Here is a 72,089-nt window from a genome sequence, read left to right as displayed (position 1 = left end):
TCATTCTGGATTTTTTTCTTTTTTAAATGCAGGGAAGACATTTGACCAAAAATAGGTTTTTGATTTACAAATCCCTAAACAGACTGGCCCTTAAATAGATGAGACCACCTCTCTCCTTGTGCCATTATGCCACAGTGCAACCAGAAGGATATGAGGTGTAGCCCCACTTACATACTGGGGGAAGCAGCTGGCAGAGGATTTGCAGTAAGGATACTTCTGCTTTGGAGCTCAGTCTCCACCCTGCTCAAAAATAGTCCCACTGTATTGACCTTCAGGGCAAACTGCAAGGGATAGACCACACTGGATGCCTACAGGATCTCTTCTAATGGCAATAAACCTCTGAGCCACTGATTAGAGTGAAGCACTCGAGAGAGAGAGTTTTCTATGCACTACTATTAAATATGGACCCTTGTTCCCAGAAGGATGGCAGTTGCTTAGCAGGCCAAATCATTTCTTTACAACAAAGCCTGTCATTGTGTTGCTTACGCAGCCCCACTGAACTTTCCCAAAAGTCCTTTTAGCACATGTGCAAACTTATTTCCATCCTCTGATGTGCTGAATGCAATAATAGCAAGAGAACCATGCTAACTTGGTGTCACCCTGGTCCATGGCTGCACTTAGTCTAGCATGGACTAACAGGCATATCTGGCAGCTGGGTTGTGTGTGTAGTGGGGGGAAGGCAGTTCCTGTTTTGGGGGGTGTGTGTGTTAGAAATGGTTGAAGGAGAAGTGACAAGGTGTCAGTGTCTTCACTGCCTCAGCTGCTTATGGGGGCATTACAGCTGCACAGCTGGATGTCCAGAGGACCAAATGGAAGTTTTGCTCTTGGCTACTTTCCAACTGGCTCCAAATACGCTTGAGAAAGTTCCATGGGATAGTTAATGTAGCACCTGCTCAACAAACAAAAAGTAAGTTTCCCCCTCCTCCATTATACCATACATCTGTTATTTTGCTGACATGGAAACTAGTGTAACAATTAGATGCATTTCTTGCCCACTAAGTTCATTCCAGCTTTTCTTCCAGAAAAGACCTCAGTGTGTTCCCTGAATGATTGTTTAGACTATAGTACAATTTAGGAAATCTTCTCTACAAAGAGATTTTGTACATAGCAATTGAGCTTGGATATATATCTGGATAGACATGTTTGTATTAGAGGTGGGCCAGAGATGCAACATTTTATTTTCTAGATACAGATTCCACGACCAACAGTTTAGGATTGTTCAAATTTGGAGTTTTAGTTAAACCCATCTCTAATTATGGATCAGAGAAAGAGAGAAAACAAATGGTAGCCACGTGAGAAGCATCATTTGTCACACACCTTTAACTGCGTCACCTGCACTCTGCCCACTAATCAATGTCTAACATTCCAAACTTCTGAGTAGTTTCAAACACTGTCTTTTTAAAAAAAAAAAACAACAAAAAAAAAAACCACCCAATCTGCCAGAGAATGTTTCCTTCTTTTAATGCCAACGTGGAACTTCTCTCTCAACATTACACTACTTCAAAGTCAGGACAGTCAATAGTCAGTTTTGAACCAGTGACAAGGTTGAAGGTCCAATGTATCTGTTATTTATTATAGTTGAGTTACTGTCTTAAGCCGACATGCTGGGAAGACTTGAATTTTTTACAATTATGCCTGTATTTAAAGTTAAGCATGAGTATAAGTAGGTCTTTCCAGGATTGGAGCTTAAGAAAATGATTATTAGAAACCTGGGCCTATTTTTGATCCCACTTTCATGGGTTTTATATTTGTGTAAATTCATTGACTTTCGCTGAATTACTCCTGATTTACACTGGTTTAAACAAGAGAAAATTAGACCTTCCAACTATCTAGATATTCCTGAACTTTGGAGATAGTAGGAATGGGATCTAAACCAAAACCCTAGTGAATTTTGGATGATTATATTGTGTTTTGGATGACTACCTAGAAAATACATTTTCCTGAAGCTAACATTTTACAGAAAACAATATGCATCATATTTTGTCCAGCAGATGAGAAGAGGTGAGAGGTATGGAGACTGCAAAGTGACTTTTCTCTTTTATTTATTTATTTATTTATTTTTTAATTTTGCATCTGTCTAGACTAGTCTGGTGTATATATAGCCATTTCGAACTGTGCTTTCATCAAGGAAGTACCACAAAATACCCTTTTAAAAGAAAATAAATATACGATTAAGCTGCATAACAGAAGAGGAAGTTTCAAGAAGAACTGTTCCTTATTCTACATCGAACTTTGACCCAGGCATCCACATTCTTTTCCCCTTTTTGCCTCCTTTGGCTAGACTGAGTCCAGCCTGTACAGGAGGGTTGAATTTTTGCCCAAAAGTTTGACTAGAGATCGTCCTTCCAGCTCATAAGCTACCTGGTTGAAACCATTTACCCAGGCTTTAGCAGAGTCGTGTACAGTATACATTGTTAATGAACAAAGTATGAAACTACCTTCCTCCAAAGCTTCATTTATAATGAACGAGTTCCATTTCATTTGGAATTGGCATTTGTTTGACACGCTGAGGCCTGCTGGCCCATACTTTCACACAATTTATGCACACCATATTGACCTTTTCTGGGGCAGACCTTCACTTGCAGGGCAGAGAAACTACTTTTATTGCCCTTTTGTTAGTTAACTCACTGCCAGATGCAAAGCTTCAGGGATTCACATTAGGTTTGCAGCACCAAGTGTCAATTCTTTCCTTTTCAGAGTAGCAGCCGTGTTAGTCTGTATTCACAAAAAGAAGAGGAGTACTTGTGGCACCTTAGAGACTAACCAATTTATTTGAGCATAAGCTTTCGTGAGCTACAGCTCACTTCATCGGATGCATTCAGTGGAAAATACAGGGGGGAGATTTATATACATAGAGAATGAGACAATGGGTGTTACCATACACGCTGTAACCAGAGTGATCACTTTCCTTATTGCTCAGTGCCACTTAAGGGCATGTGGGGGAAGTGGAGCAATAGCAGATGAACAGAGGGCCCAAGGCCTGTCCTGCCAGTGCAGCGAGGAATGGCTCAGTGGGAAACTTGTTCAGGCACGCTCCTCCTGCTGTTGCAAAAAGAATCCGTGTGTGCTGCCACCCCCTTTTTCAGTCCCTACCCCCACACCTGCCATTCACTGGGGAGCTGAGTAGGTCAGGTTTATCTTCAGAACATCAGACCATACCCCCTTTGGGCTGTGGAGTGTTGTGAAGCATGTTAGTTGGGCCCCACTGCCTAGCTAGAGCTCAGTGAATCCCGCTGAGTTAGAATCCTGCCCCGCTGCTGGGTGGATGCATGCTCTTGTTACCAGTGTCACAAGCACATAAGGCAGTGGCTTGTTCTGTATCTCTTCTGTCTGGAAGGTTGATGATTCAGCTCAGTAACCCACAGATATATGGAGACAGGGCGGTGCGAAAGGAAGCATAGTGATGCATGCTCTTTATGCAAAGGTTTATACATAGTCCACAAATAGGAGAGCTCTCATGTTCGCCTCACTGTAGAAATATAACCTACTGAGCGTAACGGGGAGCACAAGCAGTTTTAGTTAGAGGGTATTTGAGTAAACAAGTGTTTTTACTGGGGATATGGGGCTTAGTTATTGAATAAAAAGCATGATACAGCTTAGTGAATAGCATAGCTGTTGGGGCTCTTTTCAGAGGTTAATTTGTTACATAGATTATCTACTCAAATACTGTACATTCCCCTACCTTGAGGCTTAGGGGTTTATTAAATGAAACATGTAGTGCAAAAGCACAGTCTTATTCCTAATACAGTTTCTAAGCTTCCTGGCAGTTTTGCGCAAAATATCCTCCCCATTTCCATAATGTGCAGTCTTCCAAAAGGGACCCAGTATGCATCTGTCATAAGCGTTTCCAGTGTCACTAGTAATAAGGATTAACCTCCGTATGTCTATCTACTGTGCATGAGCTTTATAAGGAGACCTGAAAAATTGTCTGGGGGTGGAAGGCAGAATATTGTTGGTGGAGGGTCCTTAGCTCTGGAATTCACATCACCCATTCATTTGACAGCCTGAATTTGTTGACCTTCAAGGCATGGTGAAAGGCCAGTCTATTTACTCAGCTTTTTGCCTGAAGGGGCTACCTGCAGGAATTGGAAACATACTGTATGAAGCAGCACTCAAGGGTGGGAATCTATCTAGGTTGACGTTTTGTCAATTAACTATGTAAATTGTTTTAAAGTTTTCTGTGTGCAGAGAGTGTCATGGGTGCATTTTACAAATCCCCAAATAAATAAATATTACATCTTCTAAAGGCTGAGGCTAGAGGCAGTGAACTCCTGCTGAACTGTTTGAAAACCAGTGGAGCGCTATCATTTATTAATAAGCAGCACTTAAAACTCAACCTCTTCAGATGCATTATCATAACATACCATGCAGTATTTACAGTGGGCTACATTCAGCCCCACGGGCACAGGGAGCTGCTAATGCTGATAGAAACCACAAGCTGATTCAGCATGTCCCTGCTGCCCGGGCTATACCTCATCCCCACTCAGCACCACATACTACTTTTTCCAACGGGGCTGAATGGTTGTGGGTCCCAATGGAAGACCCCTCATGGTGGACTATCCAGTACCAGATGCCTTCTGGCAGGTCTGTCAGAGTAGACCCTGGAGTGAACTAGGCCCCTTGTCGGTGACGGACATATTCAATCATATGCCCTTTTAACTCGCTAAGAGCCAACGGTGTCTAGTCCTTATGGGGATGTGCAGTGGAGGGAGAAGGGGGGGAAAAAAAAGCTTCCCCTAATCTTGCGTGGCCCAAGACCAGGACAAGCATAATTGCAATCCTTGTGCTTAGGGGAGCACAAGGCCTGCAGCCTCACGGCTGCTGTCAGAGTGCATAGCCCTTCCAAGGAGAAGGAGGGCTACGGCTCCAGTGGCGCTGGCCAACCACACAGGGATTGGGCAGGAGAATGCTGCATCCCATGAAGGAGTGTAGCAGTGTGTGCATTCCCACAGTGCAGCAGAGAGCCCAGGAGGCATTTTGTGCCATCCCCAACTCTGGGCTGAGCCTAAATGGCACAACGGAGCCCTAACTGAATATTACAAAATGTAGCATGGTTTGATTTACTCATATTTTTATTCTTCCTTCCTGATTCCCCCGTTGCATGCACATATGGAACAGACTGTGGCATATACAGTGTGCATATGTGATCACAGCATATGCAGCATACTGAGCTGGTCTATGACTGTGTGAGAAAATCTAAAGTATGATGTGCATACACAAGCCTCAGTGCGTAAGGATCTGACACACCATAGAAAATTTGCAGAAACATCAAAGTTAGATTTTTGTTTATATGTATTTTTCTCTCCCTTATGTTTCTGTTATTGGGGACTCTTTTGGGGAAACAATGCAGGTAGGCAGAAGCCAGTTTGGTAAACTCTGGCAAGGCAGTAATTTCACAATACCAGCCAAAAGAACTGAATGTGTTAACTCTTGGCGCATCACTAATGGCAAAATTTGGCCAATTCCAGCTGTAGACCTTGGCAATCCATTAACTACATTTTGATCATGTGATTTAACACCTGTGCCCAAACTTTTGATTTTTCTCAAATTTAATCACTCAACAGGCACAATCTTCTCTGTGAAGATAACAAAACATACTATTGTCGTGACTGCATTTATTACGATTGAAGCCCAAAGACAGTGCCTTTTCCATCTCTTCTTGCTTATGATAACATTATTCAGCTTCAAGATTGAGATGGTCCTCTCTGCGAAAACAAAATAGCTTGAGTATGCTAAACTTCTTATATATTTTTTTCATGCAGCAATGTATACCTTGTGCAATTTTTAATCTGAAAGTTAGTGGAATATGGACTTGACACTAACTTGTGTCAATCAATACCTGTTCAGTTACTGCCATGCAACTAGATTCAAGCACCCCTAATGATAGAATTATTTTGCATACCCGGATACATGAAGCCCTTTATTTTACTAAACTGGCTGAATAACAGCTCTGTTAGCCTTAGTGCTGTATGCTTTTGAGTATACACACGTTATACATCTACTGCGAAGTCTCAGATTGCATTGATTTCTTGCCAAGATGGCAGGCAGCTGCCAGTGTGGACACAAGCAAACACAGATGGAGCAAGTAATTCCGGAGAGGATGAGATATATGCCAATTCAGGCCTCTAAGGGGCTTAGCAGGTTGGCAGCCACCATAGCCCCAACTCTTCATAGTCTTTCAGATCAGCATAGCGAATCACACCCAGGAGACCAAGCTAATCCTTTCGATGGACCGTAGACCCTTCTGAATTTTCCTTTCTTCAGCCTTTTGTTTTTTCTTGCTTTTGTCCTGAAAGTTAACTGCGACAGCAGAATGTATTAGCCTAAGGCATACTGTCTCCATTACATCCCTGCCTGCTGGCACATGGCAACTGCAGCACAAGTAAGGAGTAGCTCCATTGCTGGGAGTGGGTTGAGACTTCAAAGGATTTTATAGAAAAAATAAAATCTTGAGAAGCTGTTGTCAAGGTCTGAGGCTAAATATTATTCTATAGTTCTAAGCCACATTTTGTTGAATTCTGCTGTTTGCCAACAGGCTTCAGAGTCTGCCCCTGTTAATCTGGAGAGTTATTACTTTCTCCATATATACTTCCCCAAAGCAAGCCCCCAGAAACAGACACTGTGGTGGCCTTCCCCAGCTGGTAGAGTAAAACATTCATCCCCTCAATAGCCACCATCAATGCCCTTTTCTACAGTCAGTCAGAGGGAGACATGCATAGAAAGGTAAAGTCCGCCAGACTGCTAGCCTGGGGCCTTATTCTCTCTTCCCTCCCCACACTGCCCCAGGGTACAAACAACTCTCATTGTATCCTGAGGGGTGGAGGTCTGAACTGGAGCCCTAAAGATTAATCCTAGCCCCACCAACACACATCTGTTCTCCACTAGGCCAAATGAAGGGAGCCCCAGTGTGCCCCTTCTTAGGCTTTCACAGAGCAGCACAAGTCTCTGCTGCCCTGATGCTGGACCTGCCCTTCATTTACTTTTTCACATCTGAGTTTTGTAGAGATTTCGGCCAGCTAAGTGGTGCTACGAATAGGGGCAGTGTTGGAGCTTTAGTTTTGACATATATTGCACATCCTCATAAAGGTTTCAACAGTTTGCAATTGGTGTTAGCATTTAAATTGCTGGGAATCAAAGGGTAGCGTTTACTGTACTTTATAGCAGGTTTCAGAGGAACAGCCGTGTTAGTCTGTATTCGCAAAAAGAAAAGGAGGACTTGTGGCACCTTAGAGACTAACCAATTTATTTGAGCATGAGCTTTCCTGAGCTACAGCTTAAGCTCACGAAAGCTCATGCTCAAATAAATTGGTTAGTCTCTAAGGTGCCACAAGTCCTCCTTTTCTTTGTACTTTATATGTGTTTCGATATAAGCAACAGCTTGGCTTTCAAGTCAACTTCAGAGGGGGTACACTACAGTACAAAAATAAATAAATTACATTCCCCAGGAACAACACCCTTGAATCTCCTATCCACAAGAGAGAGGTTCAGAATTCCTAAACGAAATCCAGAATTTTTTTTTTCTTGATTTGAATGATTCTGTAAAGGCAAAAGACCATTTTCAGCCCTGATCTATAGCTAGGGCAACTTTGTTACCTTCAACAGAATGTCATCTACTTGCACCAGGGCTAGAGTTGGCTGAAAATACTAAATTCATATTGGGCATTAGCAGGCACAACTTTCCTTCATTTCAAAGGGAATTGTACCCATGTATAGTAGGGCTGAACTGGGTCCAAAGTATCCAATAACCAGGAAACATCTGTTTTCCCTATTAAAATAGTAAGTGGGTAAAGGCCTTCTGCTCTGAACCTTGGATTATGTGAACTGTGCTTGTTTTCAGAAACAATACTATATAATCCATATAACACCTGTTACATAGAGGTGCCAAAATTCTTCTCTGCTAATTAGTATATGATATACATGTAGGATCTGTAGTTTAGAATATGACTTATATATAGCATTTCTAGATATGGGAAGGTGAGATGAAGAAGGGTACAATGGCCAAGTTATAGGGAAAGTGATTGAATAAAAGGGTACTAGAAGGCTTGGAGTAACATTTAGTTGGATTAGTTTCCCAAAAAGAATAGGAGCCATAGATGAGGGAGAAGAGATGACTCTGTGGTATTCTAAGTTAAAGAGTAATTTCTATGTGTGACCAAGAGTTTAGCAAAGAAAAATTAACCACTGCAAATAATTTAAGTAAGTAAAAGTAAATATAATCTTCTGGAACAAATTTACTGTATTACTGCAGTAGCACTCATATTGGTACATACCTGTTAGTCTTGTTTCATTTACTATTGGACAATTACACTTTTAGATGACCTCCACCGCAATTTTTGAAGGTTTGCTACTTGTGCAAATATGATAGTTATTAGCAAAGCATTAAATATGATTATTGCAACTAATAATTTATACAGCACCATACATGTATGGAATGCCTTTTAAGTTAATACAATATTTTTTTCCCCTTTCAGAGACATTACTTTACAATGTGTACCTTCTCCAAAATTTTCTAAGACTGAGGGGAAATAGCTGGTTAGGGGAAGAAGTTTTAAGGTAGATTCCAGAAGGCAGAGACGGATTAAACGGATTAAAATGTATTAGGACCCTGAGCACAAAGAACATTTGGGCCCCCTACACCCTGGGGGCCCAGGGGAGCCAGAACCAAGGGGCCCAAAGGGGCCATGCCCTCCCACTTTTAAAAGTGGGAGAGTCATGCCTGCTCACTTTTTAACATGGATGTAGTAGCCTCAGGTAGGCACCGAGCAGCGGTGGCATGGGCATAGTTTGGGGGAAATAGTGAGGGTGTTGCCCCCCCAAACTGCAAGCCCCAGGTCAGAGGCTACAGAAGGAGTGGTGCTGCACGTGGTTGCTGCCTCAGGCACAAAGCCCAAGAGGCTGCAGGGGCAGCCTGTCACCTGGAGCAGCAGGGATGCAGCGGGGGAAACCTGGGAGCAGCAGGGACAGCCTGGCAGTGGGAGCTGGGTGCAGGCACTGAGTGAGCCTGGGTGGACTGCAGCGGCTGCTGAGGTGGTGCCAGTAGTAGCAGGAGCTGTGCCAGAGGAGTCCTCTCTATCCAGCTCCTCACTGCCTGTGACCTTCCTGTGGCTCCCCGCTGCCTCCCAGGCCAGGGCAGGGCCTCCTCTCCCTGAAGAGAATGTCTCAGGCCCCAGGGAGGGGGCAGGAGGCCAGACTGGAGCCCCAGACCCAGGTCCCACTGGCAGCAGTGTGGGGGGGAGGGTCAGGGCAGGGACATGGGTGGGTTGCTGGTCTCAGGCACCCTGGCCTCCACCCAGGGCAGGTGGAGGGTCTGGGGCTCCCCACAGTGGCCTGGGCTCCCAGGCAGCTCTTACCAGTGCCCAATTCTGGCTTCTTGGCCAGGCCAGAAGGTGGGGCCCCGGGGAAGAGGAGGGCCACAGTTCCCCACTTTTATCCAGGTTCTGGTGCTCCTGTGCAGGCCCCCAAATTGTCCAGGGTCCTTGAGCACAGGCCCTGTAGGCCCATGCATTAATCCTCCACTGCCAGAAGAAATTAATTGAGATTTGGAGGGTGTCAGAGAAGACACCAGTGGGCAGGTAATGTGGGGTGGGATCCATGAAGGGCCTTAGGCATTGCAACTCTGAACATAATGACCCTAACTCATAGGCATCTAGAAAATCACAGGAACAAACAACTCTGCTATCCATAAAGCTGAGTCAGGTGCATAGGCTCCCTATACAATGAATGGGGAGAGATAGGCACCTTAGACTGCCATCCACAAAGCCAGCAGGCTGGGTGGAGAGCTGGGAGTTCCCACTGTTAAAGTGGGAAGAAGGGTCACTAAGTCCTCTAACAATTTCCAACACATAAAATTGGGCCTTAGTACTCTAGAGGGATAAGCACCTACTAAATTTGGTGCATTATTAGTCATTATAAATTATTTTACGTTGATTCCGGTGAAATTTTCAAATCTCATGGTGGATATTCAGAGAAAACTGGGCCTGATTATGCATTCACTCTACATGCGGAATTCCCATGGGAGCCAATCGGATTTTCATATATAGAACAGTAACCAAATAAGATGCACCGTCAATGCGAGATTGCATCTACCTCCAGATATCAACAGCTCTGAGCCCTAGAAAGCTGAGCAATAAGAGCTTTGCAAAAATGGCAACATGCTACAACACTGCAAGAGAAAGGGAAGAGAACTGTGAGCCCTGACGTGTATCTAGGACATCATACCTACAAAGCCTGTTTCCTACCATCCACTGCTTAGTGTTTTGTGACGGAGGGGAGAGTTTGTGCATTTGTTTCATGCTGCATGCTACTCACCTTTTATTTGGGGTTAAATGGCCTTATGCTGTTCCCACTGTAGCCCATGGAAGTTTTGCAGTTGTCTTTGATATGTGCAGGATCAGTTCCTTTGTGTCTATCATCACTGTTCATGGGCCTACTTGCCAGGCTCTTTCAAGTGGTCAGTGTGCTTCTCTCCCTCTCTGCTCACTGCCTGGATTAGTCACATATCCCCCATCACCAGTTCTTCACTGCTTTGAATTCCCCATTATTTTCCTTGCGGGAGATTCTTGTGCAAATCAGGTATGGATATGACCCTATAAATATTCCTGAGATTATTGGACTCAATTAATCAAAAGGTATTTACAGGTACTTATGAAGCCCAGTACATGACAGTATGCAGATAACAGCACCATTCAATACTAATATACTAAGCTATACATTTTGAAGTCCACATGATTATCAAAGATCTATAATTATTCATTCAACTTGTAAAGTATACAGGTCTGATTCTCAGAGGATCTGAGAACCCACGGGTCCAGCTGATGGGAACCTGAAAGTGCTTATAGCTTTGAAAATCAGATCCACAGTGATTAGCAAAACCATTGGTCTTTACACTTGAAAGCACAAATATACATACCTTCCTTTTGATGAATCCAGCCCTTTGTTTGATAGGAGGTCTAGGCAGTGAAAGCACTGGGTGGAGTCAGGTGGTGGTTTTTTTCAGGTTTTGTCTGAGATCATCTCAGACTTGGTGATTATAGCACAAAAGGAGGTTACTTCTGATTGCTGATACTTGGAGTTATTCATTGCAATGTCAGCAGAATGAAGGAAAAAAATTCTTTTCATTCATTCAGATCAGGTTTTGTTCTTTCCTAACATAAGAAGAACATCAAGGATGTCCGAAATTGGGATTTTACCAGTTTGTCTCTTACATAATTTATTTCCTTCCTTCTCCCCCAAAGAAAACCCCTCATGACATGGAAAACAGAGCGTGTATGAAACTGACAGAAACAGTGCTTTACTTCGCTCTTGTGTCAGAAATAGATCTTGATAGCTTTGTTTTCAAAGCAAAGGATTAACTAATGTTTCTGTTCTACTCTCAATCCACTTCATATAATTACCTGGTGAATCATATAAGAGAATCACTTGGTATACTTAGGATATTTTTGATTAAGACAAAGGAAATACCACTTCTACTGAAGTCTAATCAATTAAGTAGAAGGGTTCTGAAGATGTGTATAGCTTAAGAGAATAGATCAATAACTACACCTTTTTCTGATGGGCTCAAATGACAAGGGCGACCGTTACAACTAGATTACCAATATAAAGATACACTTGAGCTATAAAATGAAAGTTATGCAAACTATACTAATTATGTTTTTATATTTTATATGTGCAAACTGGCATACCAAACCAATACTGATTTCTAGTAGGGCGTAACGGACAAGATCCTAGAGTTCGCTAGGAGTGATATCCACCTACTGGTACATTAAAATGATTACTCATGCCATATGCTGTTGAACCATTCAAATCTTTTCGGGGACATGGCTGAGAAAACAGTGTAGTTGTTGAAAGCTGGCTGTGTGCCAAAACTGAAGAGATAAAGGTAACATTATAGCGAAGGTTTTGGTTGGATATTCAGATGCTCTATCTCAAATTCACTAGAAGGACATAGCTGACTTTCTCACCAGGGAGCCTTTCCATACATTGAATGGGAAGACTCTGGAAACAGATTATAAACCAGCCTAATAATGCTGCATGAGCCATTTCACAGTTGTCTTTGTAAAGTGCACAGACGGAAAGACAATAGAGCATCGGATATATAGCATGGGATTATTGTCTCTCCTTTTAAATCTTCGCTCAGCTGTTTCCCAAAACATAGGCTATAGAGGATAACGGATGATAATTCAGAACAGAGATTTTGGGAAAGCACTGCAACAGCCCTAATGGTACAGGGAAGATTCTGGCTAGACCTTGGTACACAGGGATGCTGGTGCAAAAAGACACCCATTTTTTGTGTCCTTGCACAAACCTAGGCCAGATCCTAGTTGTGAGTATGATCCCTGCTTCCTCTGAGTGTCCCAGAATTCCTACTGAGAAGCTCCAGCAGCAACACGGCCCTTCCTCACCTTGTCCCAATGTGTGTCAAATGCATGAGCAGTATCTTCTCTATAACATTGTTTTAAATTGATGAATCAGTCAGTAGGTGTAACTGTTAAATCCATTTCCTGCCCTCAAGCAGGTAAGCATTTGCCAGGTTCATTGTGATTGGCATGTCTAGACAATGCCGGTCACTGATTGGATGATTTCACAGGTGAGGGACTGTGGTATAAAGCTATCATTTGAGAGTAGGACTACTGTTCCTGTTCATTTTATGCTGGCATTAGAAGCAGCTTTTTTTTCTTTTGGTCCAAGCTTTCTGATTATGCCTATGACATCAGACAGGTGTAGATGATTCTGTTCCGTAAATGGCTGGGTATGGCCTTTTTGCGTAATATTTTAAAATTTCCATTCCTGAATAATAGCAATAATAAATTCCAGGCAGTGCATTTCTAGGAGATTACTGCATTTGCCTGGCAGTTAAAATCACTTGGATTTAACCCTCTTGCCTCCCTACACACCTGCAGGATACATTGCTCCTTTCCCTACAACCCAGAAACCACTGACTATCAATTTGTAGTGGTATGATGAAAATGGATAGTGGACTGTCTGGCATTCTGACTAGCTGACAGATTTGGCTTACAAATTCTATCTGACAAGGTTGGTTTAGATTTCAGATCATCGCTTTATTACAAAGATCTGGCCACCTTCTCTGATTACAGTTCTAACTACTTGCCTGGCCAATTAGACAATGTTAGTTGAAAATCTCCTAATACCTGTGTATTGTAAAAATGTTGTAGCCACTGCTTTGTAGCTTTATATTTTAGAAGCTCCAGAACGGGATGTTAAAAACCTTTGCGCTTAGGCTCAGGCCCATAGTTTTTTCTGAGGTGACCTTTGAGAGACAAGGAACTCTTTTTTTTTTTTTTTTCCCATAGCTTTCCTTGGATAGCTCTGTAAATGATTTATTTGGTAATCATAGCTAAACATTTTCTGAAGCAGACACACCTGAATGAGCGCACAACACATATAGTTTAATGAAAAGTGGTAGGAAGGCTGCAGCTTTATTGAATTAAAGAGGTCAAAATTTTCACAATTGTTATAGGCGATCAGACAACATGGTGAGAAGCAGTTTAAAACAGAGGGGCCTTCAGAAACCAGTAGCCTTTCAGAATAAGGCCCAGGCTGTGCTTTTAACTCATGACCTGATTTCTGGTGGAGGGTAAAGTTAGTAGGAGTCACAATATAGAGGGATTGTCCTGGAGAATCAGAAGCTCTGATGAAGCACTTCTTGGAGCTCCATCTCCCTTTAAAATGCTTACCTGCAGATTTGCTGGCTGGCATGACGATGTGGATGGGGCTCTTTCTTGACTTTTGCCCTCACAAAGAGCTAGCCATAGTCTCCTACAAGTCAACCCTTCATCATTCTGTAATTGGATCTGCATCAGCCTAGATGCCAGACACGTTATCTCTGCTATACCAACCACTTATGTCTTGTGCTGAGGAATATGGTATTCCAAGGAGGGGAACCACCGCTGGCAATGCTAGTTATTCCACCCTCTCCCCAGGAGTTAAAAATTTTCCTCCTCTCCAGTAATTGGAGAGCATAAATAAATTTCCGTTCCTCTTTCACCATGTCCTGCAAGAGTACTTAAACTAAGCCCCCCTGCAAAGATTATCCATTGCAGAAACAAAAAAATCGCAGCTAAAGTATCACATAAATCTTGTTCATAATGAAGTATAAAAGTAGTGAGCTTGCTACAGATATCAGAATGACTCATCAAACCTCAAAGCATAGGGAGAACACAGTTAAGCCATAGTAAATAGCAGCATGTATACAGCGGTCAAAAGGAAAAGGAATGATTTACATACTTTAAATTCTGCCCAGGAGAGAAACTGGGCTGCATATGGATGGGTGAAAGTCATGTGGGCAAGAAGAGGTAAACCATACCTTGCAGCAGTATAGAAAAGCTGACCCTTCAAAGTTCCTTTGCAAGCTGGTGACACAGTAAGTGCCTTGGTGCCAAAGGACTCTACTGACAAGATTCCTGCAGAAACTTCATCCAACCATCTGGGTTCCCAAAACATACTCTGTCCGTGGGGCTAGAATGAATGCTAGTTTATCCTGTGTAATGTACTGCAAGATTGTGGGAAGGTGGCAATATAATTGAATTAAACAAGTGACATTATTCACTACAGTAATTAAGATAGATCACCTTACAAGCTAGGAGATAATTCTTGCAATAGAAGCATACTGTAGGTCCCCATGGACCTTCATCTTATAATTGGATCTCTATATATGAGATGTTTCTTATCCTGTGTTGTACTGGCTGGATGTTCCTCATGCTCAGGAATTGGGCACCTGTAAGGAGAAATCACCCACAATGCCTGTCAGGTTGGATTCCTGTTGTACCTCTTGATTGTTACACTTGGGAGTTAAATGTTTTTTTCCTTTCAAACCCCACTAACTGGATTAGAGTTTAAATAAATCTCTGCTCTCTCTCGTTTCCCAGATGGGCATTTAATCTAATTCCTCTGCGGTGATTATCCAATACCCATCACAGATGAAGGTAACAGTTTAGTCGCCAAAAATTCTCTAAGACAAGAATGAATACCTAGGTTGAACATATTCTACACAACTGAGATGCAAACCATCAGGTTGATAGAATCCAGGATTAGTATTTGCAGGTGTGCTCTGCTCCTAAGGGCTCATATAAATACTCTCAATTCTTGGGTAGTATTTTTCCTGGCCTGATCCACAACAGGAGTGGGAGGAAGTGACAGGAGGATGAAACAATAACAGGCAGTAACTCTATTCAATCCTTTTTATTCTGATTAGAAGTCCTTCGACCCTTATTCTTCCAATCATTTTTCACTAAAGAGCACAAGGACTGTGTCCTGGGTAGCCAAAATGTATTTTCCAGTCTGAAACCAGAGATGAGGGAGGAGCAGGTCTGTGCCATGTGCCAGCAGAGGCATAAAAATATCCAAACTAAAGTCCAGCTTGGATTCCTGAGTTCTAACAATGCCCAGCCTAAAAGAAGGATAAACATGACAAAATGAGATGGCAGCATGCTCACTGAGAACCAGGGCCCGACATCTTGCGTCCTGACATGGACTAATCTATGACAAGAAACATTAAGAACACCGATGTTGTGCACTTGAATTGTAGAGGTTGTCTCTGATCTGAAAAAACAAAACCAAACCAAACCCCAAACTCACAATTTTTTTGAGAGATACACAGTCTCTACGTAAAAGAATAAATGGACTCAAATCAGATGTCAAGAATTATAACATTCATAAACCAGTCGGAGAACACTTCAATCTCTCTGGTCACTCGATTTCTGATCTCAGAGTGAGTATCCTTCAACAAAAAAACTTCGAAAACAGACTCCAAGGAGAGACTGCTGAATTGGAATTAATTTGCAAATTGGATACAATTAACTTAGGCTTGAATAGAGACTGGGAGTGGTTGAGTCATTATACTAAGTGAAACTATTTCCCCTTGTTTATTCCTCTCCTCCCCCCCCCCCCCCAACTGTTCCTCGGATGTTCTTGTTAACTCCTGGAAATGTGCTGGAAATGGCCCACCTTGATTATCACTTCAAAAGGTTTTCTCCCCCCACCCCCCCACCCCACTCTCCTGCTGGTAATAGCTCATCTTAAGTGATCACTCTCCTTACAATGTATATATATATTTTTTTCATGGTCTGTGTGTATATATAAAATCTGCTCACTGTACTTTCCACTTTATGCATCCGATGAAGTGAGCTGTAGCTCACGAAAGCTCATGCTCAAATAAATTGGTTAGTCTCTAAGGTGCCACAAGTCCTCCTTTTCTTTTTGCGAAGACAGACTAACAGGGCTGCTACTCTGAAACAGGAATGTTAACACCTTTGTGGATCCTGCATGTGAATTGTTCAAAAGATTGCCATCCCATGCAAGTTCAGCAACCCCTCCCACCTAGGGAACAATGTAAGCTAGGCCCACACTGCATGAAATGTGCACTGTAACTCAGTGTGACACTGACATATGACAAGTCTACCCCTCATTGACACAATTCTAGTTGATCATAGTTCAGCCACAGGTCATATCAATGTGCCTCAGGTACCCCTACTGGCTGGGCCTGTGGCTGTATAACCCTCTTGGTAAGTAATTACGAAAGTATCTTTAAACTGGAGGTAGCAGTACCATTGTTCACAACCTTGTGTACGATTCCTGGTTTTGATCTTGGTTGCTGTTCACCAAACAGCATTGATAGAGATGATTCTCCTATTATTCTGAATCCTCTAATCATGCTCCTGTTGCAGGAGTGGCAAGAGTCTCCAAAATACCACTACACTTGGATTTAGGAACCAGTCCATCTACTTTGTTTTGGTCCATACATTGCACCCATCTCCACTGTATTGGAATGCCTGACTGGCATGCTCATTGGCTGCTGGTTTGGACTGTGCTGGATCTCCTCTTCCTGAACCACTGAAGGTGGTCAGTGCTTGGCAGAGGGAAAGTGGGAAAGGATGGAACATTCCCTTCACACTCCGGCCATGAAGAGGAGGAAGCTATGGCAGCTGGTGGGGCTTGCCCAGCCACTTGCAAAGTGCTGCAGTGCATGTGGTCAAAAGTCAGATAACCTGAATCCTAGGCACCATATTAATAGCCAGTGCCCTGTACCAGAGAGGGAGCCAAATAAAGAGGTTGCCCAGAGCTCCTGCAAAGGGGACAATGGAGATGCTGGCAGCATGAGCATGTATAGGAGCATTACAACACCAGAGGGAATTCTGCTGCCTTATTCTTAAACTACTCTTCATACCGCTTCAGACAAAGTCCTGCAGCAATTTAGCTATTGTAGAGGAGGAGGCTGGCCTGGAGTTGGAAGAACATCAGACACCAGAGGTGCTCCAGTGTAAGGAGGATCTGTGCAAACAAGGTCTCCAGCACTTCATCACCAAGTCAGGATCAAGTTCAAAGCTTTGTGCTCGGGAAGCATCAGCAAGGAGCCATGTCGAGTCCCTCAGCCAACCAAATCATTGCAGGTCAGTGACCTGGCCAAATCTGAGCTGAATCTTATAAAATGGATACAGAGGAATAGTGAACAAAGAATCATACTGTTGGAGAAGTACAGTTTGAAAAGAGTGCTGATGAGTGGGGTATCTACATAGATTAATGACAGGGTCTTCTGTAAAAAAGTGGGTTTCAGAGTAACAGCCATGTTAGTCTGTATTCGCAAAAAGAAAAGGATTACTTGTGGCACTTTAGAGACTAACCAATTTATTTGAGCATGAGCTTTCGTGAGCTACTCACGAAAGCTCATGCTCAAATAAATTGGTTAGTCTCTAAAGTGCCACAAGTACTCCTTTTCTTTTTGTAAAAAAGTGAATATCTCTGAAGAATTAACCAAAAACGAGGACAAAATTCTAGTAGTTCAACGGCTTGCAGAATACAAAACATAATTAATTTCCTTATGAGAAGAAATATTTCTTATCAATTTATTTTTAAAGACATTTCTTGATAAGAAGTGATAACTTTTTAACTGGTCAAACTTCTCCAGAATAGCTACACTAAACCAGTTTTTCAGAAAACCTTAAGAAAACTTAATCCTTTCCCTCTGCCAAACTAAAAGAAAAGTATTTCTATTTACTGGGCATCAGATCTGTTCGTATTTAGCTGAATGTTGTACATGTGCATAGATACGTGGTTACAAAACAAATGCAAATGACTGCAGGCCTTTACAGAGTCCATTGGAGCTGGGTCTTCTACACTGCAAAGCAATAGGGCTTGAACCTTGGATCCTGACTTGACTCAGACTCAGTCCATCCACCTTCATGGGGTCCTAGGACCCTGGGTCAGTGTGATTTGTATGTAGGTGGAAGGGGGGTTAGGCTTGAGCATGAGTTCGAACTCTAGGTTCATATAGCAGTGTAGACATACCCATTTGAGCCTTGCGAGCCCGAGTCATCTGACCCAAGTCAGCCACAGCTGTGCTGTGGGTCTTTTATTGCAGTGTAGACATACCCTCACATTATCATAGAACCACAGGGTTAGAAGGGACAGAAAGGGTCATCTAGATTAACCCTCCTGCCAAGGTGCAGGATTTGTTGTGTCTGAACTATCTAAGATAGATGGCTTCATTGTTTCAATATGGTTTAAACTCTCCATTGGTTTCAGTATGACTGCACCCATTTATACTAAGGATGAATTTGACCGTATTACTGCATTGAAAAGTGTAATAACATGGTCTTCTTCTGCTTATTTTGATGCATTGAGATCATTTTTGAATGAGCATGTCATCTTGTTACGCAGATTACTAAGGAGCGTATTGAAGCTTGAATATATAATAGTATTTGCCATTGTAGACTCATGGCAATTAGAAAAGAGAGACTTATTAAGCCATCTCATCCACCCTCTTAGCAGTATAGGATTGTTCCATACAATGTATACTTTATTGCAGTTCATGCAGTCTAGTTTTAAGTGTCTCCAAGATTGTAAGTAAAATTGCACATTAACAAAACATTTGAGGTTTTCATCATCTTTTATTGTCACTCACCAGAACGTCTTTGACTTTGATCTGATTCAGAATTTTCTCATTGTGATTGATGAAAAGTCAGATGATAACAGGAAGTGACTGAATTATCCATTCACTATGCAGAAAGCAGTTAACCACAACTGAAAACAGAAAAGGTAGAAGCTGAAGGGTAAAATTCCCCAGTGGTAAGTGCTGGGACAACATAGATCTGCTCCACCCCACTAAAAGGTTTAGCTATAAAGGTCTGATCCAAAGCCCACTGAATTCAGTAGAAAATTTCTCATTGACTTCAGTGAGTTTTGGATTAGACCCTCAGTGAGTAAGTATGTTTTCGGATTATTTTAAAAATATGTAATCAGAGCTTGTCAAAATTTTGACTTTTTTCTTCTTCCAAATGTTCACTGTTTTTGACCAGTTGTGCAGAGTATTTATTAGGCTGGTTGGAAATTTTCTGTCAATTTCGTTGACAGAAAATTGAGTTTTCAACCAAATAATTTTTCTTGTGGGGAAAAGTGTCTACTTTCTGCATATTGGTTTTTTCCCCATATTTTTGTAGAAAAAATAAAAGTCCAAAAAGAGGAAAGTTTTTGAAGTTGGGTTTCGATATTTCACTGAAAAGCCAACATTTTCTAACGTTCTGATGAAAACCAGAAAAGTGTATGCTTGTCAGAATTCTTCAAGGGGAGGGGGGAAAAGTTTTCTGACCAGCTCTGATATTACTTATTCGACAGTGCAAATTAGTATTAGACCATTCTTTAAGAGGAGGACTTTCAGTCCAATACATTTTACTATATTAAAAATATGTGGCTTATTGATGAGAGCATTAAACTGGGACACAGGGAATCTGGGTTCTATTCCTAGCTCTGGCACAGATCTGCTGGATGAATATGGACAAATCAGTTTCCCATTCTTTGTGCGTTTGTTTCACCTCCTTTAAATTGGTCTCCTTAGTAAAGTGCTTTGAGCTCTATGAAAGAAAAGTGCTATATAAGAACTAGGTGTTCTTATTAACAGCCTCTGACAATCCAGAGCATGGAGATCACAGAGACACTGACATAAGAATAAAAAAAAACCTCACAGGCTCTCTTAGGTCCTGATCTTGCCCATATAGAGTCACTTGTGGGATCATTGCCTAAATCCCTTCCACTTCCACTGTGGGATATTCCACAGAGCATACTCTTTGGTGCTTTTACAGTCTAATTTTAAATCATTGCAACAAGAATGGGGCTCCCACAATTTTCTTTGGCATCAGAAGAGTGCAAAAAATAAAATAAAATAAAGTGACTGAAAAGGCACCAACAAATCCATCAATAAAAAGTTAGAAAAAGTACATATTGGAAGCAAAGTCAGGAGAGGGAATGAAAATGGGGATGAGAGTTAGAGAGGAAATGAATGTAATTTAAAAATCAAATGGTTATTAGGGGCTACAGTAGTCTCCAATGAGTCCTTGGTGTAAGGGGCTTTCTTGTGTAGATAAACACCATATAACAATGAAATAAACTGTTTTGTGGGTATGTGGTTATGGTAACATCCATCATTCATTATACACATGATCAAATAACTCCTAGGATAGCGTGTAATGCTACACCCTGTCATAAGTTATTCTTTACATACTTATTTCCCAGTAGTTTGTCTGGATTAAAGTTAAAGCCAGGCACTAATATTTGCTTACAAAACCTGCAGGGGGCCAGGATACACTAGTGGAACCCTATTGAAATGATATGTAAGATGGTAAAAGTTAGACATTTGTACACTAATTAGACACAGTTATATTTCCTAATACCTGCCTACTCTACCAAGACACAAGGGAGTCTTCACTTCTGGTTAGAAGAAGTTGTCAGTAAAACTAGAGCAACTTCTTACACCACTTTCTTCTGGCTTCTTGGAGTGCAAATTACCCCAATCTTTATGAACCTTTAGAGTGGATGTAAGCAGGTGTAAGGGAGTCTAACTACATGCAGGAAGTCTAAGGACCCATCTAACCCCTACTGACTTCAGTGAAAGTTGAATAAAGGCTCTGTGTAGTGTAAGGGATCTACTTAAAGCCTCACCCCTTTATGCAGCACTTCAGAATTTGGTCTGTTACTTAGCTTCGGAACAAAATTGGAAGCCAGAAAAATCAACAACAAAATTGAAAACAAAACCAGACAACGAAAGAAAAAAATTTCAAAATAGCTAAAATGGGTTCTTTTCAGTACTTATTTTGTAATGAACAGAAAAACAAAACAGAACCCCACAATGTTCTGAACTGTGGAAAAACTGGGTTTGATTTAGTTTTCTTGGTTAAAACTGAAAACCTTATATAATGTTTAGTTTGTTCCCCTTCAATTCCCTTCCACACTTCTCCCCACAACACTTAGTTCTGCAAGCACTTGCCATGCTCCTGAAGGCTTTAAAAGATAAAACATCTGAACTTTAAAGTTCATTATTACTCCAGCTGGGGGAAAAAATAACAATGGAACATTCTATTAATAAGGTTTGGCACAATATTACTTTTTTCACTTGTCTTGAGGCGAGAGTTCATTTTGGTTAATATTATTTCCATATTTATGTATGTATACAGTAGCATTTATGCTAACTCTGCTCAGGACCTGATTCTGCAACCCCTACAATAGGATTACTTGGGGAAGTTACTATTTAGCAAGTTACCATATTGCATATCTATCTGGCTGTCATAAATTAAGTACAAATTTTATTGTCTGAGGCAGAAACTAAACAAGTTATTAAAAATGTCTTCTGCTGAAATACATTTTATAATCAAATGCAGTGACACTATATACTTCATACACTATACATTATTTAGTAATATTAATCAGTTGTAGGAGCTCTAAGGAACAAAGATGATGCTTGCTTTAGGGAGTACAGGAAATTCAGTGAAACCAGACAACCTACAGTAAATTATGCTCTAACATTTGTTGCTTTTATTATCCATATACCTGATAGATTCAGAGGGTAAGGAATGACATGTGGGTTTAGGCAAACCTCCAGATAAAGGTTCATGAGGAAAAGACATTAAAAGGATTTGGTTCCATTTTGACAGCTGTAATTTATAGAATATATCAAGGTTTAAACTGCCTGTACCAGGCATCATTGAGCTGCTATATTTGGCTAGATTCTGATCTCACTTACACCAGTGGAGAGCCAAATTAACTATTAATAGCATATAGCTGAGTGAGATCATGAGGCCCTCTCTTCTTTATTGTTTCTGGTCCCTAGAACATGGAAATCAAAGTTACTCTGGCAATCCATATCATTGCCCCATGCATTCAACAAAATATGCAGAGAGAAGGGCACACATTTTGAATATGATATTTGTTTTCATTTTATATTGCTTTTCTCTCCCTTTTATATTATCTCTCTTCTGTACCCCCACCTCCCCTAAAGAATACTTAGGGCCAGATACTTATATCCTTACTCAGGTGGAATAATACCTAACCCTGTGAGTAGCCTAACTGAAATCAACAGAGCATCTGAGGAGTAAATTGCTACTCAGCATAAGTAAAGGTGGCAAAATCTGGCCCTAAGGACATAAAGAAATACTCTCCTATGCACCATTCTTTATGCACAAGACATTCAGGGAGATGCCATTGTCTGACAGTCCAGAAGGACACAATATGTGCCTGTCACAGGTGGGGAATGGGAAGCAATCTAAGAATGATTTAATTTAACATCCATGCCTGTTCAAAGAATAGACTTTGGGTCCACTTGTTCACACCAGGATCTCACTACATAGCTAAGAGTGTGATTTGAGAGCATGGAGTCATGCGGTATGGTTTTGAGCAACTGTCCGAAGTCTCTTGCATTGTTTTATTTGCTCACTGTGATATATTTTTCTTTGTCAATCTGGTGATGGAGGCACTCAGATACTACTGTGATGGGGCCGTATTGCTACATAGACAGAAAAATAAAGATATACAAGTTCTGTAATGATGTTGCTAACAACTTAGTTGTGTTATTTTGGTACTAAATTTTCCTCATGGAGAGTCTATTAATTTGGCTACTGTATGATAAAGAGATGAAAATTTTATTTTGCTTTTAAACCTTAACTTGTATCCTCAGGCTAGAAATCTCATTGTCAGTGTTGACCCTGAACTTTCTTTTTCCTCAGACATCTCTCCTTGGTTTGTCTATCGCCATGACTGGAACTTAGCCAGAGTTTGTCCTCACCTTGACCCTTCCTCTCATGAAATATCTGTTTGTTGTCTTACTCACTTCTCATCTCAGCTATTTCAATCCCTCTCTTAAATTCCCTCTTTGATGGTCTCCTTAAATTCTCCAGGCTTGATTCAATGCTGCAGTGGAATACATGCTGCAAATTCCTGTTGTGGCAAGTTTATTTTGGGATGCAGAGGTGCAAGCTGCCTGCATGCTCTGGTCTGTTCAGGACTCTTTCACCATCAGAAAGAGGGGTGGAGCTATCAGAGGGACTCACAGCATCTGGGAGATACATTGATTCAGCACTTCTCCAAGGCAGCTTCCAGTCACAAAGGTCCTCTGGAGCTCCAAGCCTAAATTAAAGTTCACCTCGTAGAGGTTCTGCTGCCTACCTTCTCCCAACGATGAATCTCCCTTCAGATGCAGCTGCCCCACTAGGATCCAGAATGCTGTGTCTGGGCCACTTGCTATTTCCATCAAACAGGATCATATCCCCTCATACTCTGTCTAATCAAGTCTATCTACTCAGTGAGGCTGGGTATAGGAATTGCTGTGCAGTAGTTCTCCATGGAAGAAGAGACTGGCATCTCCATCTGAAATGATGGTCTCTGCACAGGGATCATGGCAAAGGCCTCGTGTTTAAGCAGCCATAGTACAATGCAAATGAATCATACTTCTAAGGTGCCTACTGTCCTGGTCTACATTAAGAACATAAGAGCAGCCATACTGGGTCAGACCAAAGGTCCATCTAGCCCAGTATCCTGTCTTCTGCCAGTGGCCAATGCCAGATGCTTCAGAGGGAATAAACAGAACAGGCAATCATCAAGTGATCCATCCCATGTCATCCATTCCCAGCTTCTGGCAAACAGAGGCTAGGGACACCATCCCTGCCCTTCCTGGCTAATAGCCATTGATGGACCTATCCTCCGTGAATTTATCTAGTTCCTCTTTGAACCCTGTTTAGTCATGGCCTTCACAATATCCTCTGGCAAGGTGTTCCACAGGTTGACTGTGCTTAGGCCTATCATCTTCAGTAACTTGGTACCCATACAGCTGTCTGCTTAGATATTTCTTATGTTGCATGCTGTTCAGTCGAAAGAGTTCAATGTACCACATTTATCAAATGATGTTCTATAAAAATAATCTGTTCTTATCTTTCCATGATTTAAAAGATCCTCAGGATGACACCATGGATTGGCAATAGGAAATTGAACCTCTTGGTTTACGTCACTGGTTCAGTGCTGACCTAGGTCATTAGCAGCTAAAAGCTATTTCCGTTGGTGACCTATGCATAATGAATTGCAGCTCCGAATCCAGCTCCTGGTGGATAAGTGTCCAAATACATAAAGCCACCAATATAATTGGTATCAGTTTTGTCAGTGCTAGCAGAAAAGCCAGGGACTGAATGAGCAAAAGAGCTGAATTGCCCTTTCATATCCATAGAGATGCCCCAGAATAGGATTGTGGACCAGGACTGAGAGAATGTGAAGAAGCTTCTGCTGCCTTTGCTGTCCTTTTCCTGTTGATAATCAAGGACTATAGTCTCCATGGGCTGTCAAGCTGGCTCCTTTCAGAAGCAATCATTCTTATTTTTTAAAATAGTTCTTGCATATTTAATGTCAAAATCCTTGTAGAAGTCTTTTAAAAAATGTATAAAATTGTCATGATTGCTTTGCTTTGACTCTCTCCTTGTTACTTAATTCTAGTTCTGATATAGGACATCATTGTTACTGACCCCCTCCCACCCCCAATATATACAGTACAGTGTAACAATATTACAGCAGTGGGAGAACAGCATGACCCAGAGTGTCAGTAGACCAGGACACATGGATTCTATTCCCAGGTCTGTCATCTGTAGGATCTCGATCAAGTCACATTGCCTCTCAGTGCTTCAGTTTTCCCATCTGCAAAGTGGGGATAATGGAACTTTCTAAAGTGCTTTGAGATCTATGGAGAGAAAGTATTATGTAGTAGCTAAGTATTTTATCATTATTCTATTAGGAGAGTCCACACTTTTCTCCGTGGTGCAGGGTATGTTCAGTGAATGACTAATTCTGGCAGACGAAATAGTCAGAAATGCCTGAAGCCCCTCAAACACATCTAAATCAGTTCTCAAATAGTCTGACATTGGTTTTCAGAGGTAGTGGGGAAATGTGTGAAGATAACAGGCCAGATGTTGATCTCAATTACAGACATGAAAATCCAGAGTAACTGAGATCAGAATATGATTCAATATTTGCAATAATGTTACTGTGATCAAATATCAGTCTACCATTGGCATCCTATCTGGAGCAGAGAGAGATGACCAGATGGAAAAGTACTTCTGGGACATATGAAAACTACTTCTATTAATACATATTAACTGTATTAAAACGACACCGTGTCCGTATCCTGCTTTACATAAAGGAAGTTTTGCCCACTGAAACTATAATCTAGATTTGGTCCCAAACCTGAACTCCTGATTTGAGTCCCTTTGAATTTTTGAAGAAGTTTGAATGTGATTCTGATTCTTCACAGCTTGGACCTGTCTCTGTTCCATTGTGAATGTGATGAGTTCATTTAAATCCAATACAATACTTTACGAGTTTAAGTTGGATTCCAAAAGTGCATTGTTGTAACACAGTTTCTTTAACAAAAAAACCATCCATTGTGTAAGCAACTTCCCTATTGTTCTATTTCCAGAATAAAAACAAAAAGGGAAGTATGTAAATATTGACTTAAAGGATCTATTAAGGAAAAGTGCTCCTGACTGGTTTGGTTAAAATACAGTACAAAGATGACTTCATCATGCTTTCAGTTCTTTCTTTTTGTCTCTCTTTCACTGATTTCTGAAAAGCACTGTCTCATTTTGAAGCTACATGGCACTAAATTCATCCAGCTGGAGGAATTTTGCTCACAAAGCTGCCAAGAATCAAAGCAGGTAAGACAGAAAAATTAAAGAGGAAATTAAAAGGATTATGTAAACTCAGGGATAGGATGTAGGTATTCTCTGCTGGATAGCCAGCAAAAGTGTAGAGCTTGCCAAAAATGTGTTTTACTTTGCATGAAAATATTTGAAGAAAACACACATATATATTTTCCATTTGGAGACTATTTGGGTTTCAAGTGCGGGGGGGGGGGGGGGGAGAAACAATTTCAGTTTTTGAAAATTGTAGGGTTTTGGTTTGAGGACTTTAGGGGTGAAACTGTGCCCCCTCCCCACCATCCCCTGCACCCCTCTCCAAAAACTGGTGGCAAAACTCCAAAATTTGGGGGTAGCCATTTAAGTTTTCAGTGAAAACTTAGACAACTTAAATAAAAACATGTTTCTGAGAAAATTTCAATTACATTTAAATGCCATTTTTGTCTCCCTACCCTCAAAAAAAATTTTTTTTTGATTATATGAAAAACTTTCCACCAAAGTGGCTTCTTGGGTACAAGTTGCACACGCTATTGACTCTTCAGGGATGTAAGGGAGCACTGTTCTCCATGGAACTTTGCTTATTGTGCTGTTAAAAGTCAGTGCTAATGTGAGCACAAGCAAGTTTTATGTTGTAACATATTTAGGATAGCACTGCTGCTGTAGTTTGTTGAATAATATTAGCTGTTTTAGTGCTAACAGTTTCAAAAGCATGTATTGTTTGTGCTATACATGTTAAAAGGAACAAATATCATACAGTGCCCCTTCCTGAGCTCCCAGGCACACAGAGGCTGAGTGACCGCTACTACAACATCCCTTTGTGGTGCATCTTACTGAACCAGTTTTGCCTGGCCCTTCACGCAGTGTGTACAGGGGTTGGAGGGGTAATACTCCTTAGACCTTTCCCCTACTTTGCATAAGAATCTGTATCCAAGTAATGGCTTTTGGATTTGGCCCAACCTGGATATCTCTGCAGTGGCTGAGCAATTTGCAGAGTGCAGGTTAAAAAGAGTAAAGCAGTTGGATTCACTCACTGTAGGAACGTTAGGAGGTGAAACCTTTTCAGAGCCATGGGTTGAATGCTAATTGTATGGGGACACCTCTGCAGGCCACATATTGTCAGGGGCCTAGCCTTTAGCACAGCCAATCTCCTGGCAATCCAATGAGTGCAGCTGGCCCTGACAGAAGCAGGCTGATAGGTAAGCTCAGGAGCTGTCCAGTGGCTTCTCAACCCATTCCTAACCTGCTCCCAGTTCCTTCCTGACCTCTGACTACCAGGTTCCACCTTCTGACTGTGACTTCCTGACCTCTGACTACCTCGGCTCCACCTTCTGACTGTGACTCTGCTACCCTTCGGCGTAGGCTTTGGTCTCTGACTCCCATCCATGACCCTTGGCTTCACTCCTGCATCCCCCTGGTCTGGATTCAGCTCTAACTGGTAGGCTGAACTCTTGCTCCAACCATTAGGCCAGACTGCTCACTACTCAGCTGCTGACACATACAGAAATATGTGCTCTATAAAATGGTGTTCTCCTATGCAGCATGCTCCCAAATGTACAGTGGATACCATTTTGCCCTATGAAATGAACCACCCTGGTCCAGACCATCACCTCTGATAGAAATGCTTGTATGAAATGACCTGGGGAAAGGCCATGAATTTTTCTTGCCAGAGTTACATTGCAAAATATAATCTTGCTGTATTCCACCACTTCAGCAAATGCAACCATCTTGGCTTGCAGCTTTTCCACCTTTCACACACACACACGTGTGTGTGTGTGTGTGTGTGTGTGTATTCAATCTTCGATTAAACACACCAGACCTTGATGGTTTTTTTTTCAGTGAGATGGTATAAAGTTCAGGTCCTCCAAGTTCTAGGCCTTGCAGGCCTCAAATTGGTCTCAAATGGATCAAAGATCTGCACTTGTATGGTTTTCAGACTCAATGAATTGGCTATTTTTTGTGCTTGGATAATATTTAGTCAGAATTGGAATGTTTAAAATACATTGTGGAAAGAGCAAGTATGGACTGGCTTTTGCAGACAGAGGTTCAGAATTTCTTCAGCACAAAGATTTGATTTTCATTTTGACATTATTTTATTGTTTGTTTGTTTTTTTTCTTCTTTTTTTGGTTGCTTTGCTGGCAGTCGGTGGATTAGTTGTTGGCTTTAGATTTGGTCACTCTGAATACCTTTTATTTCTCTTATCTATCCAGTGGTATGCTCTCCATCTGTTCAGTAAGCACTAGCCATTTTCAGCCTTATCTTTTAAGCTATCTCCAGGAGCAGTTTTGCAAATGTTTTGCTAAAATTACTTGGCACTCAAAGTCCAGCTGCACAACCATTTAATTGAGATTGCATATATTCACTTTCCAGTCTCTTCGGTCTCCCTGAAATTTCTACTTTTTTATATCCAATATTCTTTACCGTTTTCACTCAGTTTTTATCCCTCTCTTTGTGGAAAAAGAAGAGATTGGAGAGCGCCTGGAAAGCTGGTGACAAAACTAAATCTGTAACTTTAAATGAAGTGCACCATCCTTAATTAGCTTCATCAATAGTTTTGTAAGCAATTTCAGCACTGTGCACTGGACAATTTAAAGGTGATCTATCAGGTCTTTAATATAAATATTTTTATAAGCAACAGAAGTGCTATATAAATATGATTAACCATTTCATGCTCATCATAATCCTTTCTCTTTTCTCCCCTATTTTTTACCAGGTCCCTAAAGTTCCTGTCATCCCTGATGTCTGGCATTCTGAATGTGCTAGCATTACTTACTTTCTATCTGTGAGAACACTCATAAATAGTAATTAATCATTCACTTAATCTGCTGGCTCACTACTGGGTATCTTCCTCACCCTGAATAAACTGGAGGGAAAGATATGACCATAGAGGTTGATGTGTTACCCAAAACAACATCAATCCAGTAGGGGACTCCATAATTCTTAGAATAGGAAAGAAGAAATAATAAAATTTTCCATCCCGTATGACGCTCTGATAGTGCAAAATTTGTTTGCATCCCAAACTGGGATAAAACATTAAAATATCATAATTTGTTTCAGAACAGAAAATTCTGAAAACTTCAGTTCAGTAATGTCTAAACACTTCATTTCAGTTTGGTTTGACATTAACCAGTATCCCCTTTAAGTGCCACAGTACCTCATGTTACTTGTATTTTAGGTACTCCATGCCCCAATCTCTTCTATGGGACAGGCTCCCAAGCAGGATTATATCTCCCATGGTGCATTATGGTCATGTATGCCACAATGCACATTAGCAGTTCAACCAGAGCGGAGATTGGGGGATACATCATAGGAGATGCAGTGCAGCCAGGGAGCTCAGTCCTTACAGAATAATGGGGGCAGGAGACCTCTAAACTACAGCTTCCGTGATGCCAATTCAGTTGGACACAGATTAACATTGAAGTGACCTACAAATAAATGTTTCAATTCAGATCAACCTGAACCAAAATGAAATATTTTGTTTAGATTTTCTGGATGGCAAATTTAAAAAATCAGCAAAATTACAATTTTCCCATGGGAAAATAAAATTTCAATAGGAAATTCCTATCTAGCTCTAGAAATAATATCTTCAGAGGAGAGAAAGAATAGTGCAATGAACATTCTATATTATTACTGAAATATTGTACAGAATATCCTATATAATATTTCATTGTCAATGTGCTTTATAAACACAAATTCATCTTTACAATATATCCTCAGTAAATAAGATACTCTGGCATTCCATATCATTGTCCCATGAATTCAACACTGAATGGTGAAAACTGAGAGAGAGAGGTTAAGGCCTGCATTTCCCCCTGACTTTGAGTGCTTCAACTTTTGGCTTCCCAAACTGACACAATTTGGTCTTGATTTTTCAGTGATTCAGACCATCTGTGGCTCTTACTAACAGACTGAAAAATCCGGCACAAGTTGGGCATCTGAAAATGGAGGCAACCCAAAATAGTGGATGCCTTGGAAATGTATGACTAATTGACTTCTCCAAGGCCATTGAAAGCCTGTGGTTTGGAGCCAACATCAAGCTTAGATTTCTCAGGTGCTTCATGGTTATTGAAGTCTTTTTTTTCCTTATTGTTAAAATCCAATAATTTTAAAAAGAGAAGTACACTGGATCCCACAATATACTTTTAGGCAACTGTAATGTAATTTTAATTATTTACACTGTATTTCATAATATAGTACAGTAGCAATGGCCACACTCTCTAAATATGGCGACTTTCTCTTTTCAGATAATTATATGCATATAAAGTATCATTTTTGTGTGCAAAAATGATAACATTTATACATGCAAAAAGCCTTTGTTTATATAAAAATGCACAAAAGACTAATTTTCATGCCCAATGCTATTATCTGCAAATCTATATGTGCACAGTTAAAGGCTCTTGAAGCCCCTGTGAAAATTTGGCCTCCAAATTTCCTTTTACGTCTTTTGCAATCATGACAAAGACTGAGAAATTAGACCTCACTACAGCACTCTGCTTCCCAAACTTTGCTCTAGTTTTTGAATGAATGATCAGGCTTTATGGATTAGGGAAGAGAGAATTAGCAAGGTTTTCTGCAATATATTACACTGTCACCAGTGCAGGGGCACAGTGGGGAATTTCACAAAGGGGAAGTCTGGGGTCAGAGGAAACTGCACTTAAATTTTTGACTTAAGTTATGGTTGAGCATGTTCATTGTCTCTCAGAATGCTCAGTAGCTTGTAGGAGCAGGCCCTAATATAGCCACAATTTGATTTCATTGGGTGAGATAGATATATGCACAACTGCTTTTTCTTCATTAGGTAGGAACAAGAATAATCATATGATTACATATGAAATTTATACAGGAGCTTGTTCAATATAATACTAGAAAACACCAATCTTTCTACACTAGGGAGTCAAAAGACTGCTAAAGGAAAAAATTCAAAAGCAGACATGTTTTAAATTGTCTTTGCTGTTATCATCCATTCTCAAATATAGCTTTATGCATTAAGTCCTTGATCCTGAAAGTTGTCAGCATACTGATAAGTTTGAGCACAGGCTCTGTATGTACACAAGTAAAGTTGAGCGCTCGGCACAGAGTTGTATACTCTGCCTTGAGCAGAAATAAGTGGTAAGGACCTGTACATGCCTGTTCCCTCATTCTTAGAGTAGGGGTGGCTGGAAAACAAGAATTCCATTTCACAAAACTTTCTGAAGTTTTGACATTTCTTTCTGTTCTGCAGAATGAAGCAAAGAACTTTCAAATTTTTTTGTGGAACCCCCACCCCACAAGAATGTTCTGAATTCTGATAGAGAGAGATAAGTCCATACTCTCCCTCTTTCAGAGCATGGACTTGAATCCGGGGTCTCCCACATCCCCCATGAGCGCCCTAACTACCTTGCTATTCACACACACACACACACACACACACACCCGAGACATCTTCCCATCGAACCTTTTGTCAAACCTGATACCTTTCAACAAAAAGTTTGGGTTGAGGTGAGTCAGCATTTTCCATTAAAAAAAAAAAAGTTTTGTCAGAATGTTCCCAGCCATCCGTAATCAAGAGCAAAAGTTAAAATGGGATGGGGTGTAGCTAAGAAATGGGTATGTCTAAAGAGAGAGGGGTTTATGTGCAATCCTTCATGGAATAAAGGTATGACACACAGGAGTGCAGATAAGAAACAGCTCTTTATTTCCTGGTCCCAGTTACTTGATGTAGGTCAAGGTTACAAAAAAGAACTTTATCACAGTTCCTCTCAACATGCAAATGAGGTGCTTAACTAGGCATGCATAACTTCTTGGCGTCACAGCATCTCTCTCATTAATGCGGGATTGGGTTGCTTTGCACTGGCTGTTCAGCTTATTACTTCTTACTTTTTGTGCAGTGCAGGACTAAGCCCCAAAGAGATTAATTTATGGGAGAGCAAGAGGAAAAAGAGGAGGATATTACAGTGCTGCCAATCCAAATGTCCAAGAATCCCCCAAAGCCACAAGGTTTGTTTAAAAATCATGAGATTTAAAAAAAAACAATTGGGTGCTCTTTTTATTTCCTTTCTGGTTTTTGAGACTGTAGGCTGCAGTGAGATCACATGTTCATGATTTTCTCCAAATCCACAAGGGCTAGAAACGTACTTAAATTAAGGAAAGCTGAGATTCCCCATATTCACAGGACTTTAGCACTTGGAGCTTTAACAATCCCCATCAAATATTTCAAAACTTATGATTGAAAAACTCAAAAATTGGCAACACTGTAAAGAAAAGAGTAAGAGTGCAGGACAAAAATGGGGTGAGAGAAATAATAGCCATAGAGATTAGCCATCCTGTATCCCCTAGAGGAGGTGCATCCACCATACAAACGTTGACATCCATTGGCTGGGTTCTGCGAAAATGTCTGTTTTTGTGGAGAAACAGAAGACTTTATTCTCCAAATCAGTCTAGCCAACATCTTTCACCAGCATTAAATTCACGACAATATAATGAGATAATGAGCAATAATATCCATCATTATATGTTTTCCGATGGCAAATATGTGTTTACACATTTCCTCTTGTTTTTGTTTCTTTAAGAAGCCTTTCTGAATCTTATCACTGGTAATGGGGATTGCTATTCAGACTCAGCCACTCTGGATAATGAATTCCAAAGGACAGTAAACAGAAGAATATTGAATTCCAAACAGATGTCAAATTATACTGATTATATAATGGTGTGATGTGAAGGGGTATTAATTTATATAAATGTACACACTCACAGTGCCTATCCTAACCAGGCGTGCCTTACAAAATAGTTGTCCAAAATGCTGTGTATTTTGCTAAAAAACAAGACTGTACCAAGATACCCATCTATCTTAATGAAGGAGGAAAGAACTTTTAACTATTTCCAGTGCCAGGCAGCACCACTCAGTGCCCTCCATTACCTTGCCCATCAATATATCTTCCTTTTCCGAGGAAAACTGGAAAAACAGGTGGGTCTTGTGGTGTATGTGTTGAGGGTCACGAAATATGGGCTCTAGCAGACCAGTCTCCAAGGGTTTTGCTGAGCCTGCCAAACTCACTACACTTATGATATAAATGTTTATGTTGGGAAAATAAATCTGATTGAGGACTTTATATTCTGCTGCGTCCTATGTTGTGTACATCGTTCCATTTGCAATTTAAATGTTTCCTTAGACTAGATTATTTTCTATGTTGTAGGCAGGAACAAATCCAATTCAAATTATTCCCAAATTATTCCCCCAAATTATAAAGAGGCAGGAGTTTGGTGTACTGGTTGCAGTATCAGTTTGGCAACAGGGATTCTGGATTCTCTTTTAGGGTCTGCCACTGATTCACTGAGTGAACTTGGGTAAACCACATAACTTTTGGTGTCTTCTTTGGTGTGTGTGTGTGTGTGTGTGTGTGTGTGTGTAATAAAGTGCTTTGCATAGATAGCTGAATGGTGCTATATAAATGAAAATTATGGAATAATGGACTACACGTGCACTGAGACCTGAAGTGTTGATTTGCAGAAGGGGTAACAGAACCTTTGAATAATACGGAGCTTGATCCTGAAGAGAGTAGCTTCTGTACTGGCCCACGGAAGCTTTGCAGACCACCCCAAGTGCTGTGGTTGATTGTGAAGACTATTCAGAAAAGAGCAATTCCCTTGCTAGCAGCAGTGCAATACTTGATTAGGCATTATGCAGCTGCCCTCTTCCCTGAGGTGGAGTCTGTGACTGCATTTGTGGAGATGTACTAGTAAGAACCACTCTATTAAGTTTTAAGTGAATTTCAGAAAATGCCTCAGAGTCTTTGAGATTTATTTTTACATGAATCATTGGAGACCGGTTAGATAACAGAAAAGAGAGCCTTTTCATTCCTGGCTAACTCATCAAGTGGTCTGTGGGAATTTAGCCACATGACTTCCACTGCTGTAAGTTGTACAGTTAAATCCATGTGCATTGCTTTGGAAATTCTATGACTCTTGACCGCAACTGAGTAGCTCTCAGACATAATGGAGGAGAAAAGGCACGCTACTCTGAATCCCAATTGGCATTGGCTCTGTGAGTTCTGTAACATTAAGCAAGCCTGAGTTTGAGGCAAGCCGCTACCTTTATTACCTGCTTCTAGAAGCACTGTGGAACTGTCTAGAAGAAGAGCACATTCAAAGCCTATTGAAGTCTATGGGAGTCTTTCCATTGACTTCAGTGGGCTGTGGATTAGGCTCTTTTTGAAGAACAGAAGTGCAAGTACAGTTTGGATACTTTGTCTTTTTGAGTAGTAAGGAAAACAAGAAAAATAAAGGGTTCAGAGTCCTTTCTTCTATATTGTTAATCACCGAAGGCACTACAAAGAGACCAAAGGTGATGTCCTGGTCCCACTGAAGCCAATCAAAGTTAATTTAAAACATCTCCTCCAAATGGCCTGTCTCCACCCATCTTGTGGAGTCCTTTCCTTATGACATGGACCAGCTTTGTGACCTTGGGGCAAATCACTTCACCTCCCTTTGGCTTTGTTTTTCCTCCCACTCTTTGCCTGTATTGCCTATTTAGATTGTAGTATCTGCCACAGAGATTACAATTATTTAGTATGTACCAGCAACTGTGTATATTCAGCAACCAGAATGATGGGGCCCTGGTCTTGGCTGGGGCCTGTACATGTAATGTAATATTACACTACTATTATTACTAGTTAGGCTTTTCAAGCAATTAAAAAAAATTAATCATGATTAATTGTGCTGTTAAACAATAACAGAATACCATTTATTTAAATATTTTGGATATTTTCTACATTTTCAAATACATTGATTTCAGTTACAACACAATACAAAGTGTACAGTGCTCACTTTATATTTCTTTTTGGTTACAAATATTTGCACTGTAAAAAAACAAAATAAATAGTATTTTTCAATTCACCTAATACAAGTGAATAATAACTTTATCATAAAAGTTGAACTTACAAATGTGGAATTATGTATATAAAATAACTGCATGCAAAACTAAAACAATGTAAAACTTAGAGCCTACAAGTCCACTCAGTCCTACTTCTTGTTCAGCCAATCACTCAGACAATAAAGTTTGTTTACATTTGCAGGAGATAATGCTACCCACTTCTTGTTTACAAAAAGAAAAGGAGTACTTGTGACACCTTAGAGACTAACCAATTTATTTGAGCATGAGCTTTCGTGAGCTACAGCTCACTTCATCGGATGCATACTGTGGAAACTGCAGCAGACTTTATATACACACAGAGAATATGAAACAATACCTCCTCCCACCCCACTGTCCTGCTGGTAATAGCTTATCTAAAGTGATCATCAGGTTGGGCCATTTCCAGCACAAATCCAGGTTTTCTCACCCTCCACCCCCCCCACACAAATTCACTCTCCTGCTGGTGATAGCCCATCCAAAGTGACAACTCTTTACACAATGTGCATGATAATCAAGTTGGGCCATTTCCTGCACAAATCCAGGTTCTCTCACCCCCTCACCCCCCTCCCAAAAACCACACACACAAACTCACTATCCTGCTGGTAATAGCTCATCCAAAGTGACCACTCTCCCTACAATCATAGAATCATAGAATATAAGGGTTGGAAGGGACCCCAGAAGGTCATCTAGTCCAACCCCCTGCTCGAAGCAGGACCAATTCCCAGTTAAATCATCCCAGCCAGGGCTTTGTCAAGCCTGACTTTAAAAACCTCTAAGGAAGGAGATTCTACCACCTCCCTAGGTAACGCATTCCAGTGTTTCACCACCCTCTTAGTGAAAAAGTTTTTCCTAATATCCAATCTAAACCTCCCCCACTGCAACTTGAGACCATTACTCCTCGTTCTGTCATCTGCTACCATTGAGAACAGTCTAGAGCCATCCTCTTTGGAACCCCCTTTCAGGTAGTTGAAAGCAGCTATCAAATCCCCCCTCATTCTTCTCTTCTGCAGGCTAAACAATCCCAGCTCCCTCAGCCTCTCCTCATAACTCATGTGTTCCAGACCCCTAATCATTTTTGTTGCCCTTCGCTGGACTCTCTCCAATTTATCCACATCCTTCTTGAAGTGTGGGGCCCAAAACTGGACACAGTACTCCAGATGAGGCCTCACCAATGTCGAATAGAGGGGAACGATCACGTCCCTCGATCTGCTCGCTATGCCCCTACTTATACATCCCAAAATGCCATTGGCCTTCTTGGCAACAAGGGCACACTGCTGACTCATATCCAGCTTCTCGTCCACTGTCACCCCTAGGTCCTTTTCCGCAGAACTGCTGCCTAGCCATTCGGTCCCTAGTCTGTAGCTGTGCATTGGGTTCTTCCGTCCTAAGTGCAGGACCCTGCACTTATCCTTATTGAACCTCATCAGATTTCTTTTGGCCCAATCCTCCAATTTGTCTAGGTCCTTCTGTATCCTATCCCTCCCCTCCAGCGTATCTACCACTCCTCCCAGTTTAGTATCATCCGCAAATTTGCTGAGAGTGCAATCCACACCATCCTCCAGATCATTTATGTGCATGATAATCAAGGTGGGCCATTTCCAGCACAAATCCAGGTTTTCTCACACACCCCCCACCCCCATACACACACAAACTCACTCTCCTGCCGGTAATAGCTCATCCAAACTGACCACTTTCCAAGTTTAAATCCCCTTGTTTTTTCCTACCCACCCACCCCCAGATGTTCTGGTTTAACTTGGATTTAAACTTGGAAAGTGGTCAGTTTGGATGAGCTATTACCAGCAGGAGAGTGAGTTTGTGTGTGTATGGGGGTGGGGGGGTGTGTGTGAGAAAACCTGGATTTGTGCTGGAAATGGCCCACCTTGATTATCATGCACATTGTGTAAAGAGTTGTCACTTTGGATGGGCTATCACCAGCAGGAGAGTGAATTTGTGTGGGGGGGTGGAGGGTGAGAAAACCTGGATTTGTGCTGGAAATGGCCCAACCTGATGATCACTTTAGATAAGCTATTACCAGCAGGACAGTGGGGTGGGAGGAGGTATTGTTTCATATTCTCTGTGTGTATATAAAGTCTGCTGCAGTTTCCACGGTATGCATCCGATGAAGTGAGCTGTAGCTCACGAAAGCTCATGCTCAAATAAATTGGTTAGTCTCTAAGGTGCCACAAGTACTCCTTTTCTTTTTGCGAATACAGACTAACACGGCTGTTACTCTGAAACCTGTTCTTGTTTACAGTGTCACCTGAAAGTGAGAACAGGCATTCATGTGGCACTGTTGTAGTTGGCATCGCAAGATATTTATGTGCCAGATGTACTAAAGATTCATATGTCCCTTCAAGCTTCGTCCACCATTCCAGAGGACATGCGTCCATCCTGATGACGGGTTCTGCTCAGTAACGATCCAAAGCAGTGTGGACCGACACATGTTCGTTTTCATCATCTGGGTTATATGGCACCAGCAGAAGGTTGATTTTCTTCTTTGATTGTTCAGGTTCTGTAGTTTCCGCATCAGAGTGTTACTCTTTTAAGACTTCTGAAAGCATGCTCCACATACCTCATCCCTCTCAGATTTTGGAAGGCATTTCAGATTCTTAAACCTTGGGTCGAGTGCTGTAGCTATCTTTAGGAATCTCACATTGGTACCTTCTCTGTGTTTTGTCAAATCTGCAATGAAAGTGTTCTTAAAACTAACAACATCTGCTGGGTCATCATCCGAGACTGATATAATATGAAATATATGGCGGAATGTGGGTAAAACAGAACAAGAGACCTACAATTCTCCCCTGAGGAGTTGCATTACACATTTAATTAATTTTTTTTTTTTTTTTTTTTTACGAGTGTCATCAGCATGGAAGGATGTTCTCTGGAATGGTGGCTGAAGCATGAAGGGGCATATGAACGTTTAGCATATCTGACAAGTAAATACCTTGCAATGTCAGCTACAAAAGTGCCATGCGAATGCCTGTTCTCACTTTCAGATGACACTGTAAATAAGAAGCAAGGAGCATTATCTCTGTAAATGTAAACCAACTTGGTTGTCTTAGCAATTGGCTGAACAAGAAGTAGGACTGAGTGAACTTTTAGGCTCTAAAGTTTTACATTGTTTTGTTTTTTAGTGCAGACATGTAACAAAAACAAATCTACATTTGTAAGTTTTGCGTTCATGAAAAAGAGATTGCACTACAGTACTTGTATGAGGTGAATTGAAAAATACTATTTTATTATTTTTACAGTGCAAATATTTGTAATAAAAATAATATAAAGTGAGCACTGTACACGCTGTGTTCTGTGTTGTAACTGAAATCAATATATTTGAAAATGTAGAAAAACATCCAAAAATATGTAATACATTTAAATTCGTGTTCTATAGTTTAACCGTGTGATTAAAATGGCAATTAATTATGGTTAATTTTTTTAATCATTAACTCAAAAAAATTAATCATGTGAGTTAACTACAATTAATCGACAGCCCTATTACTAGTAATTACTTTCATTTAAAAATCAGATCACTTATTTAGCTACCTAAATACAGTTTTAGGAGCCTAATATTTGGCAGCCATTTTGAAAAAAAGTGGCAGTATCTTTCATACAGCTGGATCTCATTATATTTTACAAGCTGTAAGATCCATTCAGCCTCTGTTTATGCCAACTGCCACTTGTATAACCTAAGATACAGCTCCCAACTGGTAGAAATCTACCTAGTGGGGTTGTAACATTATAGGTAACCCCTATAGGTCCTGGTCTGTCAAGCAGCTCTGAGTGGGCCAATATAGCCCTGAAAATGGCGACTCTTGGAGAGGAAGGTGGGTGGGACTGTATCCCCATTTCAGTGCATCTCCCAGTTACTGTCCTTCAGCTGCATGTCAAAGCTGCCGTCTAATGGCAGAACCCCTGGGGGAATGCAAATACCACCTACCTTCAACTATGGTGAATCCTTTTTAGAATCTCTTGGGGCACAGTTTCTCCTGGTATAGGTTGTCACTCCCTACCCGAGTGCTAGCAATGGCAAATAAAGCTTTGTATAGATGGGAATTATTCAGCCACTACTATGGTATTTTCACCAAGGGAAGAGAGCTTTAATTTTGTCAGGGCTGTAGAGGAGCCCTGCTGGCAGAGGCTATCCAAGGGATACACTACAACTTTGCCTGGGCACGTTTCCCTCCTTCACCAGCACCATCCACTTTTGGAGGTGCTCGGACCCTCGTCAGCTTTCTGGTGGAGTGGGGATTCTATGGCCACTTCTTCCACCATTAACCCCTCTATCAATCCTGCATCTTCAATTATGCTTGTGAAATCTGGCATTACTTAGGACTAAACTGGGCCTGCAGTATGCAAAATACATTGGGAACCTTCTGGATGAAAGCCATTTCATGCCAGCATCTCTAGCTACTGCTCATAATGTGTTTTTTTTTTTTTTTTTTTCACTTACCCTCCTGAGAATAACTTATCTAATTGAAACTACAGGGGGAATGAATTTAGGTCAGCCAGAATGTAATTACCAGTCTGGAGTTTGGCCAGGACACTGGCGTTAACAACACTTGACTGTTGTGAAAAGCTTAGTGATCATCATTTATTTCCTGTCATTATAATCTAGAAATTGTTGCTGTAGCTACAGTTATAGATGAATATAGCTTCTGATACTGATTGCACAAGGTATGGAGCAGACTCACAGAGTTTAAGGCCAGAAAGGACCATCATGATCATCTAGTCTGAACCTCCTTCACATTGCAGACCCCAGAACCTCACCCTCCCGCTCCTGCAGTAGGCCCATAACCTCTGGCTGAGTTACTGAAGTCCTCAGATCTTGATTTCAAGACTTCAAGGTATATAGAATCCAGCATATTCTATAGTTCAAACCAGCAAGTGGCCTATGCTACACACCGCAGAGGAAGGCGTAACCTACCCCCCAGCTTTATTACCACACTAATAGAGACAAGACTTAATTTGGTTTCTTCCTTCTGATGGAAGGCATTTTAATCATGGCTGGAGCGTGGCTGAGGATGGAAGAAAATAGAAGTTTATTGATGAAACAGGAATGGGGAGTGGTGCAGTGAAGATGACATGGGGTTTTTAGAATTCCTCGCAGAAATATCAAATACCATGTGACCAGCATACAAAAGCATGCCTCATATTTTGTTGTGCTGGTGTTGGAAGGTTGGTGGACTTGAGCTCTCCTACAATCTGTACATAATGGTTAATGGTTAACATAATGGTGTTACATGTCTTTTGTGGCTGATCACCAGTGGACAAGAATTGTTAGCTAACAAAGTTACTCCTTTAACTCAAGTGGTAGAGGCCTGTGCTTTTGGTTCTGAAGGTCCCAAGTTTAACCCTTGCTGGTCATGGGCAGTGGGTGAAATTTCCCCTTGGAGGCTAGCCTCCTGCCCTGCCTCTTCTGGCTGAGGCCACGCCCCCACCTGCTGCCCTCAGCCATGTTGCTGTTGGGAGGAATCATTATAAAAGTGGGGAGGAAGAATGATCCAGTGATTATGGGTTTAACCTGAGACCTGAGTTCAAATCCCAGTTCCACTAAAGACCTCCTGTGTGACCTTAGACCAATCACTTCACCTGTGGCTCAGTATCCCCCTTCTGTAAAATGGGGATAATAATTTCCTAACTCAAGGGGGTATTGTGAGGATAAATCCAATAAAGATTCTGAGGCACTCAGATGCTATGATAAGAGGGAGAAGTGGATAGAGGAGATGCGATCGATCTAACACAGAAAGTGGTGGCCATAGGGGGAGTTGATCTATTGTAGCTCACATATGCATGGGACAAACTTCCCCTGTCAGGGGAATATGTAACACACTGGGTAAATGTGTTCTACCCACTCTAGTGCCTGATACACATAGAGGATAAGAACCTAGAACTGCTACCCGATAACAGAGTTACTCTTAGTTCAAGTGATAGAGACCTATATGCTGATGGTCTGGGGTTTAACCGCTGGTGAGCCATTATGGGGATCATTACAATCCTCTGTTCCTCACAAAGGATTTCTTTTAGATTAGATGGTCTATAATGAAATCCTTCTCCTTAACTGCTGGAACTGTTTTTTTTTTTTTCATGTCCAAGAATAAGATGCAAAAAGAAAAGGAGTACTTGTGGCACCTTAGAGACTAACCAATTTATTTGAGCATGAGCTTTAGCTCACGAAAGCTCATGCTCAAATAAATTGGTTAGTCTCTAAGGTGCCACAAGTACTCCTTTTCTTTTTGCAAAGACAGACTAACATGGCTGTTACTCTGAAACAAAGAATAAGATGTTCCATCTATTGGTCCAAGCTTATTGGTCACTGCTGTAGTGAAGCATAGGTAATGCAGGTTTCAGAGTAGCAGCTGTGTTAGTCTGTATTCACAAAAAGAAGAGGAGTACTTGTGGCACCTTAGAGACTAACAAATTTATTTGAGCATAAGCTTTCGTGAGCTACAGCTCACTTCATCGGATGCATAGGTAATGCAGCAACCCTTGTTTTGAGAGATACTGTGCTAGCAATGGAGATACTGAAACTATGACCTTGCATAGAAGCCCTCCTCCTCCAACTGCATTGAAAATGCATTAAAAAAAATATAATATGCATTTATGTATGTAATACCTGTTAATTCAACTATCAATAGCTTTCAAGCTAAGCACTGACTTTTTTTCTTTAAATCACTTGTGAAGTTAAAATCCATGCATAACGTATCTCATCTTGTCAGACCCTTTGCCGTTGCTATCTGTGCGAAGCCATGTGTTGGTAAATATACTTCTGTTACAGACACCTCTTGATCCATTGAAATGTAAAACATATGAGGCGATTATCAAAGCAAAAAACTGGTGATGCAGCTAGATCAATATAAACAGAGATGACAGTAGCTTGGAGCTACATGCGGTAGCCTAAGTAAACAGAGTGACTGGATGATTTTTGAAAACAAGCCTGTCAGGTTTAAGTTTGTTATCAGCTCTCATGACAACCATTTTCCTGTCTGCCAACTACTGACTTAATGAGCACATTAATGCAGGCATGTCCACACGTCCTCCTACCTTACCCCCCCAAAGAACTCAGCAGCATTGTGCCATTACTGTAAGTTAGTAATTTGATTTACATAACATTAAATGGGGGTAGGAAGGAGGGAAACAGGAAGTACTCATGATACTGCTTTTATTGTATCACACAATACTACAAAACAAACAGACTGTGCCAGCAGGCAGGCCAGACTGTGCCAATGAAGCAAACCAGAAACCATTTCCAAACAGAAATGCTTGATACCAAAGATTTGAATTCCTCACCTATATGCAAAGCAGCGTGTCCCTGCCCCTCAAACACGGGTGGTGCTCTGTGTAAGGAGTGTCCCAAGTGCCCATAACAAGTTATGAGCTTCAAAAATGGCTTTACCTGGCCATGCTGCCAGTGCCCAAAGACAAAAGTGTTAGTTGCTCACTTGGTGCCTGTAGCATTGCTTTTGTTAAATTAAAAATCTACAGAGTATTTTGTTAGTTGCACTTCAAAATATTGGCCCCAGACCTAGAGCTCCATGTCAGCCCCATACCAGTTGTGGTTGGAATAACCTGAGGCGCTTTTACCATGGTATTATTCCTAATAATAACTACCTTTTGAGCTGCCATTCCCCCATGAACATCGGTGATGTTACTAGTCTAAGGCTTGAATTTCCTGGGGTTTTTTGTTTGTTTGTTTTTTTTCATAATCTCAATACTTTATGGGCTTTCTCCCTCTACAGGGCAGGTGGTAGAGCACATGTTCAGTAAAAGTTGATTTTACCTCACATGCCTTCTTCCCATTAACTTCAAGTGAGATCTCTTCCTCCTAAATTCCCAATCAAGTACAGGCAGTACCGCTTGCAGAGCAGCCTTTATCTGCCTAATATATGTGTCCACAAATGCATACCTTTTCTGGTATCTGCTCTCTGGGAGTGCAGATGTTAATGATGTGACATCTTGTCACCGCTTAACTTCGTGCCCCGATTCCTGAACCTTCACCTCCTAATCTATCTGAGACTGCAGGGAAATCCATCTGTGGGTGTACCAAATCCTAAAAAGAGGTGGCTGTGATAAATACTAAAGTGCAATTTGCTAAATAATACACAAGTTCAAATTTCAGCTCCATTGTATGACTCTCAATAAACCTGTTTTAATAGCGTATTTAACTGATTATTTCCCCCCCCCCCCAAAAAAAAAGAGAACTATCCAAAGTCACCGTTTGTGTATATATATTCTCAGGGCATTAGAATTTTCCATGTCGGGTTGGAAAAATTCACCTGAGTAAAGTCTCTCACCCTTTATGGGAAACTCTGTCCTCCTCTTAATAGAAATGTGAACATCCTGAACGTTCTTAGAATTGCCTTGATTGGTTGCAGAGCCTCGATAATTTGACAATTATAAACTCTGCCAGATTGAGTTGATGACCAACTCAACTATGTTGCTCCCACCACCTCTGTCAGCAGAACTCTAGGCAGCCAATGCATGCGGCTGTTGCTGTTTGCTTCCGCAACTTTTCCCCCATTGTGATACTCCCAACAGCATTAGATCTTCTATTAAAATAGGCCACTTGGCTGGGAGACTTCTCAGTGCTGCACAATGTTTCAGCTGCATAAATCCCATTGATTATTGCTGGACATTGTATGTGCCTGAGCCTTGGGCAATGCTTTGAAACTTAAGGGCTATTGTCCAACTATTATATCTGTGTAAAGAGATAAAATTAGACCAGTTCTTTGAATAAGCCCTCCAGGTGCACTAAGCAGCTGCCCCCCAAAGCAAACTTCCCTCTTTTGATAAACAGTAAAACAGATGTGTCTGGGTTTGGACACATCCATCCATTACCTTGGAGTTCTAGTAACCTGAAATCAGATTGCTGAAAACAAAGTATATTAGCAATTAGATTAACATTGCCTCCAGCACACGCTTTAACCTAAAGCTATATAAATTTACCAACTGTGACAGCCCTGCTCAAATAAAGACGACTGCTCTGGCTGGGGAATCTGAGTAGGTTGGAAGATGGATGCATACCCAAGGACATGCTATACAGGGAGTTATCAGAGGGAACAAGAACAACAGGATGTCACAAGCTTCACTATAAAGACCCCTGCAAGCGAGATGTGAAGGAATTTGGAATTGATCCTGATCAATGAGAAATCTTGGCAAGTGATAGTAACAAGTGGCGCTATTGTCTCCATCAGGGTATCAAAGTCCACAACAGGAGCTGGCTCCTGCAGCTTGAAGAGTATAGAGCCCGTAGGGAGCAAGCAGCTCCCGGCCAAGATACATGCATTTGCAATAACTGCCAAAAATCGTGAAGATCTCGCATTGGACTATTCAGTCACATGAGACATTGCAAACCATCTACATCATAGGCTGCAGTTCCCACCGTCTCTCACAGACAAACAGATGCCAGCAAACAAAAAAAATATATTAAGTAGGTTTAATCAGTTACTCACTGGCAAAAAAAATCCCCAAACGCTTTATACTTCATGGCCAAAGTGTAGTCAACAACTGAGACCACAGACCATATTACACAATTTAGGGCCATAGAAGAGTTCTAGGTCTAAAGTGCTCTCTATGACTGATACACTCCCTCGTCCACACTTTGGACCAACTTTCTACACACAAGAAATTTAAGATCCAAACATATTTATCTCTTAATAAACTTATAAATAACTTTATTCCTATTATACACTGAATAACAGGCACATCCCTGTGTCATTAAAATGCATTGGAAAGTCAGCCTGACCTGCAAAAAGCTATACTGGCAGAAGCCCTTTTATACCAATAGAACTGTATCTATCTACATTATAGGGTTTTGCTGACATAGATACACTGCCAAGCCTGCTTAGTGTAGACAAAGCCTTTGATTCACCTCTGGATCCATTCCTAAGTGTGTTACAGTAGAGTCAGTAAAGAAAATTTCAGTGGAAGTAGTTGTCAAACACCAGTAGAAGCAAGTTAAACTAAGGACATTTTAGACTGAATTCCAGCAGCACAGAAAAGGACCAGAATAACTGAGTCAAAATAAAGGTGCGCATTGGTTCTATTTTCTTTTTGGCTTCTTTTCTTTTTTTCCTATCATTCTGGAATTCTTTTTCATAAGCATATTTCCTGTGAATGCAAGGACTGAGGTTATCTATTGTTAATCAGCCAAAGAATGGCCGATTAACATTTTGGGAAGCCTCAGAGGGAACTGTAGTAAAAAAAAAAATCCTTCAAAATCAAAGTAAAAAATAGTCAACTTCTTGACACTGATTTAACCGAAGTCCCTCTTCGTGTGAAAGGATCAAGTGTTAATGGGTTTTATACTCCTATTCCTGCAGCTGACTGGCTAATTTGAATGAGTTTTAAACCAAGTGGTGCAAGTAGATTTCATTTCTTACCAGTGTGCTGCACTCATGGAAGGGATACAAAGGGGGGACCCCCACATGACTCCTCCTCGCCCCCCAGCCTAGGGCCTCCGCGTTCTCCCCGTCCCCTCACCATGATCCATCCCACGTTCCCTGGGGGGCGGGCTCTGTCCTCCACCATTGCGTCGGAGACTTCTGAACCACAGGGCTCTCCAGAACCATAGTGGTGAAGGGAGCACGGTCCCACACCAGCAGCTCCTCTGGCATGCTATGCCAGCCCCAGCCCCGCCCCCAGCCCTGTCCTCTGGCGGGACTGCTGTACAGACAGGAGATGCAGCTGCATGGAAGGGCTGGGGACAGGGCTGGGAGCGGTACAGCCACGCTGGAGGAGCTGCCAACATGGAGCCACCCGGCGGCCCCATGTTCTGCTCCTTTTGTGTCTTTCCGGTACGGTATACTGGCTATAAATATCTTACTGGTACGGCGTACCGCACCACTGTACTCGCACCACTGTTTTGAACTCTCACACCCAGCACCTCAGAGTGTGCATTTCTGGCCATGGACACAATGCCAGGCAAGTCTGACTCCCTGTGAAAATTAATTATTATCAGCTCAATAGTTGTAATCTGTGAACTTGAATATGCCTGTGTCACACACCAAGACCATTTCTCTAATAATTCCTGTTTCTGATTTTTATTTTAAAGATTGGGGACTTTGCATCTACTGCTTGGACTACACATGAGGTGCTATTGCCAGGAGAATAGAGCTGAGATGAGAGCATCAGAATGAACAGGGTATTTTAAAATATTACTCATAGACACAACACAAACATCTCTGAGTAACAGGGCCAGATAACTCCAACTCAAAAGGAAAGCTGAGGCAAGCTTTCTCTGACCCAGGCTCTGCTGGAAGTAGAAGGCCAGCAAACCTGCCCACCCTTCCCGTGATTCAATAGGTGCTGTGGTGAGTCAGCAGTCAGGTAGCAGCAACCTAGATGTACTGACTTACCACTCCACCAGAGCCTGCAGTGGCTTCGCCCTCAGGCATCCAGCAGCAACCTATCGCTAAGTAGAGCTTGGGTCAGATGACACCCCTCCCCCGCCCCCACTGTGGTCAGGTACTTTCACAACCCCACCAAACTGCAGATCAGTCTGAGCAACAGCACAAGGAACCCTCCTGTTGCCTCACCACGCAACAGACTCTTGAGACTCCCAGTCTCCTCCCTCCCCAGCCTTGCCTCAGCCCTGTCCCAGTATTGTCCTTGCCCTGCTCTGGCCTCGCTCCAGCCCATCACCAGTGTGCCCCAGTCTTGCCTGAGCCCTGTCCCAGTATCATCCCTGCCCTGCTCCAGCCCCATCACCAGCACTCCCCAGCCTTGCCTGAGCCCTGTCCCAGTATCGTCCCTGCCCTGCTCCAGCCCAATACCAACTCTCTCCAGCCTTGCCTCCACCTACTATCCCTCCCCAAACCCTCAGACTCTGACTACCCAGCTTTGACCTCTGGCCTACACCTGGACTCTGGCTATGGTTCTGATTCTGGTTTGTCAGTGGACTCTGATCTCAGTTTTGACCCCAGCCTGTTTCCGGGTCTCAATTTCAGTGCCACCCTGGGCCCAGGCCCAACCCCATACCTTGCTGTGACCTATGCTTCAACCAGTAGGCATGATTACCAGAGTCAGCACCTGGCAAATTGGCTGATCCAAATTCTGATTGGCCACAAACTTTGGGGTGCTTGAAATCCAGATTTGGATTTGAATTTTGCAACTGGAGCCCATTCCTACATTGCACTCATTTGTTTGCACTGTTCTTTATAATATCATGTGTAGGAATCCCCTAGGCCATAGTAGAAATTCTCAGACATAGCCCTCCCCTCCATGGTAGCATACATCTATACGTAATGGTTAAAGTTGGAAATAACATGTATCATTTATTATGCCCCCATGCTGCAAGGAAGGAGCAGCCATGAGAAAGCATGATATATAATAGCCCAGGTGTTCATAATTTATGTGCAGGTACCACAAATTATGCATGTGCAATTATGAAAAATCAAGGTGATGTGTGCATTAATACAGAGGTGCTGACTCCTACTGGGGGGAACAGGCTCATCTTCTCTAAAAGCAAGTCTACAGTAACTCGTGAACTGATTATTCAGAATTGTTTGTGACTATTTGCAGTACTCTTCAATAGAAAGAACAAGGAGATACTATAGCAAACAGAGATCACTGGTGGCACATAAAGTATGTTGTCTCAGAGGTAAAGACATTAATGCTAAGGTCTCACTTTAACTTCCCATCTTCATATACATGCTGTAAATTCTTGTCCATCATGCTGGTTAAGGTGTTTGGTTTTACAATAAGGGGCCATTTCTCAAATGTTACTGTTAATGCTTGGTTAACTGCTCTACTTGGATCATATCCTTTCCTACATATCCCTTCAATATGTCATAAAACTTCAGCTTTTTTTGAATAATAAAACAATTTGAAAAGGTGTCTGAAAGATGAGGGCTAGGGAAAGAAAGGAGAGGTGGGAGCAGTAGCTGAAGAGCTAGCTATTTAAAAAAACAGCTTTCTGCTGCTGCTTTTTAATTATTGTTGTGCAGATGCAGGAAAAATAGTGGTCACTGTTACTCGTTAGAAAATGCCTTGTGTGAATTGATGGGCCCTTCTATGGAGAACCAGGACTCTCCTTCATCTATGTGCTTGTTTAGACCCCACCTTGCTGCTATGGAATCACCTGTTAGAGAGACATGCCAGATCTTGACTGTGTTGTTCTTCTCTCCTACGGCTTGTCTACAGTGGCACAGCTGCAGCTGTGCTGCTGTGCGGCATCTGTGTAGACCCTACCTACGCTGACAGAAAGGGTTCTCCTGTTGGCATGGGAAATCCATCTCCCCCAGAGGCAGAAGCTAGGTCAAGGGAAGAATTCTTCTGTCAATGTAGCATTGTCTATGCTGGGGATTAGGTTGGTTTAACTACGTCACTCAGGGGTGTGGATTTTTCATACTCCTGAGCGATGTGTCTGGGTCGACCTAACGTTTTAGTGTAGACCAGACCCCAGTATGTGTGTTCTGTGCCAGTAGGGAGAGCAGACTATGGGAGCTGAGCTCTGCTGTGCAAATCTGAGAGGAGAATTTTGTTCTAAATCTGCATACAGTGCTCTCTAATTCCCATATAAAACCCCTCTGAGGTTTCGGATTGTGTGTTCCTAGCAGGAAGACATTTTGATGAATCAAGCCCAGCTGGTGTTGCTCTCGCAAAGTTATGGATTTGGGATGTAAACTATAAACCGTGATGTTAAGCAGCTATGTTTGGCTTCAGATACTTCTTCACCTGAGACGGAATAAAGCGACAAAGTCTGGATTTGGATCTGAAAGTCCCCAGGGTTCGAAGAGTTTGGGATATGGTGGTCTGGTTCAAATCCTAATCACAATCCAAAGGGTCAGGGGGTTCAGAATCTATGTTCCTGATTGGACTTATCCCTACATTGAGCCTTTTGAACCTGGTTCTGATCTCACTTAAATTAGGAATAACCCCACTGAAGTATATGGAGATAACTAGATGTAAAAGTAGCCTACATGAGACCAGCAGCAGGCCCCTTATTTTGGAATTAGTGTCAAGGCCAACTGTTCTGGCATATTTCAGGTACCTTTTCCAAACATGGGAATGGTCAGAGACCTGCAGACAGGTGAGGAAATTTTCTGCTTGCATCTTCACTTTTCTCTTCCTCCCAGTTCTCATTTTCCTGTTCATTTTTTGGTCTTCATTTACTCTTTTACTACAGGTTTTTGTCTGACGGTGGCAAAGTGCTTTGCAAACATTAGTTAACTAAGCCTCACAACTTCCCTGTGAAGTAGGCAAAGCAATCACTGTAGCCACTTCTTGGGTGGGAGACAGCAACACAATATAATCATTTAGGGTATGCACTGTACAATATGGTGGAAACTTCAGGTAGGCACTTTGTATCTATCTGCATTGGAATTTGACCAAGACGCTCTGAGTAATACCTCTCCCCCCGTGAAAAGTGCCCTGGGATCTTTAATTATCACAAGTGGCCAAGAGCTTGGTTTCACATATGATTCAAGTTCCTTTTATAACTCTTCCAGCTGCTGCTGAGTCAGGAACCCACAGTGCTGAGATGCTCCACCTTCTTCCAGTGCATGAGTCAGTGAGATTTTCCATGGTGCTACTTCAGTCCCGTGGCAGGGTAGTGGCCTAGCAGCTCTTAGTAGATGCATTTAAAGTCAACAAAGGGCTGGAAAATGTGAGTTTGGGAAATTACAGGACTTTTTGTCTTTGAGCCCACAATTTTCTGGCCACCCTCCTCCTGGTTTTGTTTCCCTCTCTGTTTAGTAACGCTGGCTCAAAATGTGCACAGTAAATGGAAACATGTTTGAACCCCTCTAGCTTACAGACTGCTGCCTTTCCACTCTTTCTTTGGCTCTGCTGGCTCTGGACTTTCATTCTGAAGGGGAGCCAGAACTGCTGATGACAGCAGGACCAGATTACTCACCAAGTAGAACAGATCCAGGCACAGAGTCCCTGGTTCTGCAGTCTCAGGTATCACTACAGAGCTCTGCTGAGGGGTGGCCCCCCTGCTACCCAGGAAATGACTGTTTCGGGGTGGGGGTGTCTTTTGCTGCCATCACCGCCACTCTGGCAGGAAGCCCTCCAGCACAAAATACTTTGCTGGGGAGCAGGAGGGCTCATAGCCCTCACCATTATGGTTGGGACCTGGCAGAATGGGCACCCACCCACAGGGTCTTTTGCTAGGTAGGCAAGAGGTCCCTGACTCCCAAGAATCCTCTAGTTGGCAAGAGGGATCTCCCCACAGTATCCTTTGATGGACTGGATATGCTGAAACCTCCTTCTGGATGGGGACACCAGCATTCCTGAAGTCAGGAAGTAGTTCACTGAAGACAAGGCAGACCCCATAGAGGAACAACTTTTGAGCCTTTTGTGCAATGGCAACACTGAATGTATGATTTTTTTCATTTAATATTTTATTTATAGTATTTTCTTTAGCAGTTGCAGACTTGTAGTGAATGGTGTATAATACAGTCAGGGATTCAGGATTTTTTCCTTTTATCTTTTATTTTGTTTGGAGGGATGGGGAAGAAACCAGACAAGGGATAAAGTACTTTTTGGCATCTTCGTATAATACCATAAAGCACTTATTTTCTTACTCATTTTTCATCTCTGGCATACTGTACATATTTCAGAATATTTAGGCCTGGAAATCTCCATGGTATTTGTAGTTCTGCAGTTGGGCCCCCCGGAAATGCTTTCATGTTTAAGATGTTAGATCAGTTGAAGTTAGTTGTAAGAATTCTTTGTCAGTCCTACAATAGGCATTTTGTTTCCATTCAAACAAATAAAAATAAATATCTTAGGATTTCAGGATACTTCTCAGTGGACAAAGCTTTAATTAATTATTGCAGGCCCATGAGGGGAAGAAAGCACTTTTAACACAGAGGCTCCACATTTAAAAGAAGAAAACAGGTTTGTGCTATGTAATATGGCCTGGCCATGCTATAATACAGTTGTTAAATAAAGCCACATCTGGGCTGAGTCTACACTGACTATTTTAGAGACGTCTCCTCCTATTAAACTTGGATTTTTTTACCACTTTGCTGTCTAAACCTGCTCAGAGTAGTTCTCAAATTAAAGTAAATCCATTAAATAAGTAATTTTAAAACAAACAAAACATAGTGTCTGTCAAGGTTCCTTCCCCACTCTGAACTCTAGGGTACAGATGTGGGAACCTGCATGAAAGACCCCCTAAGCTTATTCTTACCAGCTTAGGTTAAAAACTTCCTCAAGGTACAAACTTTGCCTTGTCCTTGAACCCTATGCTGCCACCACCAAGCATGTTAAACAAAGAACAAGGAAAGAGCCCACTTGGAGACGTCTTCTCCCCAAAATATCCCCCCAAGCCCTACACCCCCTTTCCTGGGAAAGGCTTGATAAAAATTCTCTCCAATTTGCAAAGATGAACACAGACCCAAACCCTTGGATCTTAAGAACAATGAAAAAGCGATCAGGATCTTAAAAGAAGAATTTTAATTAAAGAAAAAGTAAAAGAATCACCTCTGTAAAATCAGGATGATAAATACCTTACAGGGTAATCAGATTCAAAACATAGAGAATCCCTCTAGGCAAAACCTTAAGTTACAAAAAGACACAAAAACAGGAATATACATTCCATTCAGCACAGCTTATTTTACCAGCCATTAAACAAAAGGAAAACTAACGCATTTCTAGCTAGATTACTTACTAACAAGTTCTAACTTGTTCTGTTCTCGGCAAAAGCATCACACAGACCCTTTGTTCCCCCACCCCACCCCGTGCAGCTTTGAAAGTATCTTTTCTCCTCATTGGTCATTTTGGTCAGGTGCCCGTGAGGTTATCTGAGCTTCTTAACCCTTTACAGGTGAAAGAGTTTTGCCTCTGGCCAGGAGGGATTTTATAGTTCTGTATACAGGAAGGTATTACCCTTCCCTTTATATTTATGACAGCACCAAAACCCAGATCTTTGAAGATACAATTTAATCTGAAGAAAGAAAGGAGGAGCTCTCTTAGATTCTCAGTCCATAGGCATTCTGGGCCAAATTCAACCCTCAGACACACAACCAAAATCCCCATTAACTACAGTAGGGCCTGCAACTACAGAGCAGAAGGTGTTATGTAGCATTAGTTAAGTCCCCTAGACATGTCTTTTACAGCATGTTATTCATGGCTCTATGAAGAGGAAGCAGGATGCTTACACACAGCACAAGAACGGAGAACCAGAGTGATTCCCCCCCCCCATCAGCCCATAACTTCAAATGCATGTTGGTCTAATCCAAATAGTGAGTGATTACTGGGGATTTTAAATGAAGTATTCAAACAACTTTATCTGTCTCACTCAGTGATTGTGCTTTTGATAGGTGAATGGTGACAGACAATATTCCTTCTACAAAGGAACTAGGCACATGCCAGGGAAAGACAGAGGGATAGCTACTGGCAACGAGTATATTGTGCTGATACTTAGTATCAGAAATGTGGTGTAACATATTTTAGTCTGTTTATATCTGCAATTAAAGGTGAGGCCCTAAATGCAGAGCTCTTGTTTGAAGTGAACTTCCCTCTTTAGATAAACATTATAGCATTGAGTATAATGTATAGTGGCATTTATTGAAAGTTTTGCAAACATTAATGTACTCTTGTAAAATCAGTTTAGTGATGTGCTGTGCTTCAATTCGTCCAGTGTTTATAGATTTTCTCTGCCTTTGTTTGATCAGGTAACATGTATATTGGGGCGGGGGGGGGGGTGAGGAAATAAGTGTGTGTGTGTGTGTGTATCACAAAATGGGAGAAGTTGTGAAACAATGTGTAACCCAGTATCACTCTGATTAGCCAAATATATGTGACTGAGATTTTTTTCCCTTTTACTGGGGGGGAGGGGAGGAAAGGGGGTTATACTTACTTAAAGAAGCATTTATATGCAAATAAATAAATATATCTGTAAGCCCCTATCTTCAAACACTCAAGCACATGCTTAACTTTAATCACACGAACAGTCCCGTTGGAGTAAAGTTAAGTATATCCATAAGTATTGGCGGGCCAGAGATTATATCTATACCAATGGCTACATGAATGAGTCTGAATATATAGACAGATTACATAAACATATGTGTGTACAGTATGTAATACTGTAGTTTTTTAAAGGTTGCCAACTGTTCTTTCTGATGTAGGGTCTAATCCAACTCCCATTGAAGTCAATGGAAAGGTTTCCACTGACCTAAACAGAAGCTAGATCAGGCCCCTAATATATTTTGTTTAGTGGTCTCTCGGGTCTTTCCCGTCTTGTAAGGAATTACTAAAATAAATCATTAAATATATACAGAATACTCAATTTCTTGTCTGTCTCGATTTCTATAATTTGGGGAACTATATTAGGGATGATGCCTAACAACACAACTGGCCTTAGTGTAATATGAATTTTAAACTTAAGAATTTTTCAAATTTAAAGTGAGACAGAATAATTTAGGAGATGAATCTTTACGGAAATTCTTAACCAAAAGGCCCAGTTTCATTCCCAGCCATACTTCTAGGAACTAGAGTAAGTCATGACATTTGGGCAGAAGAAATGTCATAAGGCCAGAACCAATAATAATAATAAAAAAAGAGTATATAATTAGTAAGACATAAATATAATTACATATACATCTATATATTTTACGCCCCCCCCCATCTCAAAGTATTAAAAAATACATGAAAGTTTAAAACCAATATCTTCAATAGGGATTAAACGGCAAGCACTGCAATTATTTATACAAATGAGTATAATCCTACAGTTCTTCTTACCGGACAACTCCCACTGACTTCATCAGTTTTGTCTGAGTGAAGAATGAGGGCCAATTTCCACTGAAGCTAATGGAAGTTGGATCTAGTCCTGAGAAAGCACTGCAGAATTTGGCTGGGTGATATTTGTTGTTCAGAGGAAGGATACTATAGTGTTACATGTTAACCCTAAGGATAAAATCAAATGAATATTACAAAGAAGACCAGTTTGCCTTTTCTGTTTACACTTTCCTATAATACAAAAACAAAGACGCTGGATTAAAAATAATAAACCTTTGCACTGATAGAATGTCTTTCATCTGATCATCTTAAAGCACTTTACAAACATTAAATAATTATATGCTATTACTGCAATGCTTATCTGAATGTACAGAGGCACCGCCATCCAAACCACACTACCCATTTTTTGGTCTCACACCATCACCTCTCCCCTGGAGCAGGCCCGAAACCTCTTCATCTCATATTAGCCTGCGGCCTCCCTCAGGTGGCAGCCAGGTAACTTTCTTCCCACTTGTATGCATATTTTGTAGGCCCAGATCCCCCACTGTGGTCTTCCAGTGGTAGAAGTTTCCTCTTAAGGGAAATGGCAGGACTGTTCTCCTTTAGATGATAGGAGTGGCTATAGCCCATTCTCTTCTTTTGGCAGGTCTGCTCTCCTAATTTCCAGTTCCAGAGGCCTATCAAACAACTAGTGTGAGGGGCAGTGCCTGCTACCTGCGTCAGGAACACCCTGGGTGGGAACTGGGCATGGTGGCTGCTCCTGGAATATCCCAGAGGTCAGTTGCAAGTTTGTTACATTTGGCACCAAAGTAATAATGGGTGGTAGGGTAAAGGGATGATAAAGCTTGTTTCCTAGAGGGAAGAGGGACATATTTAAGCTCAGAAATTTTTGGAGAGTTTTGTGGGTAGGGTACCGACCTTTACAAATTCTGCTTTATCACTGGCACTTAACAACTATGACTAAGTATTTACTTACTTTTTTTTTTATCTCCCTTTGCAAAGTGTTAGTACTCACAGTGCCTCCTCTTAAAATCACAGCAGCTAGAGTTTATGCCACAAGTTGGCAACAAAGACTCTCTCTCTCCTCTCTGTCTGGCTACAAGATGAACCACACTTGCCTGTTCATGTAGCTGGGATTTGCAGAGTAGCCGGTTCAAAGCACTAGCCCAGCTGTGGAGAGTTAATTCCCCACAGAATGCTATAGAAGAGGGGAGTGCTGTGAAGAATTTTGGCTGAGCCGGAGAGGGAAGAACCAATAGAGGGTGGTGGCTCTGCTTGGGATGTTCTGTGGAATTTGGCAGGAATAAGCTATACTTTAGACTTGACTGAAGCAAGTAATGCCTTATATCTTTAGGCTCAGAGAGGAGCCATAACAAGCCAGGGCAAGATCCAGGAAGCATGACCTTTTCTCATCTTTCTATTTTAGCTCTGGGTCCTAGCCTTTGTGTGAGGGATGGAAAGCTCTTTGTATGTTTTCCTCACCTTGCTGCTCCCCCATACCAATATACTCAGACTAGACGAGAAATGATCTTGCCTTTGATTTGGATTTTGGCTGAGTGGAAACCCTGTTATATTTTTGTTTGGCCCTTAAAGGGGCAGGATATTCTTTTGATGTTTACTCTTCTCTCTCACAATGAAGCACATAATAAAAATGTTTAAACTCCAGTAAAGTATGCAAAATCTCTTCTGTTCAAACTGGTCTCTTACACATGGGAAAGACCCGTCAGCTTAGTTTAGCCCTATCCCCTCTGCCCCTCGTTAGCACGGGACTGTCCTTCACAATATTTTCTATTGCTTTGTTCAGTCTAATTTGTTTAAATTTCTAACAGATCTCAGTGCTTGCAAGTCTCTCTTTAATATCATTCCACTAAGCATAATACAGAATAATGGCTCAAACAATGGTAGACTTTACAAATTGAAATGGCATGTCCTTTGTTTTCCTCTTATCTATAGTTTTTAAAAGACATTGATTCTTATCCTTGCCTTAGCTTCATTGATTAGTGACGTTATTAGAGGCTAAGCTAAATGAACTTTGGCCCAGATCCACAAAGTGCCTAAGTCTCGAGCCCAGGTGCTAAGTCCCAGTTTTGGCTTTACTGCGATCCACAAAACTCCTGCTAAACCCAGTAGGTACTGTCCTAAACTCACTTGATGCCTAAATTTTCAGGGGTAAAAGTTCCCTTGGTGCCTATGTTTCTGCCTCTGAGCATAGAGGCTGCTACCTCCTTCTTGGCACCCAGATGCTTATCTCCTGCCTAAGCCGCAAAGCAATTCACGAACCAGGGAAAGATAGGCACTCAGCTGCCTAAATTGCAGGCAAGGCCCACTCTGGAGGGTGGCCTCTGAGCAGGTTTACCAGAGTGCAGCTCCCATTCACAATCTAGCTGGAGGGGGTACCCACCTTTTAGATCACTCACCTGGGCTGTGGGAGACTCAAGTTCACTTCTCCTTTCTGTCAGAGGGAGAGAAAGGATTTGAACGGGGGGGGAGGGGGGAGAGGTCTCCCACCTGTAAGGAGAGGGCTCTAAACACAAGGCTAAAACTCATATGGTGGGCATCCCCACCTCCTCCTCTAGCCATTTTGTGTGGAGTGAGGGAGGTATGTAACTCATTTTTTGTAAGATATGTCTTAGGCTTCTAAGCTGCCTGATGTTTGTGCATGGCTAAGCAGAGAGAGACTCTTCTTTCCAGCCTAGATATAAGCACTTATCTCAAAGAGAGGGGAGGAGATTAGCAATCAGCCCTGTCCATTGGCATCTTCTATTGACTAGCTTAGGTGGCTCTGGGCCTTGTGTACTAGCTTTTTGTGGATTGCATTCTTAGGTGCCTGTCTCTCCCCATTCATTGTGTGGGGAGCCTAGGTGCCCAACTTGCCTTTGTGGATTGCAGTATTGTTCCTGTGATTTTTCTTCGCACCTAAAAGTTAGGCTTAGGATTTTTTTAAAAAGTTCTATTTAGTTTCATCTTCTAAGACCAACTTCATCTGCTTTTTCATTTGGTCACATTACCAATTTTAGGGGCTTCATTTCTTCATTTAGTAAACTTGAAGAATTTCCTCTAATTTCAAATGGCAAACAACATCTTGACCTCATTTTGTCAGAAACTTCAGAGTTGCACTGTACCATTTAACAAGGGAATGCCACATACGTGTGATTAATACACGACACTTCCAATTTCCCTATTTGACTCCTTTTTTGAATATTTAATGTATCTAGCATTGCATTTCAATTCTCAGATGTCATAAAAGTCAAGAGGTCATAACACATGGTGCTTCATCTTATTAAATGAGCAAGAATATATGAAAAACAGAACTTCAAGATATTGTACAGTAAGTACAAAAATAAAGTACAATTTCCTAGCCAAAGACTGGGTTCATTTTCTCTCTGTCTCTTTTTATCATTCATCTTAAATCTAGCAAATAGAAATATCCTGAGGCAATAACAAGATGGGGTCAGGGAGAGAAATGCATGTTAGAAAGATCTGGCAGGATATCAGCAGAAGGGGAATGGAAAGCAAAGGCACAAAGAAAGGACATGCTGAACTAAGCACATATAAATGCATACATGCACCAAAATCCCACTCAGCATTAAGATTCTTATGCATGAGGAATAACAAAGCCAAGGGAACAGGCTGACATATCCCAAAGCCAAGGGAACAGGCTGAACATGCCCTGTTGGTTAGGCCCTTAAAGAAAATACTAATTTCTGTGTGTCTATGTTAATGTTGATCAGCACTTATAAAAAGATATGTTAACAAAACAACCCTCCCACAGCAAAACCAAAAACAATAAACCTGTGTAACCATCACAGTGCATGCACTGTTTACCCAAGTAGCCATACTATCTCATTGTCTTTACTTTTATCTTCCTCAACCCACTCAGCACAATCCTGCATATGTCATTCAGGTAAAACTCTTGGTGAAGTCAATGATGAGTTTTGCCTCTTGCCTGCATCAAATGTGCAGGACTGGGCCTTGTGCTGTCATCTACAGTTTTCTTGTTGTAATTTAGGGCCAATTTGTTATACTGTACTTAGAACTGTCCCAGGCCTTCCCCAAGCAGCAGAGTGATTGTATAGTCTGTATATCCTATAGGACAGCGCAGCTTTCTCCCATGGTGAGCTAAGCCTGCATGTCAAACTGGTGGGTAGGAATGTGTATGAGGAACTGCCTATTTCCTACTATTTATCACCACTTTTGGGGTGCTGTTTTTCTTGGGGACACATGAAGGCAGCAATTCCTACACTCCCCTGAACACGGGGACTGCAACTGTGGTTAGCCCTTAAGCAGATGGTGTAAAGAAGGATGGTGTAAAGATGGTGCTGCCAGGGTGAGTTACAGTCTGGCCCTTATCTGGTAATCTCTTTGGAGCCATGACTCTCTTTTTATTTGTTTTGAAATTAAGTAAAGCACCATGGAAATAATTGGCACTATATAAGCAATGCATGATAAAAGCACTATGCTAAGGCAGTGGATCAATACAGATCAGCTATACCTACTACAGTAATTCAACACCACCACCTCCAGTTACAACATTACATTTCCTTCGGCACTTTCCCATTCAAATACTTAATGGGCCCTGCTTAGTTTATCTGACTTGATTAGATCTTAAATGAGTACAGCTGCTTAGTCCACGTGATATGGTCACAGCTCAAAGACTAGGTTGCATTATTGCATCACCATCATTCGTTGCTATTCTTATCCTTTGTATAGTTAGGTGAGCTGACTCAATCAGATGCTCATGGTACCTTGTGAGTCATTACACTAACATATAAATATATATGTGCACCCTTCCATTATTTAGGGTATGTCTGTGCTTAGTGTAGTGTAGACACTTACTACAGCAATGGAAGGGGTTCTTCCATTGCTGTAGTAAATCAACCTTTTTGAGAGCTGTGCTATGCTAGAAAGTTAAGTCGTCTTAACTAAGTTGCTCAGGGGTATGAAATATCCACACTCCTGAGCAGCATAGTTAAGCCAACCTAACCCCCGTTGTAGACAGCGCAAGGTCAGTGGAAGAATTCTTCTGTCAACCTACCTACTGCCTTTTGGGGAGGTGGATTACCTATACTGACAGGAGAACCCCTCCCGTTGGTGCAGGTAAGTGTCTACACTGAAGCATTACCATGGCACAGGTACAGCAGTGCAGCTGTGTTGCTGTAGCATTTCAAGTGTAGACAAGCCCTGACAGGTGGTAGAGTTCTTCCATCAACCTAGATGTGTCTACACCAGGGCTTATGTTGGATTAATTAAATTGCACAGGGTGTGAAATTTTTCACAGCCCTGCGTGATGTAGTTAAGCTGACCTAACTTTATAGTGTAGACTCACCCTTAGGCTGTGTCTACACTACAGACCTTACAGCGGCACAGCTGTGCCGCTGCAGCTACGCCACTGTAAGATCTCCTGTGTAGCCGTTCTACGCTGGTGGGAGAGCGCTCTCCCGGAGGCATAATTAAACCACCACCAAAGAGTGGCGGTAATGACGTTGGCGGATATGCTTTCCTGTTGACATAGCACTGTCCACACTAGTGCTTTTGTTGGTGAAACTAATGTCGGTCAGGGGTGTGGTTTTTTCACACCCCGACCGACAAAACTTGCTGACAAAAGTGCAAGTGTACACAAAGCCTTAGTTTCATTTCTCATTTCACCTTTGTCCTCCCCATCCACTCAGCACAATCCTGCACGCTATTCAGGCAAAATGTGTGTCGAAGTCAGTTTACCACTAACAAGAACATCAAGACAAAGAGTGAAATCCTGGTCCCATTGAATTAAATCACAAAACTCTCACTGACTTTAATTAAACCAGGATTTCACGTTGCAAATTAAACCAGGATCTCAAGTTGCAGTGGGGGAGGTTTAGGTTGGATATTAGGAAAAACTTTTTCACTAGTAGGGTGGTGAAACACTGGAATGCGTTACCTAGGGAGGTGGTAGAATCTCCTTCCTTAGAAGTTTTTAAGGTCAGGCTTGACAAAGCCCTGGCTGGGATGATTTAATTGGGGATTGGTCCTGCTTTGAGCAGGGGGTTGGACGAGATGACCTCCTGAGGTCCCTTCCAACCCTGATATTCTGTGATTCTATGATTCACCTAACGTGTAAAAAGCATTAAGGAGGGCTGTTTGTCATGACAAAATCATGCATCCTCAAATAAGGCTATTTTACAGATATCTTTTTTTCTTATCCATTACTAAGTACCTCAACACCTTTTAGGCTTCAGTGTCATCACAAAATGTAAATTAATCTAAGTTAAACTTCCAAGAATAGCAGACCAAAATATAATTAGAGACAGGCAAAAAGCATATCTAATATAATAGGTCTAATGCTCTGAGACAGCCACCTAATAAACATATATTTTATCAATACTCATTTTAATAATATATTGTGCTCATGGCATAATCCATCTGTTTAATAATAGAAAGGAAAAAATCACTACAAGTACCCGGTCTAAAATACGAAAGTTCTAATACAGAATCATTTTCAATAGCAGCTGTCCAAGTCTGTAAAAATACATTTTTGCACATTATATTTAGAATATGAATTGTGTTTTGCATTCTAAGTTGTACCATTTGAATCATTGGTCAGGGTTAGCTAACTCGCATTAGCTAACTTGAGTTAAAAAAGCAGTGAAGACAAAGTAACTTGGCTTTTAATTTGGGTTAGCACATTGAGTTCAACCCCATAATGCCTACTGGCTTTAACTCAAGCTGTTAACCCAAGTTGCTGTGACTTTATGCTATTTCAGCCTGAATTAGCTAAGGCAGATTAGCTAACCTAAGTTAAGAAGACTATTTATTCTTTGTAAATGTGTATGGTCACAATGATCTGTCTCTGGTTCATAAGTTGCAGGATCAAGGCATATATTACAGTCTCCGAATGTTACTTGACAAGGGAGTTTTAGAAATATAGATTCTTTAACCAGATTTCTTGTTGTTACGAGCATCTGAATGATTTTTGTGAACAGAGCTAATATGGTCTGTTTATGTGTGTGGTGGCAAGCCCCATGGAATTGTTGGATAAATATTTTAGGACCATAGCTGGCCTTGACTAGGATTTTCAAAGTGGGGCTAAAGAAGTTAGAGACCAGGTCGATTGGGTGCCTAACTTAGGGTATGTTCCCACTTAAAATGCTACAGCGCCACTGCCATAGCTATGGTGCTGTAGCCTTTTAATGTAGACATTACCTACAGTGACAGGACAGGTTCTTCTGTCGACATAGGTAATCCACTTCCCCAAGAGGCTGTGGCTAGAGCAATGGAAGAATTCTTCCATCAACCCAGCACAGTCTACATGAGGGCTTAGGTCAGCTTAACTACGCAGCTCACGGGTGTGAATTTATCATGCTCCTGAGCAATGGAATTATGCAAACCTAATTTTTTAGTGTCGACCAGGCCTTCCTTAAGTCACTTTGAAAATCCATACCTTGAGCTCAATATGTGCTCATTATTCAAAAGCATTTTAGAACGTTCTCCTTAGAACTACACGGTATGAAGCTGCTGCCTCATTAGACCCCCTGCTGGAATTTACCTTGTGTACCAGAGAATCTGCCCAGTCCTAGATGCACCATCTGGCAGAGCTATTCCATTGAATTAACAGAAGTGAAGGGCACATGGAATCAACATTATGCAAGAATGGCCTGGAAACCTTTCAGTTTAAACAATTAAGCTGCCTTGAGGTGTGTTGCAGGAGGATTAAAAAAACCCTCAAATTCCTGCACCTTGTTTTGAAACAATCTTTTGGATTCTTGGAATTATGTTTAATAAACAGATTTTTTGTTATAATGTAAAGAAATATGCAGTATACTCCCGTTTACTCAAAACATTATCTGAACCACTGAATTATATGAATCCCTTCCTTGTCCTCCAGCATGAGATACATGGGTTACATGCTGCAGAGACCATGTATCTCATGCTGGGGGACAATGAAGGGATTTAAATACTGTAATCATAGAATCATAGAAGATTAGGGTTTGAAGAGACCTCAGGAGGTCATCTAGTTTAACCCCCTGCCCAAATCAGGACCAACCCGAACTAAATCACCCCAGCCAGGGCATTGTCAAGACGGGCCTTAAAAACCTCTAAGGATGGAGATTCCACCACCTCTCTAGGTAACCCATTGCACTGCATGACCACCCTCCTAGTGAAATAGTTTTTCCTAATATCCAACTTAGACCTCCCCCAATGCAACTTGAGACCATTGCTCCTTGTTCTGTCATCTGCCACCACTGAGAACAGCCTAGCTCCAATCTCTTTGGAACCTCCCTTCAGGTAGTTGAAGGCTGCTATCAAATCCCCCCTCATTCTTCTTTTCTGCTGACTAAATAAGCCCTGTTCCCTCAGCCTCTCCTCATAAGTCATGTGTCTCAGCCCCCTAATCATTTTCATTGCCCTCCGCTGGAATCTCTCCAATTTCTCCACATCCTTTCTGTAGTGGGGGCCCAAAACTGGATACAATGCTCCAGATGTGGCCTCATCAGTGCCGAATAGAGGGGAATAATCACTTCCAAAGATCTGCTGGCAATGCTCCTACTAATGCAGCCCAATATGCAGTTATTCTTCTTGGCAACAAAGGCACACTGTTGACTCATATCCAGCTTCTCGTCCACTGTAATCCCCAGGTCCTTTTCTGCAGAACTGCAGCTTAGCCAATCAGCCCCCAGCCTGTAGCAGTGTATGGGATTCTTCTGTCCTAAGTGCAGGACTCTGCACTTGTCCTTGTTGAACCTCATCAGATTTCTTTTGGCCCAATCCTCCAATTTGTCTAGGTCACTCTGGACCCAATCCCTACCGTCCACTGTATCTACCTTCCCCACCCCCGGTGCCCCAGCTTATTCTTCTCTGTGAACTTTCTGAGGGTGCAATCCATCCCATCATCCAGATCGTTAATGAAGATGTTGAACAAAACCAGCCCCAAGACCGACCCCTGGGACACTCTGCTTGATACCGGCTGCTGACTAGACATCGAGCCGTTGATCATTACCCGTTGAGTCCAACGATCTAGCCAGCTTTCTATCCACCTTATAGTCCATTCATCCAATCCATACTTCTTCAATTTGCTGGCAAGAATACTACGGGAGACCGTATCAAAAGCTTTGCTGAAGTCCAGGTATATCATATCCACTGCTTTCCCCATATCCACAGAGCCAGTTATCTCATCATAGAAGGCAATCAGGTTCGTCAGGCATGACTTGCCCTTGGTGAATCCATGTTGACTGTTCCTGATCACCTTCCTCTCCTCCAAGTGCTTCAAAATGGATTCCTTGAGGACCTGCTCCATGATTTTTCTGGGAACTGAGGTGTGGCTGACCGGTCTGTAGTCCCCCAGATTCTCCTTCTTCCCCCTTTTTAAGATGGGCACTATATTTGCCTTTTTCCAATCATCTGGGACCTCCACCTATCTCCATGAATTTTCAAAGATAATGGCCAATGGCTCTGCAATCACATCAGCCAACTCCCTCAGCACCCTTGGATGCATTCGATCCAGCCCCATAGACTTGTGCATGTTCAGCTTTTCTAAATAGTCCTTAACCTATTCTTTCACCACTGAGGGCTGCTCACCTCCTCCCCACACTGGGCTGCCCAGTGCAGCAGTCTAGGAGCTGACCTTGTCTGTGAAGACTGAGGCAAAAAAAGCATTGAGTACTTCAGCTTTTTCCACATGATCTGTCATTAGGTTGCCTCCCTCATTCAGTAAGGGTCCTACACTTTCCCTGATCTTCTTTTTGTTGCTAACATACCTGTATAAACCTTTCTTGTTACCCTTCGCATACCTTGCTAGCTGCAACTCCAACTGTGCTTTGGCCTTCCTGATTACACCCCTGCATGCTAGAGCAATATTTTTATACTCGTCCCTAGACATCTGTCAAAGTTTCCACTTCTTGTAAGCTTCCTTTTTGTGTTTAAGCTCACCAAAGATTTCTCTGTTAAGCCAAGCTGGTTGCCTGCCATATTTGCTAATCTTTCAGCACATCGGGATGGTTTGTTCCTGCTCCCTCAATAAGGCTTCTTTTAAAATACAGCCAGCTCTCGTGAACTCCTTTCCCCCTCATATTAGTCTCCCAGGGGATCCTGCCCATCAGTTTCCGGAGGGAGTCAAAGTCTGCTTTTCTGAAGTCCAGGGTCCGTATTCTGCTGCTCTTCTTTCTTCATTTTGTCAGGATCCTGAACTCGACCATCTCATGATCACTGCTGCCCAGGTTGCCATCCACTTCTTCCCCTACCAGTTCTTCTCTGTTTGTGAGCAGCCGGTCAAGAGGAGCACGGTCCCTAGTTGGTTCCTCCAGCACTTGCACCAGGAAGTTATCCCCAACACTCCATAAACTTCCTGGATTGTCTGTGCACTACTGGATTGCTCTCCCAGCAGATGTCAGGGTGATTGAAGTCCCCCATGAGAATCTGGGCCTGTGATCTGGAAACTTCTGTTAGTTGTCCGAAGAAATCCTTGTCTACCTTATCCTCCTGGTCTTGTGGTCTATAGCAGATAACCACCACGACATACTGGAGCTCTGAACAGTCATACTGCTCTCTTACATACAGTGCAACTCCTCCACCTTTTCTCCCAGGCCTGTCCTTCCTGAAGAGTTTGTACCCATCCATGACAGTGCTCCAGTCATGTGAGTTACCCCACCAAGTCTCTGTTGTTCCAATCATATCATAGTTCCTTGACTGTGCCAGGACATCGAATTCTTCCTGCTTGTTTCCCAGCCTTCTTGCATTCATGTACAGATAACTAGCCGATCGCTCTGCTTTCTCAGTATGAATCAGGAGGCCTCCCCTGTTGCACCCTCCTACTTGTGTTTTTTCCGGTATCCCACTTCCCCACTTACCTCAGGGCTTAAGTCTCCATGCCCTGGCCAACCTAGTGTAAAGCCCTCCTCACTACGTTAGCAAGCCTGCCTGTGAAGATGCTCTTCCCTCTCTTCATTAGGTGGATCCCATCTCTTCCTAGCAATCCTTCTTCCTGGAACAACATCCCTGCTTGTAAACACATTCACTAGAATATGCATGGAAACTGAGTTCAAGAACGATGAAAACACAGCCAATGCACATTTAAAGTGTTATTCAAGTGAATAGTCACAAAAAGGGGTTGGATGTATGGGCTGAGCTCTCGGGGTCACCCAGGAGAAGAATTATTTTCTGCGGTGTCAGAAGCATTCCAAAGAGGCAGCAAAGGAGCTGCTCAAAGATGTTGTTGTTGTTTTCTCTTTCCAGAAAACTTGTATGTATATAATTGGTCCACGACTGGGGCTCCTAGGTGCTACAATAATACAAAACAAAATAACTACTACTAATAATAATTGTATTTAAATTTCAGTGTGTGGGAGGGAGAAACGAAAAGTGCAGACAGTGATGGATGGGAAAAGGGGAGAATGAAAGACTAAAAACCTCACATAACTGGAAAGTACCAATGAAGACAGAGAGAAAATAATAAAATTTAATTTACTAATAACCAACCCTGCAAGGTTTTTATTATCAAAGACCATGTGGGATAAAGAAATGATAGCAGAGACAGGTGCAGAATTAGCATCCATACAGGTAAAGGCAGATGAGGCAGAAATAGCAGAGGCAGAGACAGATGGCAGCAGTAGCATCTCTTCAGTCCACACACTGAAACCACACATTAGGGGATTGGGCTTTGCTCCAGGCTCTTTCCTGTAACATTCCATCATCTCTCATTTGCTGCAAGTTAGTCACCAAGCTGTGGAACATACCTGCTGCATACTGGGTGAGGAAAAGGGCAAAGCCAAAGAGGAAAAAAGGCTTTTTTGTGGCTTTCCCTTTCTGAACTTTGTTGGAGATGGAGACTGAGCTCTGTCACAGATTAGTGGCCTGTGACAGCAGTATGGGAGATGAGCATTCTCTGGGATACAGAGCACTAAGATATAAAAGGAAAGAAAAAAGGAGCTGTAGTCGATTGGGTTAAGGGAAATTATGTATCTGCCTTTACAGAATAATAAAAACAACAGGAAAATATCCATTTTAATTGAGGTTGCTACCTGCCTCAATTTCAGGAGACAGCCCTGATTTGGTTTTAGTGTTTCCTGTAAGAAGGATTTGCAGGATTTTAAAGCCAGCCTGAAGTAATAACAGAAATAGTTCTTTTCTCCCAAAGGATCCCAAAGTGTTTTACTTACCAAACATGCTATACACTTCATCTTCACTGAAATGCAGCTATTTCTGGTGTGGAATCATTGCATCTGTTTACAGTTCACAGCAACACTATAGGACTGTTCAACACAGGAAACGAATAACACCATATTCAATTGAAACAACAGGGGGCTTTTGTGCAGGCAGAATGTAATTATTCAGATTGGAATATTGGAAGGGTTACTCCCATGCCTAAGAGTTATCAGTCGCTTAACAAGGAAGGCTAACAGAGGGAGTTTGCCTGGGGAGAGCTCACTGAGGCTTACATCTTGCAGACTCCTCTGAGTAGTTACTACAACTCCTGAGGAAGCTCGTAGAAGGAAGGTAATTTGGATGGTGAGCGTTCAGCTGTTGTGACCTGCACAGGATGTGCCATGTTTGTCTTTCTTCCACAGGACAGAAGCAACTTTGTCTGTACAAAGTGCAAGCTGGTCTCCATATTGGAAGAGAAGATCCAAGGTCTGGAGAAACAAGTATCGACCCTGCATTGCATAAGAGAAACTGAAGATTTCCTGGACAGACATCAGGATATGCTTCTACGGACACAACGTTGTGAAATTTCAGAGCAGGCTGCCTAGTGGGTACGGAAGGACGGTGAAGAAATTTGGAAGCATGTCACCTCCAGAAGAAGAAAGGGGAGCATCTATGTATCAGCAACGCAGATACAGGTAAGCAACCATTTTCATGTTCTCTCCACAGGTACTAATGCGGAGAGTGAACTAGATGATAGATCTGAGGGAAGGGAACAGAAGGAGACTCCGCCGATTGAAAGGCATGAGATGCACTATCCTAGGGATGGGGGTTCCATGACCACCGCTCCCAAGAGAAGGAGGCGGGTGGTGGTGGTGGCTGGGGACTCTATCCTCAGGGGGACTGAGTCATCTATCTGCCCCCCCGACCGGGAAAACTGAGAAGACTGCTGCTTGCCAGCAGCTAGGATTCACGATGTGACGGAGAGACTGCCGAGACTCATCAAGTCCTCAGATCGCTACCCCTTCCTGCTTCTCCAGAATGACCTTGAGCAGATCACTGCAGACTACGTGGCTCTGGGAAGAAGGATAAAGGAGTTTGAGGCACGAGTGGTGTTCTCGTCCATCCTCCCCGTGGAAGGAAAAGGCCCGGGTAGAGACCGTCGAATCATGGAAGTCAATGAATGGCTACGCAGGTGGTGTCAGAGAGAAGGCTTTGGATTCTTTGACCATGGGATGGCATTCCAAGAAGGAGGTGTGCTAGGCAGAGACAGGCTCCACCTAATGAAGAGAAGGAAGAGCATCTTCGCAAGCAGACTGGCTAACCTAGTGAGGAGGGCTTTAAACTAGGTTCACTGGGGGAAGGAGACCAAAACCCTGAGGTAAGTGGGGATGTGGGATACCGGGAGGAAGCACGAGTAGGAGAGCAGGAGAGGCGAGGGCTCCTGCCTCATACTGAGAAAGAGGGACGATCAGCGAGTTATCTCAAGTGCCTACACACAAGTGCAAGAAGCCTGGGAAACAAGCAGGGAGAACTGGAAGTCCTGGCACAGTCAAGGAATTATGATGTGATTGGAATAACAGAGACTTGGTGGGATAACTCACATGACTGGAGTACTGTCATGGATGGATATAAACTGTTCAGGAAGGACAGGCAGGGCAGAAAAGGTGTGGGGAGGGTGGTTGCATTGAATGTAAGAGAGCAGTATGACTGCTCAGAGCTCTGGTATGAAACTGCAGAAAAACCTGAGAATCTCTGGATTAAGTTTAGAAGTGTGAGTAACAAGGGTGATGTCATGGTGGGAGTCTGCTATAGACCACTGGACCAGGGGGATGAGGTGGATGAGGCTTTTTTCTGGCAACTAATGGAAGTTACTAGATCACAGGCCCTGGTTCTCATGGGAGAATTCAGTCACCCTGATATCTGCTGGGAGAGCGATACAGCAGTGCACAGACAATCCAGGAAGTTTTTGGAGTCTTGGGGATAACTTCCTGGTGCAAGCACTGGAGGAACCAACTAAGGACTGTGCTCCTCTTGACCGGCTGCTCACAAACAGAGAAGAACTGGTAGGGGAAGTAGAAGTGAATGGCAACCTGGGCAGCAGTGACCATGAGATGGTCGAGTTCAGGATCCTGACACAGGGAAGAAAGGAGAGCAGCAGAATACAGACTCTGGACTTCAGAAAAGCAGACTTTGACTCCCTCAGGGAACTGATGGGCAAGATCCCCTGGGAGAATAACATGAGGGGGAAAGGCATCCAGGAGAGCTGGCTGAATTTTAAAGAAACCTTATTGAGGTTACAGGGACAAACCATCCCAATGTGTAGAAAGAATAGTAAATATGGTAGGCGACCAGCTTGGCTTAACAGTGAAATCCTTGCTGATCTTAAACACAAAAAAGAAGCTTACAAGAATTCGAAGATTGGATGAATGACCAGGGAGGAGTATAAAAATATTGCTCCAGCATGCAGGAGTGAAATCAGGAAGGACAAATCACACTTGGAGTTGCAGCTAGCAACAGATGTTAAGAGTAACAAGAAGGGTTTCTTCAGGTATGTTAGCAACAAGAAGAAAGTCAAGGAAAGTGTGGGCCCCTTACTAAATGAGGGAGGCAACCTAGTGACAGAGAATGTGGAAAAAGCTAATGTACTCAATGCTTTTTTTGCCTCTGTCTTCACGAACAAGGTCAGCTCCCAGACTACTGCACTGGGCAAGACAGCATGGGGAGGAGGTGACCAGCCCTCTGCAGAGAAAGAAGTGGTTCGGGACTATTTAGAAATGCTGGACGTGCACAAGTCCACGGGGCCAGATGCGTTGCATCCGAGAGCTGGCGGATGTGATTGCAGAACCATTGGCCATTATATTTGAAAACTCATGGAGATTGGAGGAAGTCCCGGACGACTGGAAAAAGGCTAATGTAATGCCCAACTTTAAAAAAAAGGGAAGAAGGAGGATCCTGGGAACTACAGGCCAGTCAGCCTCACCTCAGTCCCTGGAAAAATCATGGAGCAGGTCCTCAAGGAATCAATTCTGAAGCATTTAGAGGAGAGGAAAGTGATCAGGAACAGTCAATATAGATTCACCAAGGGCAAGTCATGCCTGACTAATCTAATTGCCTTCTATGAGGAGATAACTGGCTCTGTGGATGAAGGGAAAGCAGTGGACGTGTTATTCCTTGACTTTAGCAAAGCTTTTGACACGTCTCCCACAGTATTCTTGCCAGCAAGTTAAAGAAGTATGGGCTGGATGAATGGACTATAAGGTGGATAGAAAGCTGGCTAGATTGTCAGGTTCAATGGGTAGTGATCAATGGCTCCATGTCTAGTTGGCAGCCAGTATCAAGTGGAGTTCCCCAAGGGTCGGTCCTGGGGCCGGTTTTGTTCAATATCTTCATTAATGGTCTGGATTATGGCGTGGATTGCACCCTCAGCAAGTTTGCAGATGACACTAAACTGGGAGGAGAGGTAGAGACGCTGGAAGGTAGGGATAGGATACAGAGGGCCCTAGACAAATTAGAGGATTGGGCCAAAAGAAATCTGATGAGGACAAGTGCAGAGTCCTGCATTTAGTGTGGAAGAATCCCATGCACCGTTATAGACTAGGGACCGAATGGCTAGGCAGCAGTTCTACAGAAAAGGACCTAGGGGTTACAGTGACAAGAACCTGGATATGAGTCAACAGTGTGCCCTTAAAAAGAAAAGGAGTACTTGTGGGCACCTTAGCGACTAACAAATTTATTTGAGCATAAGCTTTCGTGAGCTACAGCTCACTTCATCAAATGCATGTAGTGGAAAATACAGGGGGGGAGATTTGATATACACAGAGAACATGAAACAATGGATGTCACCATACACACTGTAACGAGAGTGATCAGGTAAGGTGAGCTTTTACCAGCAGGAGAGAAAAAAACATTTTGTAGTGATAATCAAGGTGGGTCATTTCCAGCAGTTGACAAGAACGTCTGAGGAACAGTGGGTGGAGGCGGAAATAAATATGGGGAAATAGTTTTACTTTGTGTAATGACACATCCACTCCCAGTCTTTATTCAAGCCTAAGTTAATGGTGTCCAGTTTGCAAATTAATTCTAATTCAGCAGTCTCTCATTGGAGTCTGTTTTTGAAGTTTTTTTGTTGAAGAACTGCAACTTTTAGGTCTGTAATCGAGTGACCAGAGAGATTGAAGTGTTCTCCCACTGGTTTTTGAATGTTATAATTCTTGACGTCTGATTTGTGTCCATTTATTCTTTTACGTAGAGACTGTCCAGTTTGGCCAATGTACATGGCAGAGGGGCATTGCTGGCACATGATGGCATATATCACATTGGTGGATGTGCAGGTGAATGAGCCTCTGATAGTGTGGCTGATGTTATTAGGCCCTGTGATGGTGTCCCCCGAATAGATATGTGGGCACAGTTGGCAACGGGCTTTGTTGCAAGGATAGGTTCCTAGGTTAGTGGTTCTGTTGTGTGGTGTGTGGTTGCTGGTGAGTATTTGCTTCAGGTTGGGGGGCTGTCTGTAAGCAAGGACTGGCCTGTCTCCCAAGTTCTGTGAGAGTGATGGGTCGTCGTTCAGGATAAGTTGTAGATCCTTGATGATGCGTTGGAGAGGTTTTAGTTGGGGGCTTAAGGTGGTGGCTAGTGGCGTTCTGTTATTTTCTTTGTTGGGCCTGTCCTATAGTAGGTAACTTCTGGGTACTCTTCTGGCTCTGTCAATCTGTTTCTTCACTTCAGCAGGTGGGTATTGTACTTGTAAGAATGCTTGATAGAGATCTTGTAGGTGTTTGTCTCTGTCTGAGGGGTTGGAGCAAATGCGGTGGTATCGTAGAGCTTGGCTGTAGACAATGGATCGTGTGGTGTGGTCTGGATGAAAGCTGGAGGCATGTAGGTAGGAATAGCAGTCAGTAGGTTTCCGGTATAGGGTGGTGTTTATGTGACCATCGCTTATTAGCACCGTAGTGTCCAGGAAGCCGATCTCTTGTATGGACTGGTCTAGGCTGAGGTTGATAGTGGGATGGAAATTGTTGTAATCATGGTGGAATTCCTCAAGGGCTTCTTTTCCATGGGTCCAGATGATGAAGATGTCATCAATGTAGCGCAAGTAGAGTAGGGGCATTCGGGGATGAGAGTTGAGGAAGCGTTGTTCTAAGTCAGCCATAAAAATGTTGGCATACTGTGGGGCCATGCAGGTACCCATAGCAGTGCTGCTGATTTGAAGGTATACATTGTCCCCAAATGTGAAGTAGTTATGGGTGAGGACAAAGTCATAAATTTCAGCCACCAGGTTTACCGTGACATTATCAGGGATACTGTTCCTGACGGCTTGTAGTCCATCTTTGTGTGGAATGTTGGTGTAGAGGGCTTCTACATCCATAGTTGCTAGAATGGTGTTTTCAGGAAGATCACCGATGGATTGTAGTTTCCTCAGGAAGTCATTGGTGTCTCAAAGATAGCTGGGAGTGCCGATAGCGTAGGGCCTGAGGAGGGAGTCTACATAGCCAGACAATCCTGCTTTCAGAGTGCCAATGCCTGAGATGATGAAGCTTCCAGGATTTCCAGGTTTATGGATCTTGGGTAGCAGATAGAATACTCCTGGTTGGGGTTCTAGGGGTGTGTCTGTGCGGATTTGTTCTTGTGCTTTTTCAGGGAGTTTCTTGAGCAGATGGTGTAGTTTCCTTTGGTAACCCTCAGTGGGATCACAGGGTCATGGCTTGTAGAATGTGGTGTTGGAGAGCTGACTAGCAGCCTCTTGTTCATATTCCAAAGTGTGCCCTTGTTGCCAAGAAGGCCAGTGGCATTTTGGGCTGTATAAGTAGGGGCATTGCCAGCAGATCGAGGGACGTGATCATTCCCCTCTATTCGATATTGGTGAGGCCTCATCTGGAGTACTGTGTCCAGTTTTGGGCCCCACACTACAAGAAGGATGTGAAAAAATTGCAAAGCATCCAGCAGAGGGCAATGAAAATGATTAGGGGACTGGAACACATGATTTATGAGGAGAGGCTGAGGGAACTGGGATTGTTTAGTCTTCAGAAGAGAAGAATGAGGGGGGATTTGATAGCTGCTTTCAACTACCTGAAAGGGGGTTCCAAAGAGGACGGATCTAGACTGTTCTCAGTGGTAGCAGATGACAGAACAAGGAGTAATGGTCTCAAGTTGCAGTAGAGCAGGTTTAGGTTGGATATTAGGAAAAACTTTTTCACTAGGAGGGTGGTGAAGCACTGGAATGGGTTACGTAGGCAGGAGGTGGAATCTCCTTCCTTTGAGGTTTTTAAGATCAGGCTTGACAAAGCCCTGGCTGGAATGATTTAGTTGGGGATTGGTCCTGCTTTGAGCAGGGGGTTGGACTTGATGACCTCCTGAGGTCCCTTCCCACCCTGATATTCTATGATAATGTTAATACCTTTGCTATTAGTTAAAATATCTCATGATACTTTTTGTATCTCAAGTGGTCAGGATCTTG

This window comes from Caretta caretta, chromosome 3 (assembly GCF_965140235.1).
Source record: "Caretta caretta isolate rCarCar2 chromosome 3, rCarCar1.hap1, whole genome shotgun sequence".
NCBI classification, from domain to species: Eukaryota; Metazoa; Chordata; order Testudines; family Cheloniidae; genus Caretta; species Caretta caretta.
Note: the sequence above shows the minus strand (reverse complement) of the source record.